At 34.3% G+C, this 72,089-nt stretch overlaps 1 protein-coding gene across 1 annotated transcript; it reads left to right on the top strand.

Annotated features, from left to right (window-relative positions):
- Positions 1 to 29,305: 29,305 nt before the first annotated feature.
- LOC149567453 (uncharacterized) lies at positions 29,306 to 30,550 on the top strand. Its single transcript, XM_089820638.1, has 3 exons — positions 29,306 to 29,576; positions 29,660 to 29,726; positions 29,866 to 30,550. Exons 1-3 carry the CDS (start codon positions 29,383 to 29,385, stop codon positions 29,932 to 29,934), a joined length of 330 nt encoding a protein of 109 aa, XP_089676764.1. The 5' UTR covers positions 29,306 to 29,382; the 3' UTR covers positions 29,935 to 30,550.
- The last annotated feature ends 41,539 nt before the right edge of the window (positions 30,551 to 72,089 follow it).

The following is a 72,089-nucleotide window of genomic DNA, read 5'->3' on the forward strand; positions in this document are numbered from 1 at the left end:
GAGCTGATAGGAGCATGAAAAGGAAGAGAAAATCTTCTAAGACAAAGGAGAAAAGAACTCAAGCTCAAGAGCAGTAAGAATAGGTACAAACTCAACAAGCTAACCCTCAAGTTGAACCTACACAAGAGCCAACCCAAGAACCACAAGAACCTCCACAACTAGAACAAGTAGAAGACTAGAGGGTGCCACTAGTAGCTACTCAAGAGGAAGAAGCCTCCCCCTCTTCTCCAAAGAAGGTAAGAACTGATTCAACTATTGTAGGAACACAGAGAAGGAGACTAAAGAAGAAAAACACTCTATCGTCACAAGTGCCTAAGACCATCCCGATAGCAGAGGATGAAGAACAAGGGGAGAAAATTAAATTTGTCTCCTTAAGCCAAAAGACCCACTTGGCTAGGGCCATAGAGGAAGAGAGGAGAAGAATCTCCATAGTGACACCTCCATCTACTCCAAGGGAGCCTATCCAGGTATCAACATCAAAATATGAGAAACAAAAATGGATAGATTATATGGAAGGTCAAGAAATTGATGTCTTCGACCTCTCTAACCTTGAATTCATACTAGTGGGAACTTAAATGGTGGGAGAGAAAATAAGAGATACTCCCATGATTGAACCCTTAGGAGAGGACTAGAATAGATTACCACCTCTACCTCAAGGACCTTTGGGCATTCCACCACCAGCATCTTAGGATTTGGCATTTTTGGATAAAGGTTCAGTGACTCCACTTCCCAAGCCTACACAAGAAGAAGAACAAGCAACCAAGGAAGGGGAGGCCCAACAACTACATGCTTGATGAAGTATTTGAGGAAGGGAAAATACTTGAAGAACCTCAACAAACTCCTTAGGATATAGAGGCTAGGACCTTAGCCCAACCAAACATAGAGACTCAAATTGAAGATCTTTCTTGACAAGAGAAGACTCCAAAGAAGACTGATAATGGAAAGGAGCCTGCAGTAGGACCAACCTCTTTAGCCAAGTAAATTTCTCCCATGGGCACCACACTGACATGGCTAATGTTTTTCCAAAGGAAGTAGCTCGACCTAATAGTCGAGGAGGGAATGAAGGAATTAGTAAAAGAAATCAAGAAGCCTGAGCCACCTACATGTGATGCGTGAACACTTGCCTTCATAATGAAGAACCTAGATTAGGACTTGCTTGCACATATAGACATTCCTCTTCCATACACTAACACTAAACAACTGACACCTAAAGACTAACAAATCAAGGAGGTCATGTTGGGAATACCCATAGTAGACACAACCAAAGTGATGATCACTATGGGTATGAAATAAGTGTTGAGGCATTTGGACTAGGATGAGTCTGAGTTGATAGCACTATAGAAGCAAAATGAGCTATTAAGAGGCTATCTACATGAAGTTGTGGACCCATTCAATTTGGAAAATCCCAAGATTACTCTTGCGGTGACATTAGAGAAAAGAGGAATGAAGGCAACACAACTAGATCCATTTTTGGAAGCATGTCAGCAATGACATGATGATTTTGAGGAGAAAGGTGTACATATAACATAGGGTAATTTGAATCTATTGCACCATATGCATTCCAGTGCTAACAAGTTAGTTTCCATAGTGAACCAAGATTTTGGGCTAATGGATCAAGTTCATACCTGGGAAAATGACCTACAAGCTCTAAAATCAATCAAAGGTCAAAGGTATCGAATGATGATGGAAGTATATACTGCTGAGGAGATAGATAAGCTTGACGACTAGATTGAGAAGATACTAGCTGGTAATAAAGTAATGGAAGGATTACACACATAGATCCAAAGGCTTAAGGATAAGACTTAAGAGAAATTTTTGGAAGCGGAAAGGTACTACAATGCTGCTTGCCTTGAAATTTTTGAAGATGGGGCTAAGACCAAGATTATTGTGACACAATAAATGCTCTAATAATTCTAAAGAACATTCAAGGATGCTTTGTGAGATGAAGACATAAGACAAGCATTCAAGACTGAAGAGGTATTTTTGGAACTAGATACAAAGCTTGAAGATTTTGTGACAACTTGGATTGAAGTTAGTAATTACCAAAAATTAGTAAAGCATAAATATGGAGCTTTGGATTTTCTAGAGGCTACCCAAGTGGTGGAAATAATCAAGAACTTTAAGAGCAAACATTGAGACATCATTTTTGTATAAAGGGGAAGAAAACCTAGATGCTTGAAATTCAATTTTGGAACTTAGAAGAATTTTGGATTTTTGGAACCTGACACCAAGGTGCACATGTGCTTTTCACAGAGGTAAATCGATAATTTTGAAGAAGAAGCAGTGCACTGACAGTTAACTGCCAGTTCTTAATTTAGAGCATTTAATGCACTAGAAATACGTTTTGATGATAATTCAACTCCTAGAAATGCCTAGAGAAGGTTGACCTTCCATTTTTAGACGTTCCAAAGACTCCTGGATCATCTTTCAGCTACATTCTTCTTATCTTCTCATTCTTTTATTCTTTTGTGTCATGTAAAGGCTCATCCACCCATTAATGAATATAAATAGGGGTGGAGACCTACTTAGCACCATTTAGAGAGTCAGTTTGTATATAATTAGATTAATTTTATTAGTTTTAGCATGTGTGTGCATTTTAAGAAGTCTCACTCTAACACAAAGGGAGGAGATGATTTCTTATCAATATAGAGATGTAATATGTATTCTAGGCTGTGATTTTGATGCAATAATATATGCTATTGGTTCTCTCATTCAGAGTGTATTTATTCTTGACAGAGTGTGTTATTTTTGTGATTTTATGTTCATGAATAATAATGGAGCCAATGGTTTTATTGCATTGTTATGATTTGTGACCTTTTAATTCTGATGTTTGCCTCTTTTTAATGAATTCTGTTGACATAACAAATTGGATAAAATATCACATGTGGTCCTTGCATACTGTCTTGTCCTAAATGAGTCCAATTTCTATGGCCTTGTGATTCGATGAAACATGGAACATTTTTCAGTTATTATAGAGTTCCCATTGACGATTGCATCAATGGAGTTGAGGAAGCACTTCTCCTAATTTCATTAGTTTCCTACCCGATATTTTTGACTATTTAATTCACAGATGTGTTGTTATCGTGGTTTATGTCTATTAGGAATTTACCTTTCTATTTATTTTCTTTAATCTCTCATTACCTTATCTTTCTTTTCTTTTCTTTTCTAACACATTGTTAAAATAGGAATTTATATAGTTGCATCAATAAATTACATTCATCATAAAACAAAAAATACCAAAAATATCTCTTTTGTGGTTACTTTTTTCAAACAACAATAGATGAAATAGATCATCCAAAATTGTTTAGAACCAGCAAAGGTCTACTCATAAACATACACATTTATCTTCAATTGAGAGGATCTCAGTAGGTCACAAGATCATCCAGAACCTTGGAGTTTATCCTCAATGAGCTTTTCAAGACTTATCATGACGTATCCTTCTAATATGAGCACTATCCAAATTTAAAATCTTTACTTCTTTATAATAAACGAAATAGGAAAAAATGCAAAAAAAATTAATAATAAAAAATTAAAAAGAAAAAGAAAAAGAAATTCCTTGGTGAAAACCATGTAAACAGGCACCTTGTAGCAAAACTAAAGAGAAATAAATTCATCCTATGGTTGAAATGACTTCTTATGGCACCTTGGATAAGTACCATGATGAAAACTTGCCAAATAGACGTCATGCATAATTCTTCTAGCATCCATCTATTCCCTCTTCTCTCTTTGATCTTGACAATGTTGAGTTGTCCATGTGCATTAACTATCTTATCCATTAGCTTCTCTATCATGATCCTTCTTATTACAAATCATTCACTCAAAGCCTTCATAATCAAGCTCCATCCTCATTTTTCTATCATATCAATGTCCTTACCACTATCCCCTTTCTCTTGATCACTATGGAGATGAAAAAATGGTTCTTAGGAACCTCTTGACATGTCTACTCTTTTGGGCTATATGTTTTCATGACATAAAACCATTTACTCTATATTCTACCTTGCTCATTGACATTCATTCCTTGTCTATAACATACTTAATATGGATATCTTTCACTAGATTTGTTACTCTTGACAAGTTAGACCTTGTGGATCACTTTCACTTTCTTCATTCATGCTTTCTTATTCATCTTATCTATTAGCTTGCTCATCCATCATGACCTACTCCTTGCTAGACATTGGGACAAAATGATGTGATCTTGCTTAAGAGCTAGTCAATCCTACCAAGTGGTCCAAACATAAAAAATAGGCACTACTTGAGACCATTGCACTTATGTCTATCAACTTGTCACTTTTCACTTTGAACCATTCATTACATTTCACTTTTCCTTTCCTAGCTTGGAATTGACTTTTGTCTAGGTCTAGGAGGCACAAACTGCAAATCTTATTGGGTCTCCTTCTTGAATTGGTGTTTCTTTGGCATATCTCTAAATTATATTTTTCAACACTTCCCCTTGACATCGAGTGTTTCTCAACACTTACCAAATACTTTTCCTACAATATAGGATGTTGTAATATTTCTCACAAGCAGACTTAATTTCTAGGAAGAAGGTCATGTGATTTTCAAACACACACTTAAACTAGAACTGGTTGAGAATTGTTGGCTTAATTATTTTCTTTGTATGATGTCTATGATTATTTATTTGATGAGTTTTTCCTCCCTAATAGTCTCTTGAGGATGTCATGAACTAGAGGACTAGGGGAATGTCCTTGTCTATTTTTGCAAGTATGTACTTATGGCCATCTCAAAATTTTGTGGCTCGATGTGAGCATAATCTTGTTGCACTATACCTAGGGGACCTAACTACACTATCATATTGACCTTTAATTATTTGATACACAATTTGGGTTCCCACATTCCTATCTAACAAAAATCATATTTATATCCTCATAGTTTATACTAGTGATGATTATATGATCTTGTGATGTCCCTAATAGGTCTTGATGATAAAAACTAGGACTTGCTTATTTGACCCTTGCAACTTCACTTTGCATACTAGCTTGCACTTTAGGGTTCATTCTATCTTAGCTTGCATTTGAGTGTCAAAGAATCTTCTTTATCTTTCATGGACATTTTAGTCACCTACATTCATCTTCTTTTGGTCTTTCATCTCATCATCTTTTACTTTCCTCACATTAGAAGGAGTTAATCTTATCATCACATTTATCTATCATTTTCAACACCTTATATAACATTTTAACCTAATTTCTCAAAGTCTTGGATTTTTTTCAAAAAATACACCCTTACCTAATTTTGATGTCCTAGATCCATTTTTGGGATTTAAATCAAATATGGATTCATCTTGATGATCAAAATCATATTTCAAATTCTTCCTTCTTCTATTAGTTGGCTGACTTTTTGAGGCTTAATCTTTGAATCTTTCTGAGGCAATCAATAATTATTCTTTTCTTCATCATTTATACTTTCTTAACTTCTCTTCTTATTCATTCCATTTCACTGAATTTCATCTTTCCTCATGTTTTGACCTAATTCTAATGCTTTACTTTTCTTGGTCAAACTTAGTCAAATTGGGGCATATCTTCATTGCTTGGTGGTCACTCTTTGGTCTTAATAACTTATCTATCATCTTGGACTTTATATTATCTTGATTTGATCAAATATATCTCATTTATACATCTCCTCTACCCAATTTCGATTTTGATCCTAAGGGGGCATGAATACTCTATCGTTTCTTTTAAATGATTGCAAATTGATTCAACTATATCTATTTCTCAAGAGAATATATTTCACATTTCCATTTTCTCTTGATCTACTTGTTGGAAATTTTTTCAGTTCTCCCTTTAGGATTTGTGACAAGGGCTTAACCACCTCCTATGTACTATAAGTTGAGAGGTTGTATCAGGCATTGATAGATCGATCTTTTGGTGCAATGATAACCCCACTCTAACAAATGGTATTAGAGCTTGGTCACGGGTTTGAACTCTTAGACCCTTGGGTAATGTTAAGGGGGGGATTGTTGGAAATTTGTTCAGCACTCCTCTTAGAATTCATGACAAGGGCTTAACCATCTCCTTTGTACTAAGTTGAGAGGTTCTATCAGGCATTGATAGATCAGTCTTTTGGTGCAACGACAACCCCACTCTAATACTACCTATTTCTTAGGAGAATATGCTTGAGCTTTCCATTTTCTCTTTATTTATCTATCTCTCTACAACATATGCTTTACCTTTCCATTTTCTCTAGATCTATCTCCCTCCTAATGTTTAGTCTCGTTGCTTATTGATTATGCATTCAAGATCAACTATCTCTCTGTGTTTCATTTTTTAGAGTCAGATTTCTCTATCATCTTGGCTTCTTCATTTTTTGACTTAATATAATCCCAGATCGATCACACATTAGTCAAAGAGGGGAAAATTTAATCACCCAAAAATGTTCATCTAGACTATGAGCCCCTTTTCTAGCATTTTTGCTTAATTTATCTATTGCTTATTCTTGATCAAATCATCACTTTGCTATTTATTTGATTATAACCTATGGTTCAACCACTTTATCCTAAGTATTTTATTTAATTGAAATAATTTACTTCCTTTTAATTAAATAAAGTCCCTAGATCCCACTTATCCTCAGTGTCCCCATGAAAAGGCATTTTTATTATTTTTAAAAAAAAAAAGCATTTTTGTCTACACATGAGGGGCACTTTTCTATGTGAGGAATCTTTATTTTCAAATAATTTTAATTCTCGACACATTATTTTCCTCTTAAAGATATACATTTATCTTTCTTAGTTGAGATTCTTGTGCACATTGATCACTCAAGGATCATTCTCCACCCTTGATTTTGCCTCTTATTCTCTGTCATCTATTTCTCTTTAAAAGGAGGATCTCTCCTCATTCTCTCATCTTACATCATTTGCACAGTTACACTATTGTTATGCTACAGGTTTTCTTAGATCTTTGGAATGTTTTTACATTCTTATCTTAGTTTTCATTTTTCTTGCATCATGGCATACTTTCTATCTTAGTTTCCTTTTATGCATAGCTTAGCTTACATAGCTTAACTAGGTCATTCTTGTAACTCTTTGTTAGCTTGCATCTTATTCTATTTTACCTTGCATTTGCATTACATTCATCTTGATTATTGGATATTGGTATCATTGCCTCTAATATTTGAATCTTTCATTCTACGGTGTGCCTTGTAAGGGTTTCTTAATCTAGGTTCATTTGAGAGCCACACTCTAATGGCTCTTGCAACTTTAGATAGGAAGCTCTAAGTCACCATTCAAGGTTCCTAATCTAGTGGATCCCTTGGATATAATATCTTAGAGAATTGTGAAACTTGTTATGCACACAATTTCTATGTCTGGCTCTTTCACACTTCATCGCCTGTGTTATTTGGGCACGCTAGCTTCTTCTCAATACACTAACTTCTTCACATTGTTTGTGACTTCTCAATCTAAGATTGCACTTAGCTAAGATTTGTGTCTCTTTTTCTATTCACTTTGCAATCTAATTTTTTTCCTTAAAGCATCATTCTCTTTTATAATACTTTCTTGTTCTTCTTTGAAACCCTAATCTATGAATTCAAAATTCAAATTCTAAAGCCTATGAATAGCTTGATCACATGTTACTATCATGTGTTGTTATTATAGATGTAGTGTGTATCTACAAAAATAATAGATGTTTTGTGACCATGATGGTTTTTTTATTGGAGGGAATTCAAATTTGAATTATCTCACTTGTCCTTGATGTGAAAACACCATCACCAATAAATGTAGTGATGAGTGCACTTCTACCTTCTTCATAATGTGACAATCATAGGTATCTTGCTACATGCCTCTTCTTTCTAAATTGACCTATCTATTATGCATCACTACCGGTTGCATGATCTCACTTGCCTACTTGGCATCTCCCTTCATGTTCTTACTCGCTTAGAATGACTTCATCTAAGTGGTAGTCCTTTATCATTACCTCTTCTAGGTTTTTCCTTCTCCTTCCTCTAATCACCCTTGTGATTTGGAGTCCCACATATAAGCTCAATGTGTCTCACTAGTCATGAATTTATATTGGTCATCACTACTTCTTTTCCTTGACATCAATGAAAATATAGTAATAACCGAATGCATCAGTAAGTCCTTAGGCTTTGAGGAAGCTATGCCAACAAAACTTCACAAGAATTGGCAGGGTTTTTTTTTTTATCTTTTTTCTTGACACCAATATTTTTCTTTTGAAAATTATTTCTTTTACACCTAGGTATGACAATTACTCCATGACCAAGAATGCCCTAAGCTAGTTAGACTCAATGTACAAGGGTTTGAATATGACATCACTTGTTGGATCACCAAAAATAATAAAACTTAGATAAACCAGTGCCTTAAGATGCAATTTAAGATTCATTTTTAGTTAATTATGAAATCATGATGAAATAAAACATCATGTATCACCAATTTAAATGATGTAGATAAATAAACTTAAAAATATTAGTAGATCTCACACAAGAATAATAACATTGTTTTCTCATAAGTGGAAAACTCTCATAGGGATGATAAATCACTCTAAAAGTGCCTCATTGATATAGCCTCACTAACTTCATAATATGACTTACTAGCCAAAAAAACTCATTGGTTACAAGATGCCTCATTGGCAATAATCGATTTATCTCATTGAATTGATTATGTTTGACTCCTATATACACTTTTTAATACAATCATGAGTTGTAGAAGAATAATTGCACAATGTTTGCATGAGTGGAAAAACCTCATATGAATGAAAAAGTATTTGAAAAGTTCTTTCATGTATTAATAAAAATGCCTCATCAGCTACATAAGATGCCTTATTGGTGAAAAAACTTTTTTGGTTACAAGATGCCTCAATGGAAATGACTAATTTGTCTCACTAACTTGATTGTGTTCAAATTTCATATACACTTTCGAATGAAATCATTTACTACAAAGGTCACTTTGTTTCTCTACATATCGGCTTCCTAAAAATATGATTTACTTTGAGATTTAGGATTACATTCAATCACAACATATATACAACATAATGGTTTAGAGAATTATGAGATATATGAACTATGTCGACAACATGAATGTCACAAATAATTCAACATATAAGACCTTTTGTTAATGAAACGATAAACCTTCAAAGATTATAGGTCTATATAGAATATATTATTGTATTATAGAAACGCAACAAAGAAGATCAATTGTCAACTAATCAAGGAAAATAAACTTCTTCAAGTACTCACAAACCCTTCATAAGAAAATACTTATTTTCATAAAAAAAAGTTTCCTAGTTGCTTTGTCATGTGTTGTCTTGTTTGTGTTTCCTGGCTTTTGGGTTTTTTGGTCTATCTTTTGGTTGTTGTCCTTGTCTGGTTGGATTTTTGTCTTTTGGTCGGCATTGTTCTATCTTGTTATGTTTTATGTATTGGGCTATAATTGTATAAATTTGTAGTGTTATTTTGTACAAGGTTTTAAGGCCCCTTCAAAACATATTTTACTTAATAAAAAACAAAGTTATTTCCTCACAAACTTGACAAACCTTTTCCAAAATTTAAACCTTTGAAATATTTTATTGAAAAACTAGAGCCCTTTTTCTTTTCACAAAAATTCCTTGTATACTTTTTCAACATAGAAATTCCTAAAAAAATCTCTACACTTTTTTTAAGTTCTCACTTCTCACATTTCAAGAAAATGAAAAACCCTAAAAAATAATTTTAAATCCAAAAAACCTTCTTTTTCTTTTCAATTCTCATTTGATTCTCTTAAATAATGAGTGTTATTACTATATACAAATTGAATGAAAGAGTAGAAAAATGGAGTATAATTGATTAACAACCCAAGAATGACATATATCTCATTTTTATTCTTAATCCATTGTTCATCATAGAAGAGCATGAGCTTTTATTCTAATAAAAAGTTAAACAAGCCTTAGTAAATTCCTGTTAAGACTGAGATTAACAAATCAAGGGTCATTTCAACAACCATTATCTTTGCATTTTAGTTATTCTCTCCTCAAAATTATTGTAACTATATGTTATAAATAGGAAATATTGAGAGGGGGTGAATTAGAATTTTACAAACTTTAGCCCAAAACTGGAATTATTAACAATATTATAACATGCATAAGAAAGTAAACTAACTATAATGTTATGATATTGCTATCAAGATTTAACTGTGTGATTTTTGAGTCAAAATCATTGATCCATATTTCATGAGTAGTGATTCAACATGAATCCATCTCTCATGAGAATAAATGGAACACTTAGCACTCATTGGATCTAGGTGATGCTCACAGGGGCGAAGCACTAGGACTTCTCAAGAGGTCACCCATCCAAATACTACTCCAACCTGAGCATGCTTAACTAAAGAGTTTCCTCCATAGTTAAACCCAAAGCTTGCAACCCCAAATTCTTTAGTTAAGCGCGCTCAGACTGGAGTAGTATTGGGATGGGTGACCTCCCGGGAAGTCCTGGTGCTTTGCCCCTGTGAGCATCACCTAGGTCCAATGAGTGCTAAGTGTTCCATTTATTCTCATGAGAGATGGATTCATGTTGAATCACTACTCATGAAATATGGGCCAATGAGTTTGACTCAAAAATCACACAGTTAAATCCTGATAGCAATATCATAATTTGACTTGCTTTATCTCCTACTTAACTATAATGTAAAGTGCGTATAACCATGCAATAAGAGAACTCATAACACCATATTTGTTTAAACTAGGGTAACCCCATCCAAGGGAAAATGCCGATGGGGATGGTACCCACAAAATGATCCACTAATCAAAAGTATCTTGTGAAAGATATTGACCATTTTAGGAGTCTATTACATCCATATAGTATCGTGGTCTTTTCTAAAGGAACATGCTTTGTTAGTAGCCTCAACCATGTTAGAAGTTTTTATATACAAATACAAAATGTATGCAAGATGCTCCCACTACCCAAACATGCAATATATAATGTAGTTCATTCAATACAAAGAGATAGATACAAAAACCTCTTTACACTATTGCTAATATCTTCAATATCTGATACTCCCTTTGTTGCTCATAACATAATTCACATTCTTCTAATCATACATCAAAACTCACATCACGTAGCATTAAATCAATATCACATTGCATTTATTCAATATACACATAACTTTGCATTCATAATCTTTCCTTTATTCCTTGCTAATTTATATTTATCTGCTCAGCCGGGCTTCATGCCTTTAAACACTTCAAAAATGAAATATTAATTTTTTCCCCTCTTAGGTTTAATATCTATAATGTCATCCCTAATCAATTAAGTAATTATTTCATAAACAAAATAATTCCTTAACCCAAAATACCCATTTATTTATCATGCTATGTTTTGCACATATACTATTGTAAATGGTAAATTGACCATAACTCTATTTGTACAGTTCGTACAATCCTGTGAACTTGCATATGTCATCATCATAGTATTAGGTATCTATCCCTAACTTCACACATGTCCATGATAAACTTGTGAAGCTCACCAATCAAAACTCTATCTGTTCTATCAGAAAAACTACATGACGCTTAGACAATTTTCTAAGTATACATGACAATACTTCATCTTCATGATTTGCCCACATTATATGATTGATATGTTTCCATAAATGAAAAGATAAAAATGTCAAACCTAGCCAAATTATCAACAATCTCCCCCTTTGGCATTGATGATAACACAGGGAAAATTGGCTTAAGTCTCAAAAACAAAATTTCTCAAAATATTCTTTGACAAAAATTCAAAACTGTGGATCATTACATATTAACCATATTTCCTTATATCTCCTTATTATATTATAGCTCACCCTTCAATTATAATTCTAAATTTTACATATTTCCTGTTACTTATACCTTATCTTCCCCTTATATGCAATGTACTTTATCTCTCCACTTATACACACACACACACACACACACACACACACACACACACACACATACATATATACATATACAATTTTCCTTATCTCTCCCCCTTAGACATCAATGAAAAAGGTGTCCAAACTTATATACAAGTTAAAATTTTATTGCATTCAAGGTTATTGCTAGCTAGTAATCTGTGAGATGCAATCATCAAAATTATGTTTCAACATGGTGTACTCCATGTCCCATTTCTCCTTCACTGCATATACCACACTCAAAATTGCACATAGAACATAGCATGCTATCTTTATTGCATCTAAATATATATAGGGAAACTTGTCATAAGATGCCTTCACTACCAATAATTCCTCTAGCTATCTCTATACAAGATCAATCTTCAATGCAAGGTATTCCCTTAATAATGAAAATCTTTTCAACTTCATCTCCTTCTTTAGCTTCAAAAGTTTGATGTCATCATTATGCTTTCTAATTCTACTATTAAGATTATCTTAGTTGATGGATTTTTACTTCATTTCCAAGTGCCTCTAACTCACTAAATTTGATGCTCAGTTCATCTGATATGTCCTTGATAAGTGTGTGTGCTCCAAAACACTTCCCATATACAAATTTTCCTTATGTTAGACACTATCTCAATTCCTTGACCTTCTAATCAAGACTCTTCAAGTTATTTTTGATATTGTCACACACTTTTCTACAAATCTATGTATCATGTAGAGTTTGTGCTTTGACTACTACTATACCTAACAAATTTATAAACTCAACTTTAGAAGCTTGGATTACAACATATTGCCAACTTTCAATTTTTCCCCTGTGAGTTGTAGTGGTTAGAATTTACTAAGATTTTATTCAAAATTTCAAGTCAAAGTAGCCTTTAGGTGACTTCTCATCAAATCCCCAAGGCTCTCACTTTGACTTCTTTTCCAGATATCCTTGCTTTTCCTTTCCCTATCCTTCCATGTGGGTTTCTTGTCATTTAGGGTTTAGGTGATTTAGGTTTGGTTGGGATGTGTTTTAAATGTCTTCTTGATGAGTAGTAAGTTTTTCTTGTTTCTGTAATTGCCAAATTGTACCAACATTCTCTTTTCCTTCAGATTTTGAACAATCGAGTTGGTTTCATCAAGCATGATAGTATAAATAACTTGTACACTTGATTTTCTCATAATGGAAAGATCCAAGAAAGTGCAAGTTGAAGCCTAGAAAGTCTTGACTTAAGTTTTAGAGGTAAAATCTATTTCTATGAAGAAAGTCAGGTCTATGGATTTCTAGCTGCTCGCTAATAGAAACGAAAGCATTATATTATGTTTTTGAAGCCAATATGGCTTGTGCCTAGTTCCAAGTCTTTATGCATAAATAAAATAGAGGCATGATGCTAAAAGAACTATTTTGAGCCTGTAATAAATGATCCATGCTTGAAATCTCACCTCAAAGCTATCTGATTGAGATTAAAGGGAAAATGTTGTAAAGTTTTACTCTCTCGAGAAAGTGTTTCTTTCATAAGGATATTTTGTCCTTAGGAAACATAAAAGGCCACTTTTTCGAAGAATTTAAATATAAAAAGTTAAGTGACTTTGATATGTGAATATTCTTCGAAGATCCGTAAAAGATGCTTCTAAAAGATTCAATAATAGAGGTGCAAACCTGACATAAAGAAAATCTAGTATTGAGTGCTAAGGGTAGAAAATAAGAAAATGAAGTGCTTGAGGTATTGAAGGATCATTCCCTGTACTGCGATTCTAAATCAAAAGAAAATTGGGCTTATGGGAAAGTAGATCTGTACTCTTTTCTCTACACATATTAAGTTATCATATAAATCCTTACTCCAAATCCTAAAGTAAATAAAGGTACTTTTTGGTAAACTAAAAACCCCTATTTTGGTAAAGGGCTTTTCATGATACAACTCCACTTTAATTCAAGTAATGCGGCTTTCAAATTTTAAAATCTTTATGTGCATGGAAATGGAAAGTTTTAAATACTCATTGATTATGAAATTTATTGCAAATCTTGCCATTATGATCATTGTTTGAACTTAATTTCATTCATGTAGCACCAATATTTCGATTTCTAAATCTATTTCATTAAAATTTCCTATAATTTGTTTCCTCGCTATTTCAAATGGCTATTTATCAATAATCACATCCTTTGAAATTATAGCAAATGGTAATCAAAGCAATAGGTTATGATAAACTTATAGGCCTGGAGAGTGAGTTAAAGAATTTAGTTGGTACATCATTCAAGTTCTACGACTTAGGTGCTCTTCACAAAAGGCTTAACTCTCAACCCATCCACCCAATTACCTAGAAGTTGAAAGTGAGCAGATTGGTGGAAGCTATTAGATTTCCCATGGTTGTAAAAGCTCCAGAGTTAGCAAGAGAATGTATAGAAAGATATAATCCACAAAAGAAGAAATTTCTTCTTCTTGATTAGTCTATCCTTCTTTCAATAAATAAGGCCTTGATGTAGTCCGCATTCAGTGTGACAATGAAGGAGGAATACTATGATATCAATTTTAGATCCTTTGCATCCATGTTCAATGAAAAGAAAACCTTGAGAAGGGAGGATATGCAGAGGACCTAGTTCCAAACACCTCACTCAAAGAAGAGCAAGATGCTAAAAACCCTTTTTAGGACCAACTTAAAAAGGGAGCTTGTTGACATCGTGGCATTGCTACTCAGATTAAAAGGAAAGGAAGAAATTCTAGAATTCATTGAGCACCACTTCTTCCTAGTGCAAGCCATTTGTGTTGAAGGTCTACAGATCGATTGGGTAGAAATCATTTGCGACGAGCTTGCCTCATGGTTGAATTCTAAAATGGTAGAATTTTTACATATCTTTGTACTTACTCTATGCCTTGGCTACTCATCACCTATGGTCGAGTCTTTCCAAAACTAAAGACTACGATGAAAATAAAAAGGTGTATGAATTCTACCCACACCTTCAACTATAGAGGATCTTTGAGGAGTATGTGAAAGTGAATGATGCCTTCACTATGAGATTATGTTAGGAATTACAAGGCTACCCTAAGAGAAGATTTTCACTAAAAGCAATTTTGGCTATTAGCGAGTTTGGATGCTCTTTCATCCAATTTCTGAGTTTCTCCTACCTATAGATCGGTGCTTTTGATGGTTTTCCCAAAAGACTTCCTAGGTACCCAGAGGACAAGGTTGTTCTTGTCAAATTGTATTAGTAGATACTTGAAGTGAACACCTTATGTTCAAATGTAAAGAAGATAGCCAAGATTTCCTTCCCCATAGTGGTTAGACCCTATTCCTGTGCTTCTAGATTCGATGCTTGGAATCTAGGTAAGAATTTTGAAATTAAAATCAAGTTGATTGATTATGAGGTACTCATGCCTCAGTATGACCGAGTAAACTTCGTGAGAGATCATTTGAAGCTGGGATACACCTATAGACATGTTCTAGATATTGAAGATTTTTGGGAGGGATGTCTTAATGAGTATCAAACCTAGGAGAAGTTTTGGTCTTGGTTGACAATTGATGAAATTAAATTATATAATGACTCTATTAATGTTTTTGATCTTGTAGATGATGGATCCTACATGCATTCTTCATCTTATGGGTAGATTAAAGACACTCCCATCATGTCTACCCCACCTACAGGTCCTACCATCGATACCATGGAGGTCCTAATGCATGGGATCATAAAGAGGACAAATAAATGGGCAGAGTGGACCTGAGTGAGAGAGAAGAGAGAAGGAAGCACAGATCCACTACTGGAGTCACTTCCAGAACTGCTCAATTAGTTGTAGTGACCTCCACCACTACTGCCATTTCAACATTTGCAAGCCCAGCTCGGTCAATCGGCCAAGGAGGAGACCAACCCCTAGAGAAAAATGTTCCAATTACCCCTACTTGTGGAGGTGGATCTCTTTTGGATACAGGAAGAGTTGGAGAGAAGTAAGGGGACAAGGAGAAGGAAAAAGAGCAAGAACAAGAGAATTTAGTAGCTAATCATGCATCTTGTATCCAAGTCATCAATTTGGATGGTGACACCAACCCCATGGATGGCCAAGAATAGGATACATCACAACAGGGGGATACTTTGGCCCTTTCAATAACCAAAGTTGTTGTCTTCCCCATTGTTTCTTAGAGCAAGAAAACTCCCCTAGTGGCAAGGAGGCTCTTTGATCCTACTGCCCTACAATCAGCACTCAATGTCCTTTCAAGCAAGTCATGATTGGAGGAAACCATTGATTGGAAGAAGTTGAGGTATGAAGAAATTGCCCCATCAAAGGACCTCATCACATAGGAAACTTCTTCTTAGCTAACATCAAAGGAGAAAAAGAATCAAAATTCCATAACAACACTGGCTATTGACCCTTCTATTGGCCACATGTTGATGGAGATAGCAGAGCCTCAAAAAGAGGGAAAATTCCATGAGCTTACTGCCGATGATTTTCAAATTAGAATGATGGACATTGGTATCCCTATTCATGATTCCATAGTAAATATATGGAAATCTACTAGTGAGAAGATTGAGGATAGACTAGAAGAGTTGTGGGCAAAGAAGAGGTGCTCAAGGCCTCAAACCAAGAGCTAATGGACTACATCAAATCTGCACTTGGAAGCACTTCAACTAGCACATTTGACCCAAATGCAGAAGAGAATAAGAACTTTCTTATGAAACTGCAACAGGAAAGGTAATTCAGGAAAATTGGCCAAACATGGGTTGATCAGATGAAGGCACAAGGACCTCCATTAATTGAAAATTTGGGATATCTACTGTAAGATGCTCACAAGTTAAGGGAGGTAGCTTCTAGTCATCAAATTACCGTGCAAAATGTAATAGATAGACTAACAAAATAATTGACACTATTGCAAGAAGTGGTTGAAATGAAGACCAATGTCGCCATCTCCCATAGGACCCTTAAAATAGGTAAAGAGCCATTATTTTATTGGAAACAATCTTTGGAGTTTATAGTGGAAAGCTTTGCAAGATTTCCAAATGAGCCTGAGGATGTGCATGACCTAGTGTAAAAGGTCATAGAAAAGCTCTTTGAATACTTGAAAGTACTACACACAAAGTCATATGTATCTGGTAATGGCTAATTAGTAGACATTGAAAGCATGAAGACCAAGTTCCTAGCATTTGTCAATGAGGCCGCTGATCCACTCAACTTCCAGATATCAAAGATTCAAGAACTTTCATTAGCTAATTCATTCTTAAGGTAGGCATCAGAGAAGTTCCAATAAAAGTTTGTCAAAATGGATGAGTTGACAGAAATACATGACTATTGGATTATTCAAGTTGACAATATCATAATCCCAGGTTTCAAGGAGCTAGTTAACGTAACAGATGCAATAAAGGCTTATAGAGTTAAGACAATAACTTTGAAGAAGGCATGATGGTCTAACATTCTTCTAGACATCTTGCATTCCCTCCTCTCTCTCTCTCTCTCTCTCTCTCTCTCTCTCTCTCTCTCTCTCTCTCTCTCTCTCTCTCTCTCTCTCTCTCCATTTATGGCATTTGCCCAGGAAGTTTAGACTCTGTAACAGACAATGACTTAGTCATGTCCTATTTTTATTTTATTTCATTCACAATTTCTCTGCACTGCAATCATCATATGTAACTTGCCATTTTGAAGAGGCTTATATATGTAACTTTTTGAGAAGTTAATAAGATCGACAAAGTTATTTGTGGGCAAACCCCTATAGCTAGGACTATTGTGTGTGACTTTGAGTCTTCATGTTAATTTTGTTGTTCATTTAGTTACTATATGATATTTGGAATGAATGTGTTGTAACTAAAACTACAATGATTGCAAGTAAACTTGGTTTCATTTCCTTCATTCTAGTGGATCATAAGCTTTAATTTCTTCAGCATAAGCATCATTCTCTTCCTTGTGTTATGCATTGTAGTTTTTTTTATGTAGTTTAGTTCATTGTATGAGGAGTTCAAGTTTTGGTTGATGAAGTAGCTGAAAAGGGGACAATTTGAGTATTGTCAAATATCAGTTAACTTAGTGATCCAAGAATTATCCATTCAATCATTCCTTCTCCTCTCTTGTTTTCATAGCTAGTCTTGCATGTTCCCATCTTTGCATTCAAGTTAGATTAGATTTCATGATAGATGTTAATCTCCACCTTTGAAAATCACCTAGGTTGTTTGAAGTGTTGAACACTTTGGTTGTTGGCCTCTTTTGCTCTTTGGTTAAGAGCATACCCCTGAAAATTTAAAAAACAAATTCATTGCAAATCTTACATCTAAAAGGGAGTTGTACCTTTCAATTTAGGGGTCTTTAATAGATTACTACACTTACTCATTTTGTTGTTAACTTCTTCTTTTTCCACTAGCTATTGGGCATTTTAAGAGTCAAGGTATAAATCAAAGAATTAAGAAAGACAAACTATTGGCTAACACAACATTTTCTCTATCTTGTGGATTTGCCTATGTCATCTGTACTAATATTTTGTTCTATAGTCTATCTATCACTTCCATCAATGAATTTTATTCACTCTTCACTTTTTTATTCTTCTCAATGATCTTGTTGAGTGATGAGATCAACTCTATATGATCATCATCATCAGATCTTGTTAAGGATGCTAGTGCAAGGGGTTTCCTAGAAGAACTCGATACACTTGCCTTATTTCCTTCTTTCTCCTTTTTCTCATTTTCTCTTCTTCCACTTTTCTCTTCTTCTTTTTTGATGTATTTCTATTCTCTTCTTCCTTCTTCTTTCTTTCTTCCTCCTTCTTCATCTTGTCTTGTCTTCTCTTATTTTATTCTTCTTCTTTCCTCTTTTTCTCCTCTTCTTCCATTTTCTTTTTTCTTTTCATCCTCTTCTAACTTCGCAAATGTCTCTTCATTTCTTTTCTTTTCTTCTTTTTCTCTTCTCTTCTTCTCTTCTTCTTCTTTTATCCCCATTTCTTCTAGTCTCTTATTTTTCTCTTCTTCTTTCTTTCTCTTTTTCTCTTCCTCATCTTCTTAACTCATATAACTGACCAAATTGTCAAAATTTGTTCCATAATCCTTAAATGGATCCTCTACTGTGTCTAAAGTGATCCTTGTACTATCCAATTGCATGGTATCAATACCTATAGTGACTTGCAGAGTTAATTCTAAGATTGTTACTATTTTTGTTGCTACTCCCTATTCTCGGCTTGATGTGAAGGTCATGAATTTTATAATAGCTTTCTCATTTTCCTTGTTTACTTCTTCATAATTTCCTCCCAATATCAAAAATTCTCATCTCTTGTTTCTTAGCAGGGGCTCAGTACCCTTCACTGTATTTTCAAGATGTTCATCATTATTTACTTCACATAATTTCCTTTTCATATTTTCTCTAATTTTCTTATCTTCATCAATTACTCTTCTCTTTCTGTTAATTAATCTAGCATATGGGTCTTGAGGAATTTGATCTTGAATACCTTCAAATTTCTTATTAGATAGGATCGTATGTCTAATAATGGCATTCTCAAGCTATAATATCTCTATACCAATGTATAAGTGGTAATATTTTTTTAATTGCAAAAAATTACCTTCATCAATGATCGTGCAATTCACTTTCTCAAATTTAGGCTTCCAACCCTTCTTCCCTTTGATCACACTCTCTAATTGTTATTTGTCTACCTTTTCTGGCCTAGTTTCCTTTTCTTTCTCAGGTATCTCTAAGTGATCTTGCATTTATTTACTTCAAAGTTCATTAATACCTTTTTCCTTTTTCTCGGCCCAGCTACCATTTTATTTACTCTTTTGTGTTTCTGAGGTTTTGTTAGCTCTTGCTTAATTTTAGCTAATCTTGCTAAATTTCTTACCTCAACAACTTCTATTTCTTCTTCTTCTTCTACAAGTGAGACAAGAAGTATGTATTGGGGTTGTAATTGTGAAGCTATTGCATGAGGTGCAATAGGTGTTTGTGCTTATGGTACTACAACTATAATGTCTTTTGATGGTCTTGTCATTGCAAGTGGTGGCACATACATGATACCTTGTTGTCCACTCTACTTCATTCCAGCTATAGTCTCTCTTACTCTTGCTTCCTTGTCAAGGGTCATATAACCTTCTTCCATGATCTTCTTTATGGTGGCCTCTACCTTCTTCTTTGTAGACTTCTCAAGTTGAGCTTGATTGGCCATTTGCATTATTTCTTCAAAGGTTCTAAACCTATTGAACTCTTCATCTCTTGTTTATTTCAGTATCACTTCCACATATCCTTCAACTTATTCCTTAGTGACCTCATAACCAAGAGGCTCTACATAAAACATATATTATTCTTGTCCTTCCTTATAAATGAGGGTGGAGTCATGTACCTCTACTTCATTTCTTCTTGAAAGTTCTTCACAACTAGATCCATACTACTCTCAATCTTATCAATTGGATATCTTATGTATAATTCAGTTATCTTCTCAATGGTACACTTATCATTGTTAAGAAAATAAGACACATTTAATAATGAATATCTCTTAATTAAGTGGAAAACCATGTAAGTAATCATTGGTTTAAATCCGAATTGGCTATTCTTAACTTTCTTTATCCTCTCAAGGTATTATATCAACTATACTCTTAATATTTCACACATATTCACATTTACTCTTGCATGGATAAATCTTGTTTCCATGTCATCCTCTCTAGAGCTAACAAAAAATTTTGATGCTATGATCCTACATATAGATCTCACATCATGTTGTGTAACCTTGTTGATCACAATTCCTCTTGCATTGTACTCAGACTTAGTATTTTGTAGCACAAGTTTTTTTACATTATTTTCATTCACTGGTATTGATCCTTCATTACACAAATTAGTTAGTTCATGAATCAAGTTAGATGATATGTCTACCATGTCATTTCCCAACTAGAACTGTCCATCATGAATTCTGCTCAATATTACCTTTTGCCCAATCGTCATTGTTAAAATCATGAGAAAATAAGAACTTAACTAACTCATTTTTTTCCAAGTGCTCATATCCACTCTTAAAGCTCATATCTTGGTTGCAAATTAGGTCAAACTCCTTAGATACACTTCCTTCTCTTGTTGTCTCAAATTTACTCTTAAGGTAACTACCAACATTTTCTAAATACAAAACTCTATTTGGGATAACTGAAAATATTGTCACAGGGTCTTCTTCCAAGGGCTGAATAGGGTTTACCTTGACTTTAGGTTTTTCCTCATCCTCAACATTGTGAATTAAACTTCTATCTATGAATACTATAAATGCTAAACTCAAATTCACAATTTAAACTTCCAAAATTTGTAGAATACCTCAAACTCATAGAAATAGGGTTTGTTGGAGAATTCTCTTTAATGTTTCTTTGATTGAATTATATTTTCTCTCAATTCTCTCCTTAACTCTTCACACGCTCAAGTGATGCTCAAAATCTTGATTCTTATCATTAAGTCATTTATATTTACATACTCCATTAATTGCGCAAGTATGCAATCTGCAAAAATCTATTTCTAATAACCAAAATACTTGTTTTCTTTTGTGTGTCCATGTACAAAATCCAAAACCTTTGTGCTCGTAACCATAGCTTTAAAACATCACATTCTACCTCATACTAACTCTGCATACCTTAACTCTTTCTCTAACATCTCTTTTGCCTTTCTGACGCTCGATCTTTAATGAATAGTAATTAATTCAAATAATATGAATCAAATATAATAGATGACTTCAATATACCTTCAGGTACTTCATTTGACTATTCTTTGAGAACCACATGTGAACTTTATGGATCTTTGGCTTTGATAAATACTTCTTTGAATTCTTCTACATGTTCTCTTATATTGTTTTTCTAACTATCACTATTATTATCATTCCTTTTGAAGTTTGGATTCCTTGTGTTGTTTCTCATGTCCATACTATAGAATCTTTTTATATGACCAAATTTTGTATATAACTAGAATACTGGTACATTGTTTCCAAAAATCTGGGTCCAGACCGGTTTACAAGTAATCTAAAATTTCTAGCAATATGTCCAAAGTTGTTGCACTTGTAACACATAATGTTGCTTCTCATTCTATTATTTCCTTCATCAGGTCTTCTTCTTATCGGGTTAGTTCCTCTAAACATTCTACTATTTCTATTACTATTATCAAACTCAAGTTTCTTATACTTAACTGCTCTAGGACCAAAACCATGACAATTATAACAATAAAAATTAGTAACTAGTTTGAATGACTTACTTGTGTCCATTTTCATATGAATAATCTAATTACATCCATAACATCTATCATTGAATTCATATCTCACTTCTTTAGGTGATTCAACTTTCTCATTTTCCTTAGGTTCATCAACTTTTTTAGGTTTCTTAACTTTCTCAACCTCCTTAGGTGCATTATCAGATTGATTTGACTCAATCTTATTCAAATCTTATTTATTTTGTATAGGCTAATGAATCTTAGGATTAGGTTCCTTTCTAGCTTCATATTTCTTAGTTGACTAAATTCTCCAATTAAATATCCAAGACCAATCTTATCATAAGGTCTCTAAAAATACATTTGTTTATTTATCTTCTCACTGCTAGATTATAATCTCTCGAGTTGTTGCTTAGACTAGGTTAACTCTCCTTTCACAACAGTATTATACTTCTCAAGTTATGCATACTACAATGTGGTAGACTCAAGCTCAATGTCACTTTGGTAAGGTTGAATCTGATAGTTTTATTCCCAGAAATTGAATTCAACTTTACTAGTATCATCTTTCAAGCTTAACTTTAGATCTGTAATCTTAAGTTCATGCTTTAGGATCTAATTTTCTTTCTTCAATCTAGAAATTTCATCATTTTCCTTGATCTGATCTTTACGCTCTATCTTGGTGTTGGCTCCTAATTTTTCAGAATTTCAATAACCTTTCAAAAGCACACAATACCTAGGAGTTAGCTAAAAATCATAACAAGTATCCTGAGAAATAAATTTAAAAGGACCAACTAACAAGACCTTACGATGTCTTCTCCACTTTGAACTCTACAAAATTCAGGTGGGTTTACCTAGGAATTCACTTTCTCCCTCCAATTCTCATGTCTTAATATGAATTCCAATATAATAAATAATTTACTTCATATTCTTCTAATTCTAGGACTATCAAAGGAATGACAAATAGCTAGTCTATCAAACCCTAAGATTCCATGAATCAAGCACATGCTCACTTTTAGATCTTCAACAAATGAACTTTAAAAGATTTGATTTATAACTAAATACACTGTATGAACTCCCAAGATATATCAACTTTGGAGATGACCAATGCCTTATCCATTGGTCTAATCTCTTATTGAAATTTGACATTTAATATCAAATCTATCTCATCACTTTGTGAAAAGAAATCAATATTCAATTTGAAACCTCATTCTTATCATAATCTTCTTATGATAACAAGTAATTCTCTCAACCCACATTAAGCATTTGCATAATCTATTGGATTATCAACAAAACATAAATTGAAATATAATTCTAGAAAGAATCATAACTGGGACTCAATAAACTTTTCTATCAAATCTCAGAAAATTAAAATTTACAAAGAAGAGACAAGATTTAGATTGAATAACCGTTCTATTACTGTCATTGTATTATTTTCCTTGAAAATATACAATTCAATGTCAATTTTCTTGTAGAGATGCTCAACTAGACCCAATATTGTTAACCATTTTTTTCATTCTAACTTTGGAGAGTCGCTTATCTAGGTAAGTTGTGAACAAGTTCAGACAACAAGGTAGGACACATGTCACCACTGATTTGACAACTTTACTTGTTACAAACTAAAAACATGTGACTTGCATCAATATATAAACAATTCCTAGAATTACAAATAATACAGATGTCAAATGTAAGATATAACCACCTTTATACAAAATATTCCCCCACCTATGAAATAAAATTAATTTCAAAATTAGTTATTCTGGTGGGTCATTGTGATTTGAATCATCAACTAGATAATATTTCCTTACTCATTCATGATATTCTTCATCCATTGGCCATGTGTGCTCAAGGATCTGATCTGCCACTTGTCTGTAGGAATTATACTTTACTATAGCCTGAGTAACCTCCTTCTCAAAATTCTCATAAAATGTGCTAGAATTTACCAAATTGGAAATACACTCTTGAAAAAGTGCCATATTCATATCATTTTCTTTAATTCTTACCATATTAATTACTTTAGTAATAGCCTTTACTTTCCAATCAGTAAATTCTTTGATATTCTTATTTGTATCCAAAAGTGGTGGGACCAAGATGTCTTGATAGCTCTTTATTGCATATTTTAATTCCATCTATCTATTCTCAATATGATTAGGAAAAATTGAGAAATTCTTTAGTGATTTGACAATCTTAGCAATTGACGTGGCATTTTGGGAAGCATTAGGATCTATCCTTGCACATAATTCTACCTTCTTCATTTTTTACACCCGGTTGATCCATTTTTGATAGGTGGACTTAACCAAAATTCTACCATCTTCCATTTTACTAATTGCCAAGTATAATATCTTGCATGCTTCATAGAGGCTGAAAATTTTTGTATTTATCTTTTCATGCAACATCATCAATGCAATTCTGACAATAAATTCTCTATCACAATCATGTTTATCTTTACTACTTTCTAATTGCATCTTTAAGTCTACCACTTCTTTTATTAGTGAATCATCCCTCTTGCTCCTTTAATTTCAAGTCTGTTGTAATTGACCTTGTTGGGAAAATGGCACATTGCTCAACTGATTGGGTGGAGCTTCCTAGTTTCTGACAAATGACTCAATAGTACTAGGGATTTTAACTACCTCAAACTAAAATATTCTTTCTTCTAGTAAGTTTTTTTTTTTGTAGGTCAATTGTCTCCTTTTTCCTTTACTCATAAGTAGAATACACATGTTTATATTATTCTTGCAAATTGTCATATATTTTCTCCTTATCTAGGGTAACATCATGGAGATAAGAAACTTGTTCTTGCAGATTCATAGTTGAATCAAAGAGTTTAGCATCCTTTACTCTTTGTATAATGATGTCTCCTCTGACCCCAATGCTTGTCTCATCTCCTCTTTCTGATCCAGATGCAGTAAAATTCCATGTTGCCAAGGCACCCAAGTCTTTACTATAGTATGTTTCGCTTGACATATTTTCTAACCCCTCTAAATGTGGTCTTTTCAATCTCACATTCTTCATGATTAAATTAAATGCAATGACATCAACAATCCTAAGATTAGGTGTCAATTGGACCCCTGCTTACTTGACTATCTACCTCCCTTCTTCTAGAGCAATTTTCTAAAACAAGCCTGTTTACATCACAAGCCTCTTTCTTCAATTCTCTAGGGACAAATTCTTTTATCTCTTGCGTGGTGATGTCAAAAATAGGGGTTGTAGGGGTTTGAGGATCTGTTCCCCTCAGCAACTCCTCAGGGGTATAAAGATATTCTTCTTCTTCTTCATTATCATCATAAGGCAAGTTTAACCCCCTCTGGTTGTTCTACCTATTGAGTATGCTCTTTTTCTATGGTAAGATTCCCTCCTTGAGTTAGGGGTCTTATCCCTATCCAACATGAACTAAGCATAGACATGCACACATCAATCCATGATCAAGAAATGAAGGAGTCTAGAGGTGGATTAATGAGAGAAAGAGATTACTCCATAGGGGAATCAGTTGAAAGACCAACAAAAGAAAAAGAACAAGTAAAGATGGTCACCTTTGGAAATATTGTCAAAAGGGGAAAAGTTGAGAGAAGCAGAAGAAAAATGAAAAAGGGAGATCATAGGAAAAAATGAAGCTAGATAGAAGTGTGTGAAGAGAACAAGATATAAATATGAGAAGAGTAGTAGAACAGTCAAAGCATTTAGATGCACTATCTCTGAGGGAGATTTTGAAAGAAGGAAAGAAAGGCATTGAAACAAGAAAGTGCTAAAATTTAGTGTTGTCATCAATGCCAAATGGGGAGACTATTGGCCTAAGTGTCTTGAAGATTGGATGATAGACTTAGTTATCAAAGGTATTGTCATTGATGTCAACACTTAAGAAGGAAGATCGGTATAGAGGATCAATTGACAAATCACACTGATCTGCAACTTTAGTTCATGGGGATAATCAAAGAAGAGAAGATATGTGAGCCCAATAGAGGAAATGACAAAAGTGATCCACTTAGACGAAGTATGCAAAGTGAAGTCTGCATAAGTAAGACACAAAGAGGAAGGGAATGCAAATAAACTAGTGAGTTGGATTAGTTAGGTCAACAAGGTAAGCTTGGACCAAGAAACTTATGATTGCCTTGTCATATAGAGGGTAAGAGTTCACTTAATGTTGCATCTAATGGTGATGGGGCAATTATTCGAGGAACACTTGAAAGAATTCAAATTTGAATTCTTTCCAACAATAGCAAGTCATTGAGGACACATGGCACCCATGACTCCTGTACGAACACACATCTAACAAGAGCAACTCACTACTACAATGGGAAGTCAAGCTATTAGTAGGAATGAGAATTCAAAATTAGAATTCGTAGATTAGAGATTCCTAGTGAAGTTGGAAGAAAGTATAAAAGGAGGCAGAGTTGAACTAGGAAAGGTTAGATTGTCGAGTGATGAGCCTAAGAGCTAGAAGAGTCAAGCTAAGTGGAATCTTAAGGAGCGAAGAGCAATGATAAGAGAAAAGTCACCTTTAGGGAGTTATCATGATAAAGAGAAGATAGCAAGCCTGAACAACACAAGTTTATCATGTGCAAGAGCAAGGAGAGCTAAGCACCCAACTGATCAAGGTATGAAGTTGCAGAGCCAAGAGAAGGTAGAGCATAGTTCCAGATAGACCAATAGAGTTGAGCAAGGATCTATTCCACGCTTAAGTATAGTATCCATATGTTAGATCATTCCCTATTGTTTACTCACCTTTGCAACAATAAATCCCGTCGAGGATGGACCCTAATAGGTTCTTTATATAAATCCCCTGACATGGTGACACATTAACTTGTGTTCTACAGTCCTTTAACTAGGTTGCTCCTACTAGTGCAAGACTTTAACAGGTCCCATCAAAATCCCTTAACTACATCACACCTAATAGTGTCTTTGTAATCTTCTAACATAGATAAGCTCTTGACCAAGAACACTTCAAAAGAGTGCAAGCTTTTTGGGGATCAACTCCTGCATCATGGTTTTTACCCTAGCCAATTTTTCATGAAATAAATAATGTATTTACCCTTAACTGCATCGCACTGACCTGTAGATAAGTATGAAGTGTGATCTAGAGTAGAAATTTGAAACTGGTGGGTATATTGATTCACCTCACCCTCATAGTATACCAAAATGTGGTAGGACCAACAAAAGTCTTACATAGTACGCATACAATGCATACCCATTACAAGTTTATACTCTCCTTATTGATAATTAAATGAACCCATCTTAGCTAGTAGGATGCTTGAAAAGAGATCTATACATGTGTTGAGTATTGATTTGTCTACATCTATCTACCGCAATTAGATGAAATCAATCAGCACCATATTACACCTAAGGGAGATAATCATTTTTCTAAGATAATGCTTAAGTTGATATCTAGGCTGTATCCCCTCTTTACAGTGGCATCCATCATCAAGTGTGAAAAACTTTGCACATTCATATAAATTTCCATAGAATGACCTATGAGAACATCACAAAATGAATTCTCATTTCTTTTCTCGGCAGTTGAATCATTTTCAACACTTTTGTTGGGGAGTTCACCTCCTACCATCTCTATTACTTTAGGACTACAAAATACTAAACACTAGTAAATGTGAGTCCCCATCAATGTCCTAAGGCCACAAAGATTTAAAATGAATAAATGTAGCTACAATAAGAACAAAATAACATTGCAAAGAAATCAATACAAGTATTAAACCCCAACCAAAGAAAATTTTGTCGATTATAAGAGATTACTATCTAAAGGAGGATAAATTTGCCACCCCTTTTATAAATGTATTTGATTGCCTTCATCCTTTGCAATTTGAAATTATCTCTTCAAAAACCATCATTACTATTTTCATCTTATCAATTTTGTATTAAAAAATTGGTATTATTAAATATTAATGTTTTACATATTACTTATATTCTTTTACCCATATATTTCTAAAATTCATTTCCTTCACTCGTTAGAATATAAATAATAATAATAAATAAAGAAGGCAAACAAATCTAATTAGTTAATTGTAGATATATACATATACATGCTTATTTCTATAAATATATTTACTTTAAAAAGCAACAAAGAATAAATATTAATTGATTGATTAGAAATATATATATTTCCTTTTTCTTTAATGATTGATTAGAAATATATAATTTTAAAGTTACTTTGTCAAAAGTAATAAAATAAACATAATATAGTTCAATAAATTGTGCAAATAAATAGTTTTAAAAAATTAAAATGAATTGATTGAAAATAATATATTTATGTTATTAATGATTTTTGTTTCTACATTTGTGTGTGTATGTTTTCTTGATATCAAAGGCTTCAGATCACACTTTGGGATCAAAGGTTTCATATCACACCTTGGGATCAAAGGTTTCAGATCACACTCAGTGATCCATAATGTTGACATCAAAAAAGCAGACACAGTGGAATCCAAGAAACAAAATAATTACAAATGGAATCTAATGTTTTATATAATAAGTAAAAAAAACTATATTTATACTTTTTTAAAATATTTTTAAATCAAATAATATATTCTCGATTTACTTATATAAATACAACATAAACATTATTCAATTTAAAATTTCAACAAAACACAAAAAAAAAAAAAAATTAATTCACTCCAAAGAACATACTTGTAGTTAATCTAATCGGAAAACAAATTCACTAACGAAAATATTTGATTTACTCCAAAATATTAAAGAAATTCAATTTGAAGAGGTTTCAGATACCAGTGAGTCCAGTGAGTCTGTATGAGTTGCTAAAATGTTTGTGTCGACTTCGCAAGTTGGTAGCTAACAGACTTGAATTGCCTCCAAAAATGTTTATGTGGTGACTTTGGAGTCGATAGATAATAGACTTAATGACTTTACTGAACTGCCTTGCATATATGAACCCTCTATTTAAAGACTACAACAAACCATAAAAAAAACCCTATTTACTCTAATTCAATCACAAAATAAATTCATCCAAACCCAAAAACAAATCCTCAAGTTCAATCACAAAATAAAACTCATCCAAATTGAAGGAAGAGAAAAAAAACATCGCCCCTAAAATAAATCCACCTTCTCAGGGCCCTTACAAATTGATTCCACTACGGAGAAAAAATCTCCAAATCCACCAACCCCGCCACGTGTAAACTCTACAGCAGCTCTAATGTTGGACTTCACTTTCCAAATAAACGCCGGAAATAATTTTTACCGTCAATTGTCACGTAACAGGAAAACAAAAGCGTTCAGGTGACCCCGCTTTTTTCTCGGCCTCCCGCCATTGTTTTACCCGGAGGAAAAAAAAGTCTTGCAAAACGTATGGATTAACGAGAATGTAATAATATATATATATAGATATTGAGACAGGCGGAAAGAGAAGATTGAAAAAAAAGGCGTCTAGGGCAAGGCGGAGGAGGAAGAAGAAGAGGAGAAGAGGAGGAGCAGAGAAAGAAAATGGGTAGTGAAGGAAGGAAGGAGAAGGAGCAGCGAGCTTCCGAGAGAATGAAGAAAAAGGACAGCGTGGGGACGCGCATAGAGCTTCGCTGCACGGCCATTCAGATGTTTCTGATGGAATCGACTTCTGGCTCTGAGAAGCGCATCAGGGAAATGTTCGGGGACAATCCTGACACCAGCAAGGCGCTGCGGATGTAAGCGAAGCATATGCAAAGAAAAATATGTGTCTTTTGCACTGTTTTCTTAGGGTTTGTCGCTGCCTTTGTGTGTTTTGCAGGCTGTTGAAAAATCACAGGGTTCGGCGGTTCGGGAGCGGAGGGAGATCAGATCCGTTCGTCTATATGGTACATCCTTTTGTTGTGCTTTTGATTTTTTAATTTTTTTAATTTTTTTTTTTGGCTTGATTTGGATGATGCTTATGTTAGGGTTTTGAGATGTGAGAGTAGGCTGGTAATTGTGGAAGGATGACTTTCTCTTGTGCAGGCCCTAACTCCGCCTGGCATGAGTGAGCTGGAGCGGCTGAAGGAGGCGAATGATACAGAAAATATGTGAAGCGCCGGCGGCTTTGGGGTTTTGTGTTCTCTGCGCGCGGAATTCAAAATTCTCCAGCTTGTTGATGCAGTTTTTGTAAAGTTTGTGAAAATATAGGGCGATTTGGTGCTGTCTGAGGAGCAGGACGGATGATTCCTGGCTTTCCTAATTTTTTAAGAAATTGACCCTCACTTGTCGTTTTTTTTTTTGTATCTTTTATTTTTTATCCGTTTGCAAGGAACTTCTTTGTATTATTGCAAACAAGGATGAGTGATAAATTGCAATTTAGGGTTATGGTTACAGGCAAAGGAATCCTTCATCTAAGAGGTTGCTTTCTTTTGTTGCTCTGTGCCATCACCGAGTGCAATCTCTGAAATTGGGAATGAGCAACTGGTCTTTTTAGCTTTAGGGAGGTTACTTGTGAGATTCGATATGCTCTCCCGGTAACCTTTTGTATTTTGTTGCCTTCGTAACCATGGACCGAATCAGGGCCAAATTTGACGCCTTAATGGTGCTAGTATGCAATTTAACCTCAAAATTTAATCAAAAATTCTCGAATTCTAGATTCCGTGCAGACTGAAAATTTGTACAAAGATTATTTTAATCAAATATTTTCCATGTCCTAGCGGACTGCAAATTTGTTCATTATTATTTTTCGTTTATGAAATTTTCATGTAATCTAGATTTTGTGTAGTCAAATTTTCTGAAAATTTACATTTACATGCCAGAAAGTTCAGATTTTGTGCACACTGAAATAATAAAAGTTTCAGAAAGTCTAGATTTTGTGCTGACTGAAATATTGAAAATTTCAAAATAGTCTAGATTTTGTGCAGAATGAAAATTTCTAAAAGATACATACGTAGACTTCAATATGCCTACATGAAATAAATTGATGAAAATTTTACGAAGTCTAGATTTTGTGCAGGCTGAAAAATAGATAAACAATTATGCTTGCCTTAGAGTCAGGATTGACTATCAAATTTGTCTTGAAATAAAAATAAAATTACCTAAGAGCGTCTGTAATATTTAGTATCTCCATGAAATAATCGTAAGATATATTTACTCAATTTCTTCGCAAATACTATAACTGGAATATGTTATCTATGAATACACCGAGTAATGCTGGATTATTTTAGTTCTGTCTATGAAAGAACTGAGCAGTATTATATTATCTTAGTTCTTTACGTGTGTAGCGTGGTGTTGTATATGAATGATGGCTTGTATTACAGAAAGAGAAAATACTCCGAATATTTTGGATTGAAACTGTGTACATGATTAGATATGAAATTCATTTGAAATATTATAGAGAAAATACTCTGAATATTTTGGATCGAAACTGTGTCCATGATTAAATGTGAAATTCATTTGAAATAAGTAATAGTCATAATAAATGTGTAATCTGAACAGCAGCAGGAAGATAAATCGCAGAATTACCCAAATAGTCATCATGAACAGAAATTCAGTCAGCAATGTTGTGTCACAACTTGATTGGAATCTGATTGTAAATCTTCGGAAATAGTAAATAAATATTTTATTTTGGTGTTTATATTTGTAATGAAGACTGGGCATCTTGATCCTAAAGGCCTTTTGAAGATGTCTCTCTAACGCTGGATTTCCCAGAATGTGTTTAATATTATGAAAGTTTCAGATGTTTTAATGAAGGTAATTTGAAATTGGGAAAAATGCATGGTAGGTTCAGGTTTTGTTTGACTTGAAATAAGGTAACAATGATTTTCATTTATATATGTGAGATTTGGTAAATTATCAATTTTATGGAAATGATTGAAGTTATGGTTGTGAAAACAAGTGCGTATTTGACTTTACTAATATGTATTAATTTTATTGAATATAATTATTAATTTGTAGTATTTTTTTAATAAATTTAATTCAATGTAATAAAATTATAATAAAAAGTAAAGAAAATTTATAATGAATAAATTTTAGAAACAATTAAATAGAATGGTTTTAAGAAAAGTGTACTTTCATTTATATTCTTCAAAAATTAAATAGTTTTGAATTAGAAATTTAATTATAGCGTTTAGAAAATATAAATTTTAACAAAAACTTAATGGAGTCGATACTAAATATTTATTTAAATAATATTTGTAATTATGACAATTTATTTTAAAGAAATTTTAAAAAATTTAAAAAATTAATTGTAACTAATTCTTATAAGTTTTTTTTGTTTTTGAAATATAAAGTGATCGAAACAAGGGGGTGGGTACATACAGAAAAAAAGTAGGTAATCAGTAGACAATCAACAAACACCTATAGAAGAAATAGGAGGTAACATAGCCACATACTATACTAACCGAAAAATCCAGCAAGCAAGCAAGTCTAGCAAAAGCTTGTAACAATCAAACCAACTAAGATTGTTCAAAATAAACAATATTGACAAAAGTAAGCCAACCCAAACCCAAAAACAACATACAACCATTAACATCTTAACTAAATTACTAAACAAACTATAAAGTTCAAAATAAAAAATTGTTGGCTTAAACAGGGCAACCCAAGTCTTAGTAATAGCTGTAAACAAGCAAACTATGGAGCAGCAGAAAACAAAAGAAACTATGATCATTAGATCCTCAAAAAAACGGTCAAATTATTTCTCATCTTTTTCCTTTCTTTTCTCGACCAAAAGAACCCAAGCCCAGTCATCAACAAAAAACTTATAGAGGAGCTTATTATCTTCAATGTCCATCATCAAATCATCTTTCTCATGTGCCAGCAATTGGAGGGTGGTAGCAGCTGCATGAGTGACCTTCAGTGCAAATTTAGAAAATGTGTAGAATCCCTCCTCCAAGGTTTTGACTCTTGTTTCTAGCTGTGTAGTCTTTTCATTTTGTTCCTCTTCTTTTTCCTTACTTTCTTTATCAACCTTTATAGTCCCCTCATTAGTCTTTGTCAATTGGTTTTCATCCTGCAAAACTTGAGGGTTAGTAAAAACATTACATTTTTCCTTAATCGAAGAGGAAATTGTGATGGGGGAGTGTCCACTTTGTTACTATCTTCACAGAAAGTAATGGGCTGGAGAATGAAGTTGGTCGACACGAGTCTCGGTGGTAAATGTCTTGACTAGTCGATCCCTGGATATTACCAGCAGACACTTGGGTATTATCCACCAAGTTCTCACTTTTTACTTTTTTCGCTTCCTCTTTCTCTCTTGGAGTTAGAGAAATTCTCCTCCTCCAACTCCCTTTCATTGTTCTCAGAAATCCCCTCTTCCTCCTCTTCCACCCTCTATCTTTTGGAATTTTGTTTATACCTAGCTTGGGTTTTAGCAAGCCTTCCCGACCTTCTCCTACCCTTTCATTTTCGAGACGCTTCGAAATCCCAATCAATTTTATGATGGGATTCACACGTACTTAGCATCATTATTTTAACATCCCTGAATTCTCTGACAACCTTGGTATTGAAGTTTTTCATACTTTCGAAAAAGAAGTAATTCAAATTTCGCTTTATGTTACCATAATGGTGAAATAACTGTCACCTCAAATCACCTCCATTTATAATCCAATCAATATAGTGTTGTCTTATCAGCTTCCCTTTAAACTTTTTATTAAATTTAGGCAATTTTGTCTTTCTAGGTATAATGTTGCCAAAATTGGCACTGACCTTTATTTTCCTAACCATACTTAACTTTTGTTCCCCTCCTTTTCCTTGCCGATCAAGGCCTTAATTTCCTCCTTCAAACTTTATATTTTTCTCCAACACATCAATTCCTTTTTTTTGTTTGTTGTTCTATAGTGTTATTATTAAATATAATTTTATATCTACAAATTATATCAATTATAATGTATTAATGTCTTGTATTTAATTACATTATTAAGATATAACTGAATATATCTATTTTCATATAAAACTATTTCAATTTATTAAATCTAATAGAGAAGTGCCACCTAACTCTCCATTTGACATTAATTTAGTCGAAAAAATTGTAAAATGGAGAACCTCATAACACAAACTTTTGAGCCAATCAAATAATTTGTGTAGCATATAATTTATAATTAAATAATTAAACCTTAGAAAGACTTCATATATTTAAAAATAATTATATGTGATAAACTGAGTTTTGGAGAAAGTGAATGCAATAGTACAAGTAACATCTAATTTAATTTATAGATGTTTAGATCTTTAAAAGAATTCAAAATTCAAAATTTGTAGTTTGATGATAGGTAAAGATGGTTTGAGAATATTTTGGATTTTAATTAAAAACAAGGTTAGTCAAAAATAAGATTAGTTTGGACAATTGAAAGATAAGGTTGGTTGGGGTGCTAAAATAATTAGAAGCATGTATTAAGGTTAAATCTTGAGACAATGCATACAAATAATAGAAAATTAAGATTTAAAAAAAAGTATACACTTTTTACATTTCAATAAAAGAAATAATCCAATTTGTTTTATACGAGTATTTTATTTTAAGTTTATTTAGATGATATTCTTTTGAGCAAATGAGATTGTGATGATAGGAGTAAGCACAACCTAATTAAAGACTTAAAATGATGAAATTAAATAAGCACAAAATATTTAAGTCAATTTAATATATTATATTAATTACTCTTATTATTAGAACCAAGACATAATATATAATTAAATGTCGTGGATAAGGGTAGTTTAAAAATTGAAGAATAAAGTTCAATAGATAAGGATTTGACATGTATTTGTTGTTAGGAATAAAAACTTAGTGAGTGCAATTTTTTAGTCTCTTATGTTGTATCTTTGTCTTTTTAGAGGGCAAGTTTGCATTTATTATGGTAGTTTGCAAGGTTATATTTGGCAACTTTATTTGATATGACATTTTGCTATCTTTTATAAACATTCATAAACTAGTGGTATGAATAAATAATGTTATGTTGTTGGAGCATTGCCCCCTATCAAATAATGTTATGTTGTTGGAGCATTGCCCCCTGTCAAATAATGTTATGTTGTTGGAGCATTGCCCTTTATCAAATTATTTGAAAATTGAATAATATCAAAAACCAGTTAGGGCTTAAGATGCGGTTTTTCTTTTATTGTCTACCTTTAAAAGCTAGCACATGACATCAGATTATCCCAAAAGTGTGTTTGGTTTACTCAAATTAGAAGGGTAAAGGAGGTTGATTAACCAAAATTGAATATTAATTTTTAAATTAGAATGGGACAAGTTTGTAGTTGTAAGGTCATCCCCACATCTACAAACTTGTCTAAAAACCTAATTATGATTATGTCCTTGTGAAAATGGCCAAGATGCATAGAAGGATATGGTAAACACGAAGATGAGATGACTGTATTGAGAAAGAGCATTATTAAATTTGGTAGGGCTAGATAATAATAAATAGATGTCGAATGGATAAAGATGCTAGAATAGTGTGTCCAACTTTACAAAATACCATAACATTTGTAATTATGTATGTGCATTAAGAAAGTAACTCAAAATATACATACAACTAAATATGAAACTACATGGATATGTAAATTTGACCATTACAATTTATTTTTCATTCTAAGGTCAATGTGTATCTCAAAGTGTGTAGCACTCACAAATATGTTCAAAACCTTGTAATTGTGTTTGAGCTAGAGTAGTTATAGGATAGGTGACCTCCCAAGAAGTCCTAATACTTCACCTCTATGAGCATCGTCTATATTTAATGAGTGCTAAGTGTTCCATTCATTTTCATGAGAGATGGTTCTTATGAACTAGTGGACATGAAATATGAGTCAATGAGTTTGATTCAAATTGCATCATTGAATTCTAATATGAATATCCCAACTCACAAACATGTATGTAATATAGACATTCAAACGCTCAAAGGATGTCACTCCATACAATGCAATACACCTATTAATCCAAGTTAAATATACCAACATACCTATAATTGGTGAAAGCATGGTAGATTGACAAAGGTTATTACCCTACCTGAAGGGTCATTAGTCTTGAGAGTATCGGATAATATAAAGGCTTATCAAAATTCCTCAATTGGAGAGTCTTTTTTAGGTAGTTTTTTTGAGAACTTATACATATGCTAAAATAAATTAGGATAAAAATGATACACAGTTAGTAAAAACCTAACACTATTTGTGTAAATCTTTGATTTCGTGAAATCATAAACATTTTTAAAAGAAAATGAACAATTGTACATCAAATGATAAGTCTAAAAAAAGAATGAGCCTCAACTATTGAGCTTTTCACAAGTATATATAGATTCCCTCTAAGAATAGGGAATACGAGTTTGATTCCTCCACATGTCATCCAAGACATAAAAGTTCAATGTGAAGAGTCATTTTGACTTTCTCTTACATAAGTATTTTAATATCATACAAGAAGTAAAATATTTTGTACAATTAACTTGTAGCTTTCTAACCTCACCTTTGTTTATATATTTTTTACCACTAGATTTTAGACCATTTGAATTTACAAAATATATGTTTGTATGAATAAAATTGTGATATTGCTATCAGGATTTAACTATGCAGTTTCTTGAGTGAAACTCGATGACCCATATTTCATGAGTAGTGGTTCACAAAAACCCATCTATCATACACTTGGGATCTAGGTGATGCTCACAAAGGTAAAGCATTGGGACTTCCTTGGTGGTCACCCATCCTAGTACTACTCCTGAGAAGTCTCAATGCTTCACCTCTGTGAGTATCACCTAGATCCAATGCGTGCTAAGTGTTCTATTCATTGTTGTGAGAGATGGGTTTGTGTAAACCACTACTCATGAAATATGGATCAATGACTTTGACTAAAAAAACTACACAATTAAATCCTAATAGAAAATATCTCAATTTGACTTGCTGCAGAAAAATATCTCTCACTTATTAATGAATAAAATTATCTAGAGTAGACTCATGTTCTTATTTGAGTGGATTATATATATACTTGAAATAAGGTAAGGAATGATGTTCATTTATGTACACAATTTGAAAGGTTTTGATGGGAGATTTGGTAAATTATGTTTTGATGGAAATGATTAAAGTCGTGGTTGTGAAAATGAATTAGATCTAATCTATAAATGCTTATCAAATATTTGAAAATGAATTCAAAATATGTAGTTTGATAATAAACAAAGAGATGCTTTGGGAATAGTTTGGGTATAGGTTGGATTTTGATTGTGATAGTCAATAAAACTAGCAGTTACACGTTTATGTACGTGCAACGATTAGTCGATAGGATTTTTTTGTATTATTTATTTATTTATATATCATTGTCATATGATTGATGTTTCTAATTGTACATTTTGTGCAAATTTTAAATAAACATTATTTATTTTATTTATTTATTTTTTGGGTACTATTTACAAATATGCGCATTTTCAATATATTTTTGTATTTTAACTTTTTGGTTTCTTGATCTACTCATCTTCATCTTCTTGTCCATTATCACTTTAATGCACAAAACATATACATCAAAATAACCATATGAATGGAAGAGTCATAACTCAGTTTGGGATAAAATATTATTATATGGACCAATGTCAAGGGTATATCTTTTAGTAGGTGAGTTTTTATGTCATATTGAAGTAGCATTAGAGAATTAGACCTGGTTAATATTGTATTGACTTCTTTACCATACGCCACAACAACTAGATGAAACAATAGGTATTGTTAGTTGATTTATGTGCTTCTACTGTGGGCAATGTATTGAATATAAATCCAATTAACAAAATTATTTATTGGTGGAAGTACAACATTATTAGTCATAGTTTAATGAATATAAGAAATCTATTTAGTTATGATATATATATATATATATATATATATATATATATATATATATATATATATATATATATATATATATATATATATATATATATATATATTTGTCTAAAATCTATGACAATACCTAGTTTGGATTAATAACCACATCTCCTAACAATAATGAAATTAAATGCAAAAAATACATAAAGTTGTGTATCAACATAGTACATGCTTATGAATACATTTAATTAGAAACTTGTAAGAAAAATCCAATTTGTTAAACCTGTAATAAGCAACAACATATTCCATACAATAGTTTTGGATATGTAAAATTGAAGCCTTTGATATGTTCTTAGCAACATGAGTATTTATTTAATGCCTTCATGGTTTCACCTTTGTATTCCCTATAAGTTGACCCTATTGGTATACATAGTGACAATTCATCTTTATGGTATTTTGATAAAACTATTCTACTTGTGTTACTGTAAAGCTCTCTTATTACAATTTAAAAACTATCACTCATTCCTTGCATCTTGTTGGTGCACAAAATTGTTGGTTGACATACTATGAGCTTGCCTACTCAATGCTGGGAAACTCAACACAATTTTGGTCAATGAAGAAGGTTAAATCTTTGTTTGTTCAACCTCCACACTTTAGGCTCTACAACACCTAGGTGGTTGTACCTATGCTAGAGGTGGCTAATAGTTGTAAGTATAGACTTAATGATGCTTTTGAGTTGTAAAAGGTTCTCAAGGAGAAATTTGAGCGCTTTGAAATAATCTAAAGAGAATAAAAATATTATGAGGGAATCTGTGCAATACTAATGGATTGAACCTCACTAGCCTACAACCATACATATGCACTTATAAGAAACATACAATGACCAGTTTTTAGTCCTTTTGGGAAAAGAAAGTCAATTACCACATAGTCTTATTATTTGAACCCTTAGAGACACTATGTACCCCATCTACCATCATATCAAAGGAGAGATAAATGCAATCCTATTCCTAGATGAATATAACCCCAACTTAAGGAGACCAATCTAGAACAAGTTCATGCATTATTTCCATTCATCGATACAGTGATATTAATCTAAGAAAAATAATGAAGGACATGAGATATTTAAAACACCATAAGCCAAAGAGATTTAAAAGAACTATCATTGTTTCTATTTCTTCATAAGGAAATACAAAAGAGGATTTCAGATTCAAGAGCCAGTCAATCAATACACAGGGTTAAAAGTATTTAATTGATATTGAAAATTGTTAAGTGTTCTCTCCAATATTGTTCTTCTTCTCTTTTTTGTTTCAAAATGCTGCTCTAATAAATATAGGTCTTGGTACCTTTTCCTTACAAAATGAAAAGGCGTGAACAAGCTTCAAACCTTTACATGACTAAAAATAATTACCTAGTTATTCAAAAACAAAAACATAAAATGCATAACCATTATCAGGCTTCTCCAGCCTCTTCTTTTACAACAACAGTCACATCCTCGACTTCCTTATGCACCTTCATGTATACTTCAATCCATTTGGCTATCTGAGGATGAGTGGGTCATGTGAAAGTAAAAACCATCAGGGTGAAAGCCTATAGATCACTCCACCTCTTTCCTTGTGCTATTTTGACCTCATTGATGAATTTGGAAAACCTATTCTCCATGGAAATCAACTTGTTAAGTAATCTATGAAATGTATCCATCTCAAAGGTCTTGTCATCCTTGTATCTTGTTATCACTAACTGTGGAAACATTTGGAATTCGTTTATACAATCTTTGAGTGATTTAATCTTTCCATCGTCATGAATAATTGAAGGAATACATGAATGCTTAACAACATAGATTGTCTTTTGCTTCTCTCCAAGTTTCTATTTTTATTGATTCACATAAGCCATTTTTTTTGCTATTATGTCAAGGAAATAAATAGTATTCCTAATTTCAAAAGGTGCATTAAGGTCCATTTTAGTAACTTCAAATTTATTCAATTCAAACTTTGACAAACCCCATTCTTTGTCTAGTTCTGATAACTTTTCTATTCATTTCACAAAGAAATCCAACATGCTTCAAATATTATTGTATCCCAGAAAAACTTCTTTACATTTTTCTAAAATAACATTTTCTTTGTACACAAGCACTTCTTTTAGTGTAATGAAAACACAATCATGATGATCAATCGATCCTATGCCAAGACTTTCCTCTTTAGCAATGATAGGAGCTTTCTGAACAACCATTGCATTGTAAACTTCACTATAACCCTTTTCACTGAATTGCTTTTCTAATCTTCGAATATTTACATGAATTCTATTAATAATAGAATTCATTTACATTTCTCTTTGTTGCAACTCTTAAATCATTTATTTCATATGCCTAATTTGAGCTTGGTTGAACATTGACTCATGAGTGAGTCTGGTAAAAGTAAGTTTTGGATCTGTACTCTCCACAATCTAGATTAGGGCCATTCCTTCTTCACCTTGTCAAATTTCAATCAGCTTTGGTTTGTATCCCTTGAATGTTAGCCAAGTATCCAATGTCTCTGTTCTTGGATCATAACCTGTTCCTTCCACCTTATCCAATGACTCAAATTCTGACACCAATGTAGAATCCTCCTATTTCCTTATCTGGTCAAGTAAGAACAACTCCTTGAGAGGCAAACTTGGAAAAATCAAGATATCACTCTTCTTAACTATCTCTTTAGCTTCCTCCTAAGTGCAAGTGATATTATCTAGATCCAATTCACTATCATCTGTTGTATAATTGAACATGTTTTGACTCATCCACACCTTTAAGTCTCTTGGACTTTTTCTCCTCAAAATCCTTAATTTTGTACTTAATCCATAAATCATTGAATTCTTCTGATTGAATAAAAATTTCCTATTCAAAAAAATGTAAAGAAATGTCTTCTCTCTCATCCTCAATATCTTTTATTGTATCATTCTCCATTATTTGGGCATGATGTCCATGCTTTTCTTCTGAATGCTTGAGGGAAGGCCTTGAGAGTCCAGGCCCTTTATCATCCTTCAAACTCTCAAGAACTCGAGAAATCTCTACAAATGCTTCATTGTTAGAATAGTCATATAAACTAATGATATGGTGGCTTCCTCCTTCTGTTGTAGTAAGGAGGTCAAAGTGCTAGAGCTAGGCTCAATTGTATCCACTTTTCTATTTTAGCTTGATGGGGAACTGATGTTTCCTTAATATCTTTAGCCTTTCCTTGCTTCACATACTCTTGAACTATAGTTCATCAAAGTTTTGAATGCACTTTTCAATTCTCATCACTTCTAAGTCTACATTTGAGTAAAATCAGGGCAGGCCCTTAACCATTTTCCCTCAATCTTGGACAAGACATGCCATTTCTTTAGTATTTGATAAACTTGGGCCAAATCATCACAATTTCTAATAGCATCATCTTCTAAGTTTAGCTGATGGGTGTATCTAGCCTTAATACTTTTGATATGCCCTTCAAGGTCATATTCCCTACTCTTTTCACTAGCCAACCACTAACCATTCTTAAAATACTCCTGTACCTCAAGAATCATATTATACCCAATAATAGAACCATCAAATCAAATAAAATGCGGGAGCATTTTTCTCTTCCTTCTTGGTTGGGCTATATCTTTTTCTACCCACATCATTTGCCAAATGAATTCCAAAAAACCCAATCTCTCTGGAAAAAATGATGACAATTTTTTAGGAGGTTTCCTACATCCATATATCATCAACAATTTATACTTGGGTTTCACAATCCTGTCTCCCAAATTGAAAAGAAAACCTTTACTAGGCTGAAAATATTTAGGCCTCAATATATTCTTTATTGCTTGAGGAATCCTCATTATGGGTTCTCCGATTATCCTGATTATCCATTACACAAATGAATCTCTAAAAATAGTGAAGTCCCCATCTCTAGCATGAGTGTCCTAAAGGGGGAACCACCTGTGAATGGGCATAGGACTACCATTATTATTAGTAGTTACTAACTTCATGGAAGTTATGAACTAGTCAATGTTTTGGTACAGTATCAAGTGGCACAATAGTGAATACTTTTTGAATGACCTTGAAGTTTTCCATCTGACTAGTTGATTGTGCATTTTTTTCTCAATCTCACTGGAAAAGTCAAATTCCAAGTAGGTATGTGGATTTTGAATCTTTGTACATATGTACATGTAGCCCAATCAAATATTTTTCTTTTCATCTTCTCTTAAGAGTTGAAGTTGTGCATTGAAGGTATTATTAAAAAAGTTCATAAATGAATCAATTGGATGAGGGCTCATATTGTCCACATACATAAATTTATTGTTATGACCCCTGCACATGAAATGAGAAATTTCCCTATATTTCCCAAACTTCGTGATTTTTTGATATTCATTCTTAAAATGCTCTCTGTCAATTTTGGTGAGGGCTTGAGTGCTCAATCAAAAACATTGTTCAACACATGACTTGGTGATTGCTAACAAGGGCATGCCATCCAATTTTCTCACTATTCTGGTGGTGGGCTCATAATGTTTTTCTAGTACGTTTATAAGCTCAACATCCACAAAGACATTAAGAACAACTATTTTCCTAGGTCAAGTCTCCAAGGATTGTTTATGGGTTCCTTCTCGTTTCTATTTGCAAAGAAATACTAGAACGAGGACCTACCATGCAGAGGCAATTTTGCATCCCTAAACTCTTTGAATTCATCTTGAAATAGAGACATTTGACTACTTGAAGATGATTAGGGAAAAAACTTCTAATAATGTTTTTTGAATTAATTTTTCCATTATTCCTCTTTCTATTCCTTATTACTAACATCCTTCTTCACATGCATTTTGAAAAAAATGTAGCTAAACAAGAGGAAATTATAACTTACTGTTTTGAAAGCTAATTTCTTGCAGAGGTGAAACCCAAAGCTATTGTCTTCTTCTTTGCTACACTTTTTTTGGTTTGTGCAGAATAGCTCATTCTTGATGATTTATCAACTTCAAGACATTCCTCATTTAATGCTCATAACTTTTCATGCATTTTAAAATTCATACTTTGATCCATATGTCACATCACTGAGTACTCGACCTTTTTTTTCAAGTGTGGTCAATAATAATTTGATTTCTCAATATATCTTAATATTAATTTTGACCTTACAAAATTAGTTTTCAGAATCTCCTTCAAAATCGAGAAACTTTGGAACTTTGGATTCATAGTTTAAGGGTCCCCTCAAAATCACAAAATCGAGCCTTTTTCTTCAAGGGAGTTTGCAAAATCGAAAAGCGATCCCAAACTAGATGCCAAAATCACAAAATCAGAGGTTGGTGCTTTCTTTCATCCCTATTTGGAACAATTAGGGATAATTCATGCTTATGAACAAAATTTTGAATATGTTCCATCACATTCAATGCAAAAGTTATATGCTTTACAAAGTGCATTTCTTCTGTCAACTGGCACCTCTTTGAGTTTTCTCAAATAAGAGTTGTCGTTAACCAACATTGTCAAAACATTCATATTGTAATGCACTATAAGTGATATTTACAATCTTATGTCAGTTTCTATTTAAAATATAATATTGATAGAAACTCTCATTTGAGAAAAATATGCTTATTGAAAAACCTAAGAATTGTTTAAAAATAATAATTCAATAAGCAATGTTCACAACATATTCATGATAGACCCCAAATTCAATAAGTGGTTCATAAATTTTTACCATGAGATTGAAAAATGTGTCATGCTCACAAAAGTAATTTGATTCCACCTGTCTGCAAATGTTATGGAGTAGTTTGTATAGAACAAAAAAAAAGTTAACTCATAAGTTATCCATTACTAGTAAATATTCATTATTGAATGCTATAGAATACCATTGTTTCCCTTTCTGAAAAAAGGAAAAGAAACAAAATGAATAACAAATTCTTAAAAGTATCATTGCTTGATACTTCTTATTAAATAATCTAATGGCTAACAATTGGAATACAATAAGCTCTAGAATCTGGTATCATACTGTAATTAGTTCATTATAAATGTGTAGTTTATTTTCTTCTCTATGTTTAAATAGTACCTATGTACTCCACAAAATAGAAAAGTTTGTGCTAATCTAATCCACTAAATTGATAGTTGTACTCTCTTCTATATAAACAAGTAATATTGATGCAATCCTTATCAATCCATTCTTACATACTAAAATCCATATTTGTGACACAGGAAAGATATATGTTCATAAAAGAAATGCCTCATGTTGCACTCACCATTTTCTTAGTTTCCTTGCCATTGGCTTTGGAACCTTTTGAGTTTGGTTCTTCCACCTTAATTTCCATTCCATTGCTACCAACTTAGTATAGTATAATTCTTCTAAGAACAAGTAAAAACAACACAAGCATGGAAAAGGTATGAATCCACACCTTTTCCAGGCATCTTCCACTTATTATAGAAGTTGGAAAATGTTTTTCCATACTTGTAACTACATCACAGATCTAAAAATAACAACAATAATATCAAAGGAAAGTTTGATAAAGGCCATGTTTAGCACCATTAACCTAAATTATATGATCCTTTAGTGAAATCAATGAAAGAAATGTTTTCTATTTGGGTACTCATGAATTCCTTATTAGGGTCATCAACAATTGGTAAAAAAGTGGCATCGTAGTATTGAAATAGTATAATATATTTCCCTTTGATTTAGGCATCATCATTGTAAAGTCGTTAAGTGGTGAAGGTTGATCCAGTTGCATATTTTTGATCATATACAAACAAAGGAAGTACAAGTGAACTGTTGATTTTAAGAAATATTTAAAATAATGGATATATATATTTTGATTGTTACCTTTCCAAGTTGATGTTGTCATGGTGTGGGTAGTGTTGCTGGTTGAAGGGGTGACAAAAATTGTGTTGATCTCATTTTGGTATTGGCATTTAAGTGACAACACACTTAAAGTCATTACTTAACAATACTTAGTGCATGCCAAGTAACTAGTGTATGTCGAGCATAAGTTATTGAAGATAATGCATGTTGAGAAAAATGTATAGTATGTGCCAAGAAAATAGTAAGTGCCAAGTCACTCCAGTGACAAGCAAGTTAATACATGTCGAGTGGGTCAAATGTTGAGTGAATAGTGTATGCCGAGTCATTTAGAGGTTGTGTTACAACATTGGAGATATAGTGGATGGTTAGCATAAGAGGCTTCAAGTGTCGAGTAAATAGTTTTGGACATAGTTGTTTGTAATGGCACAAACTCCTAGGTAAACCATTTTTGGGCCAACTTAAGGATTGTGTTGCAATTCTAGATGATAAGAACAAATTGATATTGAGAATCCCTATGTAGTACATGCAACCAATCAAATAGAGGGATGAATTAAGTGGCAAAATGGGTGGATCAAAGTTGTTGATTCCTACCTAACCTTAGGTCACCTAAGTCTTTTTAAGAAGGAAAAACCCTAAAGAGTTAATGAGAAAAGAGAGAAGTTTGCATACACAGACATAACATTTATGGTGACTAAGAAGTTGTGAAACGATTGAATTGCAAAATCAGTTAGAGAGAACATAGGAAAGAGAGAGGACAAAAAGTGATACATCTCATCATGAGGATCACGTATACATTAGGAAAGAGGTGATCTGATATCTAATAGAGATGTGCTAACTAAAGGATCAAGGCTGGGACATTCTAAAAGGTGAATCAGTAAAATCTCTTAACCGAGTAGTCCTAGTAGATTTTGTAAATCCTTTAGCAGGGTGCTTACTTCATTGTAAGTTGAAGTCCTTTAACTAGGCACACTTTTAGTAGGGTGTTGAAATCCTTTAACAGGGTGAGATTTAACAGTCTTTGTAAGCTTTTAATATGACAGACCTTTCACAGGGTAGATCATAGTTTATGATCAAACAATTGTAACCTTCATTGGATACACTTTACAACTACAATAGTGAAGATTTGTGGGTGCCATCCCCACCCCATTTTTACCTTCTCATTGGAGGGTTTCTAGGTAATCAAATATCTTGTGTCAAATGTGTCTAATTGTTTTCATGCTATGGATGATGTTTAGTTTGGTATTTTAGTTTACATGCAAATTGTGAGATGGATGTGTGGTGAATGTTTTAATGGTTGAATTTTTGAAGTATTGATTCATCCCCCTCCCCCACCCCAACCCCCCCCACCCCCGCGCCACTCAAAGTTTACTTTCCCTATTGTTATTTTCAACAATCGGTATTAGAGCCTTGTTCTCTAGAAAGGAAAGCTTTCTAGCTTTGAGGAAAGATCTTGAAGATGAAAGTCTACAAGTTGGGAGAGACTATTGAGAACCAAAAGATTGAAATCCAGTGTAATGCCTCATGTGGAGATCCTTGGAACAAGGATAAAAATAAGAAAAGATAATTTTTCTTTTAAAAAAAAGTATGGATGCACACAAAAATTGACATGCAAGGATCAAAAAGATCACAATGGAAGCCTAACAAACATCCAACCACCAAACACCACTATTAACCATAACATAAACAAGAAAACAGAAGAGATCACCCAAGAAGAAAGACAAAAGCTAACTCTTGAAAATTGGCTAACTTTGAAATCTTGAAATTTCTTAGAATCTTTATCTTAACCCATAGAGGTCTTCAACTTATACTTAAATGATACATTTAAAACCCCTTAGGAAAAAATTTTGAACTAGGAAGGTGTAAAACCTAAAGGGGTGTCCAAAACCAACTTCTAGACTTTTCTCAAACAAGCCTAGATAACCCTTATTTTCCACACAAGGCCTACAGAGTGCTAGATTCTCATGCAAAGATGTGCAAAAAACCCCATGAGAAACTACCATCTGTGCGAGAAGGTGCACCAAATGGCGTGAGAAAGTACCTAGCCAATAGTACAAACTAGTGTTGGGTTTTTCATGAAGAAGTGTAAAGTTGCATGAAGAAACCCAACATGCCATATGAGGACTTGCAGTCTCATGCAAGAAAGTGCAATTTTTCTTGAGATCCCAAGTCAGCATGCCAAGAAAAGAAAACGGAAAACCAAGACAAAAGCTAAGAAAACTAAGAAACAAAGTTCCTCCACACGGGGAGTACTGGATCCACAATTCGAGGTGTAAACACTCGAATACAATACTGAAAGATAGAAACACAACAAACCATCTAAACATACAATGAAGAAAAAGAATAGAAGGGAAACATTGTAGAGTACTAAAAGAAACAATGTAGTAAACAGAAATAACATTGCAATGAATAGAAATAGCATTTCAATGAGCAATACAAACAAACTAAATACGTGGTTCCTCCTAATCGTCAATAGCTTCATAAGACCATCATAGGCCCTTGCCATCCCCCATGCGCAACATACTAAGCCACTGATTAGATTTTCAGTACTACTATAATAGGGATGTCACTACTAAAACATGCTACAAAATAAGTAGAAGGAAATCAAACATGCTAGAAGTAAAGCATAAGATAATCCTACAAGGTAGATACAATCACCTATCATATGCTAAATATCATAATAAGGAAATGTGATGGTAACTAACATCATCTGAACATGATATACAAGCATCCCAATGAAAACATAAATCACAAGAAAGCATACTCCACAACCTGAAGCACCAAGTGAAAACATCCAGCAACGGTTGCACTGGGACAATAGATCATCTCTATACACTGGTCCCTAGCAGTGGTGTAGGTAGCTACACACCCCAACCACATAACACCCATATTTCTACACCCACTGTGATGGTGGAGATAATGATCCAACCAAAAATACACAAAACAAACATCCATGTCCAACACAATGCCAGACAGTATGATGACTAAAACCAAGACAAAGACAATGAATTAACTATAGGTCCTAGTCAGACACTCAATGAGCTACTAAGTAGAGGCCAACATCATGGAGAGTCGCTTTGCATCGACAAGCCCAAGCTCGGATCGTACATTTCAACTCCTTAATGGAGGGCCCTATACACACATTTTATTATCTTAAATTTCATTACCACCCAATGTTTTCTTAAGTTATCACTTAATTAAAAGTTCTTCACGTTGACCCTCAAGAAATAGACACTGGGCTACAAAGATAGAAGCCCCCTCCATATGCTACCGTACCCTACCCATGCTCATCCAATGATGAGTGCCCATAAGCATGAAAATTCCCAACCCAACCCCAATGATCATAACTTCTGGAAGTACCACAGAAGATTCAATCCTGCAAGTCACTTGACAAATGTACACGCAGATACTCGTGTGTGTTGCACCACCATCACGAAGATTATAACACAAGGACTGGATGAGAACACAAGTAGAAAGTTACTCAATCAAAAATTAACTCGAGAGGACAGATGCAATAGGCATCCCAATGCCACATAAAAATGTAATAAAGGTCCAACTGACATCCAAACAGATAATCCAAGTCTACGACCCAACTCATGCAAAGAAAACTCAAGAAAATAGGGTGACATGTAAAATGAGGTAAAAACCCCAAAAAGTGGAAAAGCTTTGAAATTAAAACCCATTTGGCCTTTGGGTGTAAAACCCCTAAAAATCCTAAAATAAATGAGTTTGAATATTGTCTGCAAAAATGGCTAGCTTAACAGCTCAAAACCCTAAACCCTCATTCGAAAAATAGGAAAAAATGTTCATACCTGACCAATTAGGCAAAACCAACAGATAAAAACAAAGGGAAACAAGTGTTCTTAACCTCCTAACATACTGCTATAAGAAACAAAAGCTAAAACAGAGTGAAAAAAAAAAATGAGAAGGCCCTACTTGACAGAAAAGAGCAGAAACCAAAACTTGTAGAATAAAACAAATATCCTGCCAAAACTGTTGAAAGTGACAGCAAAGCAAGAACTCCCCGAGCTAGATCGAACGAGTTTGATCTCGTGAAAAACCCATTCTCACAACTCCCAGAATGAACAAAAATCCAATCCTTTATGAAGAGGATTTTAGAAAAGCTCTCAAATTTATCTTTTCAAAAAGTGAGAATTGAATAGTAAAAACTCTTTTTCAATACTTATTCACTTTTCGAGTGAATAGTCAATTAGGGCACATACTCAATTAGACTAGCTAGACTCTGAATTGACCCAAACAAAAATAGGTTATTTTCTGTAAGGGGAATTCACCTAAGTGAAAGCTACCAAAAATTAAATATGAAAAGATTTAAAGTCTGAAAATCCAAATCACAGAAAATCACTTAAACAAATTTTGCGACAATGCAAACCTCTAAATGCATAGACATGCTTACTAGTCTAATCACATAATACAGATGAGTTTGGATTTAATAATCACCAAAAGGTTTTAATTTAAATAATTTAAAATAAGGATACGTTGACCATACAAGGACAACATTGGTAAATATGAATAGCTGAATTACTAACTCCATGTGCCACTACCAGGGATATAGTTGTTGCACACTAAAATACATGATCATGTGCAATTGCATACAATATCATAGCCGAATAAAAATGCATTAAATACCTGATTAATCCATTTACATCACTCACATTCACATAAAGCATAAAGACACAAGAATGAAGTAAATAACCATAGCATAAAATCCATCACATAACATAATCAAAAAGTATGTCCAAATATCAAATAATCAGATATCATCATAGATCTACTGTCATCTCAAAATGGCATCAACATGCAAATATGATAAACTGAACAACATAGCAGTAAGCATCTATGGTATTGAATCAAAGTATAGCATCCAACCCTTAGGTCATCTCAAAATACAAATAAAAATAAGAGTATCAAGTATCTCTAGAATCAAAATAGACAAGGCATAGACTACAAACATGAGAGGCACTACATCCTCCCCCACTAGTATAGGCTTACTCCTAGAAGCTAGAATAAAGATAGGGGTACAATCCCCTCAATCATGTAGCATCCTCCCAAGTTGTAGAGGTCTCATCACTCGAGTTCCATTAGACCCTTACCTACTCTATGTCCTGACCTTGTAAGGTTAGCCTCCATTACAGTAGAATATGAATGGGCTCCAAAGAGAGTTGCTCGTCCACTACCAGTAAAGCATCCCAATCAAGAACATGGATCATGTCTAGAATATACTACCACAAAATAGAAACATGAAAGACATCATGGATGCACGATAAGCTCGGTGGAAATGCTAGTCGATAAGTAACAGGACCAATCCTCTTAAGGATCTCAAAAGGTCTGACAAAACATGGTGCCAACTTAGAGCATTTCCTCATAATGGATGGGGCTCTTCCTCAAATGCACTCTCGAAAATACCCTGTCACCAACAGAAAAGTGATGATCCAACCTATGGGCATTTGCATACTTCTTCTACCTGTCCTAAGTAGTAACCAAATGCTCCCTAATGAGAAAAACCTACTGTCCCATATCCTAAAGAATCTCTAGACCCAAAATAACTTGGTCCGCTAAGTGATCCCAACTCAAAGGGGTACAACATGGTCTATTGTACAAGGCCTAAAAAGGTAACATGCCAAGAGAACTATGATACCCATTGTTGTATGCAAACTGAACAAGGTAGAAATAGTCCTCCCACTTCACCTGCCTATCCATAACATACATACAAAGCATATCCTCTAGAACCTGATTGACTCTCTCAATTTGACCATCGATCTCTGAGTGATAAGCCGAATTAAAACTGATTTGCATGCCCAAAGCATGTTGGAGGGACATCTATAGTACGGAAGTAAACACTGGATCTCTATCCAAAACAATCTGACAAGTGATCCCATGCAAATGTACAATATACTTCAAGAAAACATGCACTACAAAAAAAGTTGTGTAGGATGCTCTCATGGGTGAAAAATGTGCTACCTTGGAAAATTTTTCCACTGTCACCATGATACAATTGTGTCTCCATGATGATATAGGAAACCCTATGATAAAATCAATGGATATCATATCCCACTTCCACTCTAGAACAGTATGCAGCTGCAAAAGACCCACCAGATGCTGATGTTCTACCTTCACTCTCTAGAACTCAAGACATCTAGCAACAAAATCAACAACATAACATCTCATTCCTACCCAAAAGTACAACTATTTGAGATCAGAATGCATCTTCTTAATGCCAGGATGTGTCGAATACAGTGCACTATTCACTTCTGACAAAACCAAGGTACAAAGATCTCATAACACAGGCACATAGATACACCCTGCATGCCACAATAATTCATTAGACTCAAGCAAATAACTTGAAAATATCCCCTCAAGGGTATGCCTAGACTTGATCTTCGCCTTCACCTCCTGATACCAAGTGTCACCAGGAAAAACCTCCAAGATATGGCCTTACAAATCCACTCCCAATAACACCACTGATCTCTCATTTTGCCTCCTACTCAAAGCATCTGTGACAACATTCTCTTTCCCTTTGATGTAATGAACATCAAAGTCATACTCGCATAAGAACTCCATCTATTGACGTTTTTGTGCATTCAAGTTTGGCTAAGTAAAGATGTACTACAAGCTCCTATGATCACTATCCAACTCAAACCTATGTCCCAAAAGAAAATGGCTCCAACAGACAAGGGCATGCACTAAAGCTGTGAGTTCCAAATCATGAGTGGGGTAGTTAAGCTCATGGTCCTTGATTTTCCTAGACTCATATGCAATCACTTGACCATCCTGCATCAACACCACACCCACACCTTCCAACAAAGCATCTGTACAAATCATGAAATCACCTATAGGATTAGGCACTACAAGGACTAGTGCACTGGTCAAACACTCCTTAAGAGCATTAAATGTTGTTTTGTACTGGTCTAACCAAACATACTTCTTCCATTTCCTCTAAAGAGAAGTGATTGGGTGAGCTACTCATGAGAAATCCTTTATAAAGCAATGGTAGTAACCCACCAATCCCATGAAACTATGAACTTTTGAGACATTAGTGGGTACCAACCAATCCATGATAGCATGAATCTTCTCTAGATCCACTACAATTCCATCACCTGTAATGATGTGTCCCAAATACTTCACCTCTGATTGGAAGAACCCACATTTACTCAAGTTGCCATATAATTGATGGTCTCTCAAGCATTGCAATACCTGAGGTAAATAGACTTCATGCTCCTCCATAGTCTTCAAATAGATGAATATATCATCTAAGAATACAATGACACATTAATTGAGGTAAGTGTGAAATAAATCATTCATCAAACTCATAAATATTGATGGTGCATTGGTTAATCCAAAAGGTACAATTGTGAACTCTTAATGCCCATACCATGTATGAAAAATTATTTGATGAATATCAGCCTCTTGGATATGAAGTTGATGGTATCCTAACTTAAGATCAATCTTTGAGAACACCCATGCTCCATTCATCTAATCAAACAAGTCATGTATCCTCAGAAAAAGATAATAGTTCTTCACTATCACCTTATTCAACTACCAATAATCGATGCATAAATGCAAAGAACCATCCTTCTTCTTCACGAAGATGACTAGTGCACCCCACGGGGATACACTAGGACAAATATGGCCCTTGGCCAATAATTCCTCCAACTGCAATCTAAGCTCACTCATCTCTTGAGTAGTCATGTGGTAAGGATCTTGTAAAATTGGCTCTTCTCCTACTATAAGATCAATTCAAAAATCAATTTCATGATGTGGTGGCATACCTAGAATTTCATCAGGAAACACATCTACATACTCATGGAGGAGTGGGTGATCATCAAGTGTCATCGTATGTAATGCCTTGCCCAGAGATCCTTGGAAACAAGGATGGAATACAAGCCAAAAAAAAATTTTTGCAAGTATGAATGCACATGACAACATCATACAGGGATCACAAAGATCGTAACCGATAACTTCACCACAATTCCAGCAACCAACGAATCTCTGAATGCCACTACCAAACTAATAGACATAAACAAAAGCCAACAACAACCACACACAAGATGAGGCCTCAAGAAATGACCACTCAACAACAAAAGACCAAGTTGGGGTAAAATGCAGAATCCTAAAATTTAGCTAAGCCTGAAATCCTGAAGCCCTAAAAATTGGCTAAGTCTGGATTTTTGAAGCCTTGAAATTTCCTAGAATCTTTATCTTATCTCCGAGAGGTCTGAAACCTATCTCAAAAGATTTGTCACATATATTAAAATATATCTTAAGTATAAGAAATTATATATACGTCAAAATATTTGTCGCATATATTAAAATATATCTTAAGTATAAGGAGTTAAATATACGTCAACTTATACTTAAATGATATATTTTAAACCTCAAAGGACAACAACAAAAACACGCAAAAAGGATTGAAAGAAAACAACCTGAATGCAAAAAGAAATAGCATGGGGTCGAAGAACACTGAAAAGGGTATCCAAAACAACTCTCAAAAAGTTCGGATCAAATCAAAAAGTGCCCACTTTCAGCCCGCGCAGGTTTTTACAAAACCCATGCGATACTTTATTACAACACTAACAAGTATCGCGCGACATTTCTAAAGAAGGAGGGCGACACTTTTAGAGTTTGAGCGATACTTTTCTCAAGGGTGTGCTATACTTTCAGGGTATCATATGACACTTCTCCAAAGGAGGTGCGATACTTTCTAGTATCGCACAACATTTTTCCAAGAGGTGTGCAATACTTTCCAGCATCGTACAACACAGTTTTTATGGGCATGTGATACATTTTTATGTTGCACCATGCTAATAAAATGTCACCCATAGAAACAAAAAAACACTTAAGGAAAACACAAAAGGGGAAAAATAAAGAAATAATGAGTTTAGAACCTCCACACTGGGGAGTACTGAATCCACATAGATCAAGGAGCGAACACTCAAGTGCAAAATCAACAAGATGCCAAGATCAAGAAGGAGATACATCTATCCATCTAAAACTACAGCAAAAAAGAACATACTGAAAGTAACATCACAGTGAACATAAGCAACAAAATTAAGAACGTGGTTCCTCCCAACTGTCAATAGCATCATAAGACCATCATGGGTCCTAGCCATCCCCCGCGCATAACATCCCAAGCCAACGATCAAATCATTAGTACTGTCATAATAGGGACGTCACTACTAAACATGCAAATAACCAAAAGCATAAGAAAATACTAAAATGCTAGTAGTAAAGCATAAGATAATTCTACAAAGTAGAGAACATCACCTAACACATGTTGATCATCATAATAAGGAAATCTAAGATGCTAAGCCAAAGAGCAATAGATAATCGAATACAATAATTCATATCTTGTAGACATATGCTAAACATCATAATATAGGAAATGCATCAAATAAACTAACCTCATCTAAACATGATATCCAACCATTTCAATGAAAGCATAAATCACAAGAAAGCATACTCTGAAACCAGAAGCATCAAGTGAAAACATCCAGCAATAGTCGCACTAGAATAAGAGACCGTCTCTGTACACTGATCCCTAGCAGTGATGAAGGTAGCTATGCCTCCCAACCACGTGGCACCCGTAGGTCCACACCCACCATGCTGATGGAGATAAAGATCCAACGACAAACACACAAAAACAACATACATGGCTAACACACACCAGACAATATGATGGTTATAACCAAGAACCTAAGACAATGCAAGGAGTATAGGTCCTGGATAGACACTCAAAAGGGTACTAAGTAGGGGCTAACATCATGGAGAGTCGCTTGGAATCCAAAAGCCCAAGCTAGTATAGGTAGGTACTCTTCTCAACAGAAGCCGCACAACCTAGGGCAGCAACTCTTCACGATGGAAGGCACACAACCCACACATTTTATTATCTTGTATTTATTGCCACCCAATGTTTTAATTTAATTATCACTTATATAAAACTTCCTTTTCCAACCGGGGAATAGTCATCAGGTTGCAATATAAAAGCCCCTCCATATGCTACCCTACCCTACCCATGCTCATCCTACGACAAGTGCCTGTGGGCATGCATACTCCCATCCCAACCCCAATGATCATAACTTTTGAAAGTACCACAAAAGATCGGGCCTCACAAGTCACCCAAAAAATGTATGTGCACGTACTCGTGTGTGGTGCACCACCATCACAAAGATCAAAACACAAGGACAGGAATGAGAACACACTGCAAAGAAAACACCCAACTAAAAGCAACACAGGAAGGATGGATTCTACACAAATCCCAAAGCCAATAAAACCATACATCATGAAATCACTCAACCGGCCTCAATCTGAGAGTATGGATTCTACATGAATCCTAGCACTCATGAAACAAAAGCAAAGGTCTAAAAGAAACAATAACACTAGCTATAAAATCACTCAATCGAACACAACGTCGGGAGTATGGATGTAACATGCATCCCAATGCAACATAAAAGTGTAATAGTGGTCTGACTGATATCCAAATGGATCATCCAGGTCCACGACCCACATTGTGCTGAGAAAACCTGAGAAAATAGGGCAGCACGCAAAATGAGGTAAAAACTCAAAATTTTAGAAATTTTCCAAAATTAAAACCCATTTGGCCTTTGGGTTCAAAAACCCCAAAAATCCAAAAATAAAAGGAATCGGACACCATATGCAAAAATGGCCAGCATAACGGCCCAAAAACCCAAACCCTCATCCCAAAAAATAGTGAAATGTTCGTACCTGCCCAACCGGGTAGAACTAGCATACAAAAATAGAGGGGAACACTAGTTCTCAGCCTCCAAACAAATGACTACAAAAATAAGGAGCAGAAACAAAGTAGAAACAATAAAATAGGAAAGCCCTACCTCACAACCAAAAGGGAAAAATGAGAATCTAAACCAAAAAATAAAAAGCTCACAGAAGTGGTTGAAAATCATGACAATCCAATGTTTCCCTAAGCTGGATCCAACGAGCTCAACCTCGCGACGATCCCACACCTGTAGCTCCCACAACGAACAAAACAATAAATCCTCATGAAGAAGATTTTGGGTTTTACTTTCCAACTTTCTAATTCAAAAGTGAGAAGTGAGGAATTAAATTCTTTTTTGGATATTTATTCACTTTTCAAGTGAATAATCGATTAGGGCAAATAACTAGCCAACCTAGTTAAAGCCCAAATCGACCCAAATGAAAATAGACTATTCCTAAAAATAGAAATTCATCTATGGCAAAGCTGCCAGAAATTAAAATAAATCAATTAAAAAGCCTGAAAACTCAAAAACACATAAATCTCCTTAATAACTTTTGCGACAGTGCGAACCTCTAAATGCACAAACACACTTATTGGTCTAATCACATAATGCAAATGAGTTCGGATTTAATAATCACTGAAAGGTTTAATTAAATAATTAAAATAAGGATACGTCAACCATACAAGGACATCATTGGTAAAATATGAATGGTTGTATCACTAACTCGATGTGCCACTGCCAGGGATATAAATCCTACATACTAAACAACACGATCAAGTGCAATTGCATATAATAACATAGCGGAAGCAATAAATGCATTAAATCACCCAATTTAACCATTTATTTAATTATATTAAAATAATCTATTTACATCACTTACGTTCACATAAAGCATAACAATGTAGGAATGAAGTAAATAACCATAGCATTAAATCCATCACCTAACATAATCAAAGGTAAGTCCAAATACTAGATAAGCAGATATCATCATAAAACACACTATCATCTCAAAATGGCATCATCATGCAATATGATCAACTAAACAGCATAGTAGTCTAAAACCTATGATACTGAAACCAAAGTATAACATCTGACCCTCAGGTCATCTCAAAAAACATCACATAAGTAACAGATATCTCACTGTTCAAAATATAACAAGGTAAATGTCTGCAGCACAAAACCAAAGAATCCAACATGAACAATCCATTTTAATTACTTAAGAATTTAATAATGATTGTTTAAACAACATTAATAAGGCACTTAAAACACATAAGCGAACACAATCATCAACATGACTACCCACTGCTATAGGAACCTAGTCCAGTGTAGTATGGTAATAGTACACAGTGCAATCTCTACACACATCTTAGGGTAATCACGAAACAACCTCATGATACCACATCAATCCTGGTAAGCACTGGCACAAACCTTAGTGAACCATAAATCAAATCATAATCTCATAAATCAGTCAAAACATAAATAAAGCAACTGATATAGAAACATAAATCCAAACACCTCAACGGTGTAGACTACTCATGGTCACAATCATGATCTAACATAACAAAATATCAACAAGGTTGCATCCATCAGGATGACTTACAAAAGTCAAATGGGAGAGGCACTACACCATATGGTTCTCGGCTTCCTCAAGATCACTAATAGAAATGAGAAACAACTAACAACCCTTCCACTCACTCTACTTCAACTGATTAGTTGAGATCATCTGAAGTGAGACTGGTCTTGGGACTCCCAAAAGTTCCACCTACCTACCTATGTCATCAACACACTATACCATATTATGATGGCAATTGATATTCGCCTATTGGGTGGCTAACCAATCCATGCCCAACACAATGTCATATGATCCGAGAGGTAGAATTTGTAGATCCATTGTGGTGGTGAAGGCTCCCAAATTTAAAACACAACTCCTTACCAATGAGTCAACAACCACCTTGGAACCTGTGGCTAACCCAACCTACCACCTATCGACCTAATGTACTGCCACTAACCCATATCGCTAAACTAGAGATGGTGATATAAAAGAATCTAAAGCACTAGAGTCAAACAAAATTAAAGTTGAAATACCATGTAACATACCTATAGCATCGACTATTGTACCTTGATGATCTGCTTGATAGTTGTCAACCATTGCAAAGACTTTGTGATTCCTACCTACATCTCCTAAAGTAGGCTCAGATCTCACTATGCACTTACTAGGTCCTAAAGATGGTTTAATGGAGAACTCAAATGATTTATGGCCAGGCTGACCACAAGAGTAATAGTTCCTAGAAAATTTGGAACCTATTCTATGACCACCTTGGGTAGCACTAGGATAAAGTGCACTCCCCTACTAGAATTCTGCTAAGCACTCTGAGGATGGTCCTGCTGAGATTTTTGTCCTTAGTTCTGGTTGTCTCCTTTCTTACCTGAGGTGCTTGAATCCTATACATCCTTGTTCCAAAACCTCTTCCGTCAATTTTGATGAGGTCCACCCTGAGAGGGTGCTAACTAGGTCTGACCCTTTCCAAAGGATTGGGTAACTGTGCATCCTATCTTGAATTCCTTGCACTTTGGTTCTGAGAACCAAATCTGCTACTAAAATCTCTAGCCAAATTCTCCCCTACAATACGTGTCTTCTTGATAGCAAGAGAAAGATTCCTAGGCTGATGCGTGCAAACTTCTCCAATGAGGGCATCCTTGAGGCCTTAGATGAAATGATGGGCTAGGAGTAAATCATCATGGTTGTAGCATGAATACTGCCTAAGCTTAAAGAATCTAATTTTTTACTAATCCACCATCATGTTTCCTTGTTAGATTGCATGGAACTCATCAACATGAGCCTCCCTAAATTGAGGATAAAAGAATCTCTCTTAGAACTTCTCCTCAATGATCTCCTAGGTAAGATCTACAACATTGATCTAGAGCTTTTGACTCTCAATATTCCACCAAATGGGTGCATGTTCTCTCAACTACATGACTTAACAACATGCCCTCATATTGGTTGCATATGGATACATGGTGAAGCAATGCTCCATGTCCAATAACCAAGTTTCTGCCTTGAGGCCACTTCCCTTACAATCAAACAGTGGTGGTTTCGATAGATGAAGAGACTTCATGATATCCAACCTAATGGAATCTTCATTGTTGCAGTCCCTACCACATTGATAGTGCCCTCTACCACCTAGTGGAGTAAGAGAATGTTCATGTCTTCCTCTTTATGCTTTGAATGGTGGTAATCTCCATAGTAAGATCCCTCTTCTCGATCATTATCTTGTTGGCACTCCTCAACACGAGGGCCTAACCAAGCAAGAATCTCCTGGAGCACTAGCAACAATACCTCCATGTCATTCTTATTAGCATTATTACTCTATTCTCCCCCTCCTTCTTACTATCCCTCTTCCTAATGTTCTTCTCCATGATCACCACTATGGGTACCACCACGGTCACCAGGTCTACATACAAGAGGCATCACTGTGGGAGCAACAAGATAATATTAGAACAATTGAATCACAAGCATAAGAGTCAAAACCATGAACTAACAAGATAACAAAGTACCTACCATAAAATAATAATACACAATGGAAAAAAAAACCATAGTGGGAGCATAACACAGAGATCTCAATGATGCAATATGGGCTTTGATACCAGATGTAATGCCCCACCCGTAGATCCTTGAAACAAGGATAAAAATAAGCCAAGATAATTATTTTTTTGAAAAACAAGTATGGATGCACACAACAATCGACATACAAGGATCAAAAAGATCACAATGGAAGACTAAAAAACATCCAACCACCAATTGATATCCAAACGCTACTACTAACCAAAACATAAAAGAGAACACAAAAGAGATCACCCAAGAAGAAAGACAAAAGCTTACTCATGAAAATTGGCTGTCTGAAATCCACAAATTTCCTAGAATCTTTACCTTAACCCGTAGAGATCTAGAACCTATCTCAAAAGACTTGTCGCATATATTAAATTATGTCTTAAGTATAAGGAATTATACTTAAATAATATATTTTAAACCCCTTAGGAAATATTTTTTGAACTAGAAAAGTGTAAAAATTAAAAGTGTGTCAAAAACCAACTTCTAAACTTTTCTTAAACAAGCCTAGATAACCCCTATTTTTTGTGTAAGGCCTATAGAGTGCCAGATTCCCACACAAAGATATGCAACACACCATAAGAAACTACCATCCACACAAGAAGGTGCACCAAATGTTGTGAGAAAGTACCTAGCCAACAATACAAACTGGTGTTGGGTTTCAAGCAAAGAAGTATAAAGCTGCACAAAGAAACCTAACATGCCACACAAGGACTTGTAGTCTTGCATGAGAAAGTGCAATTTTTCATGAGATCCCAAGTCAACATACCAAGAAAACAAAATAGAAAACCAATATGAAAGCTAAGAAAACTAAGAAACAAAGTTCCTCCACACTGGGGAGTACCAAATCCACAATTCGAGGCATAAACACTCAAATACAATATTGAAAGATGGAAACATAACAAACCATCTAAACATACATTGAAGGAAAAGAATAGAAGGGAAACATCACAGAGTACTAAAAGCAACATCACAATAAATGGAAATAACATCACAATGAACATAAATAACATCACAATGAGTAGTACAAATAAACTAAATACGTGGTTCCTCCCAACCGTCAATAGCATCATAAGACCATCATGGGCCCTAGCCATTCCCCATGTATAACATCCCAAGTCATCAATCAGATCATCAGTACTATCATAATAGGTGTGTCACTACTAAAACATGCTACAACATAAGCAGAAGGAAATCAAACATATTAGAAGTAAATCATAAGATAATCCTACAAGGTAGATAACATCACCTATCATATGCTAATCATCATAATAAGGAAATCGTGGCAGTAACTAACATCATTTGAACATGATATACAAGCATCTCAGTGAAAACATAAATCACAAGAAAGCATACTCTAGAACCCAAAGCACCAAGTGATAACATCCAACAATAGTCTCACTAGGACAACAGACTGTCTCTGTACATTGGTCCCTAGTGGTGGTGTAGGTAGCTATTCCTTCCAACCATGTGACACACGTAGGTCAACACCTATTGTGTTGATGGAGATAATGATCCAACTACAAACTCAAAAAACAAGCATCCATGGCTAACACACACGCCAGACAGTATGATGACTAAAATCAATACAAAGACAATGCATAAACTATAGGTCCTGGTCAGACACTCAATGGGCTACTAAGTAGGGGCTAACATCATGGAGAGTCACTTGGCATCGATAAACCCAAGCTCAGATCATATGTTTCAACTCATCAATGGAGGACCCCACACACATTTTATTATCTTAAATTTCATTACCACCTAATGTTTTCTTTAGTTATCACTTAATTAAAAAAAAATTCATGCTAACCCTCGAGAAATAGACTGTGGAGATAGAAGCCCCCTCCATATGCTACCCTACCCTACCCATGCTCATCCAATGATGAGTGCTCGTAGGCATGCAAATTCCCAACCCAACCCCAATGATCATAACTTTCAAAAGTACCATGGAAGATTGGGCCCCACAAGTCACCTGAAAAATTTATGCACACATTCTTGTGTATGGTGCACCATCATCACAAATATTATAACACAAGGATTGGATGAGAACACAACCATAAAGTCACTCAACCAAAAATAAACTCAAGAGGATGGACACCACGCATCCCAATGAAACATAAAAATGCAATAAAGGTTTGACTTACATCCAAATGAATAATCTAGGTCTATGACCCAACTCATGCCAAGAAAACTTGAGAAAATAGGGTGGCACGCAAAATGAAATAAAAACCCCAAAAATTGGAAAAAAAATTAAAACCCATTTGGCCTTTGGGTGTAAAAACCTCAAAAATTCAAAAATAAATGAGAGTGGATGCCATATGCAAAATTGCTAGCATAATGGCTCAAAACCCCAAACCCTCATCCTAAAATAGGAAAAACATTCATATCTGACCGGTAAAACCAACAAACAGAAATAGAGGAGAACACTAGTTCTCAACCTCCTAACATACTGCTATAAGAAACAGAAGCTAAAATTGAATGAAAATAATAAAAAAAGAACGCCCTACCTGATAGAAAAAGGAAAAAAATCAAAACCTACAAAATAAAATAAATATCTTTCCAAAACTACTAAAAGTGACGACAAAGCAAGAACTCCCTGAGCTAGATCCAATGAGTCTGATCTCGCAAAAAACCCACGTTCACAAATCCCAGAATGAACTAAAATCCAATCCTTTAGGAAGAGGATTTTAGAAAAGCTCTCAAATTTCTCTTTTCAAAAAGTGAGAAATGAATAATAAAAACTCTTTTTCAATACTTATTCACTTTTTGAGTGAATAGTCAATTAGGACACATAGCTAGTTAGACTAGCCAGACTCCAAATCGACCCAAACAAAAATAGGTTATTCTTCGTAACAAGAATTTACCTAAGCCAAAGCTGCCAAAAATTAAATCCAAAAATATTTAAAGCCTAAAAACCCAAAATTATAGAAAATCACTTAAATTACTTTTGCAACAGTGTGAACTTCTTAATGCACAGACACACTTACTAGTCTAATCACATAATGTAGATAAGTTTGGATTTAATAATCATTGAAAAGTTTTAATTTAAACAATTTCAAATAAAGATACGTTGACTATACAAGGATGACATTGGTAAATATGAATAGTTGAATCACTAACTCCATGTGCCACTATCAGGGATACAATTCTTGCACACTAAAACACATGATCAAGTGCAATTACATATAATATCATAGCTAAAGAAAAATGCATTAAATATCTAATTAATCCATTTACATCACTTACATTAGTATAAAGCATAAAGATACAAGAATGAAGTAAATAACCATAGCATAAAATCCATCACATAACATAATCAAAAAGTATGTTCAAATACCAGATAATCAGATATCATTATAGATCTACTGTAATCTCAAAATGGCATCAACATGCAAATATGATAAACTGAACAACATAGTAGTAAGCATCTATGTTACTGAATCAATGTATAACATCCAACCCTCAAGTAATCTCAAAATACAAATAACAATAAGAGTATCAAGTATCTCTCAAATCAAAATAGACAAGGTACAGACTACTGTAATCACCTAAAAATGGTCATCTAGACTATTAGCCCCCTTTTCAACATTTTGGCTAAATTAATTTAATCATTTACCTAGACCAAATTGATAATAATCAATTTATTTAATTATAACCTATAGTTTGACTATGCTATCCTAAGTTCATTATTTGATTAAAAGAACATGTCCCCTTTTAATTAAATAAAAGACCCCATTCTTCTAACCCACTTAAAGTGCACACATAAAGTCCTTTTTCTATTTTAAAATTAAAAGAAAAGGCTTTGTGACTTTTGTCTTATATGACAAGTCAACTTATATTCTATCGGTTGACTTGTGTATGCACATGGATCACTCATCTTTTCAAATTCCATCGTTGATCATCCACCATCTTCATCTTGATCTCTACCGTCCATACGACTTTAAAAGGGAGAGAGCTTTCCCCCTCAAATGATCCATCCATTTTTGAATATTGTTATGCTGCAGGTTTTCTAACAGGTTTCTTTGGAGCTTTTTGGAGAACTTCTCTTTCTTGTTTACATTCTCTCATCCATGGCATTCTAGCTTAGCTTAGCTTTCATTTTTATATGTAGTTTAAATCATATAATCTACTAGTTGGATTGTAACACTCTCATACATGCTTAGCATAGCTACACTTTACATTTCATTCTAGCTTAATCTTCATTTGCATTGCATCCTTGAGGAACTCCTTGGGACATTTGCATTATTGCATCTTGTCTTTGAAACCTCCCATTGTATGGTTTACTAGCAAGAAGAGTATCTCTAAGGCTCATATGAGAGCTTTCTTATTCTTGAAATATACTCTCTTGCACTTTATAGATAGGGAGCTCTATGCCGACATCCAAGCATTCAAAACTCATGATATCATTTGGATAGAAGGGTTTAGAGTGTGACACATTTTGAGTATACATTTTTGGTGCCCACTTGATTTGTGTCACACTCTAAACCCTTCTATCCAAACGATTCGATGAGTTTGGAATGCTTGAATGTCGGCTTAGAGTTCCCTATCCATAGAGTGCAAGAGAGTATATTTCAAGAATAAGAAAGCTCTCATATGAGCCTTAGAGATACTCTTCTTGCTAGTAAACCATGCAATGGGAGGTTCCAAAGACAAGATGAAAGAATACAAATGTCCCAAGAAGTTCCTCAAGGATGAAATGCAAATGAAGATTAAGCTAGAATGAAATGTAAAGTGTAGCTATGCTAAGCATGTATGAGAGTGTTACAATCCAACTAGTAGATTATATGATTTAAGCTACCTATAAAAATGAAAGCTAAGCTAAGCTAGAATGCCATGGATGAGAGAATGCAGACAAGAAAGAGAAGTTCTCCACAAAGCTCCAAAGAAACCTATTAGAAAACCTGCAGCATAACAATATTCAAAAATGGATGGATCCTTTGAGGGGGAAAGCGCTCTCCCTTTTAAAGTCGTATGGATGGTAGAGATCAAGATGAAGATGATGGATGATCAACGGTAGAATTTGAAAAGAGGAGTAATCTATGTGCACACACAAGTCAACCAATAGAATATAAGTTGACCTAACAAGTTTTCTAATAGGTTTCTTTGGAACTTTGTGAAGAATTTCTCTTTCTTGTCTACATTCTCTCATCCATGGTATTCTAGCTTAGCTTAGCTTTCAGTTTTATATGTAGCTTAAATCATATAATCTAATAGTTGGATTGTAACACTCTCATACATGCTTAGTATAGCTACACTTTACATTTCATTCTAGCTTAATCTTCATTTGCATTGCATCCTTGAGGAACTCCTTGGGACATTTGCATTCTTGCATTTTGTCTTTGGAACCTCCCATTGCATGGTTTACAAGCAAGAATAGTATCTCTAAGGCTCATATGAGAGCTTTCTTATTCTTGAAATATACTCTCTTGCACTCTATATATAGGGAGCTCCAAGCCGACATCCAAGCATTCCAAACTCATGGAATCATTTGAATAGAAGGGTTTAGAGTGTGACACATTTTGAGTGTACATTTTTGGTGCCCACCGTGGGGCTTGAATCAAGTTTTCAGCTCCATTTGCTTTCATTTCTTATCTCTAATTTTTTATAGCATCATATTAGATCTAATCAAGTGCTTTTGTGGAATTATCACTTTGGTTTTAAGGCCAACCCATAAGTAGATTGGTTTGAAGGCCAAAAATCTAGTTGGTTTAAAGATTTAATCATATCTTTTAAACCGCTTGGAATTTGATTATGAAATTTTTTTTTTAGATTTCGTATGTGTTCCAAATGTCTCAGTCCAATTTTCAAAGAATTTTGATGCGATTTACGAGAGTTATGATTTTTTCTTTTTTTTTTTCATAAAAAATTGTTTCTGATCGCAAATCAGTGCATTTTTCAAAAAAACTTACATTTTCAGAAATATTTTTGAATTATAAGAGGGGTATTATCTTTGTGTTTTGACTTTTGAGGTCATATTAGGGATCAAAAACCTAATTTGATAAATCTGGCCTGTTTTGACAAAATCGGTCTCTAGGGCGCAAATGAAGATATTTTTTTGAATTTCTTTCATTTTTGAAAATATTTCTAATTTTTAGCAGGGGTCTCTTCTTTTCATTTTGTTTTTTGGATCCGAAATCATAGCAAAAAAGTCCAATCTTGTTGACTAGGTCAAAAGCAAAGAGTAAAAATGAGAGCATTTATGATTAGTTTGCACTTTTTTTGCATACACTTGATTGGAAGATAACTTGGATATTTGAGGCAACTAACCACTTTTTAATGCATTATTTTATGTTATTTCACACTAACTTGTGGTGCTAACAAGTTGTGATTGCAGGTTGCCATCTTTGTGAAAAAAATTGAAACATTGCATAAAAAGAATGTATGTCAAAGCTTCAAATGCACAAGGGCTACTAATGATTGTTTGTAGGGTTGTCCAATGCATAAAAATCCAATTTTGGTTGTTTTTTAATTTTACATGTGTAGCATATACTAGTTGTTTATTTTTAGGCACATTAAAACTTACAATTAGCATCTTTTGGTGATAGGAGAGTATGCTCTTCACCCCTGTGGTGAATCAGAAATCTTGACTTACCATTTGGTTTCAAGAGTAAGAGGCAACTGAATCTTCCTGGCATTTTTGGGAGAAAATGATTGGAATAGGAGAGTATGCTTTTCACCCTTGTGGTGAATCAGAAATCTTGACTTTCGAAAGTTGATCCACTCTTTGTGTAGTTAGAATCCTTTAGAGGGCCTACTCTCGGACAACCTGAGAGGAACAACCCAAGTGGGGACAAGCCAATTACCTGGCTCTTCCAACCCACTATAATTCAAGGCTATCAAGGACACAAAACTTTGGTAGACGTAGTGTTTGTCTTTTTCTAGTGTGATCGCTTATGGGATTTCGACCATAGGGAGATCACTATGCAAGAATGCTTAAGGTACTCTTGTGGTCACGAGATCGGTTAATCATCGCAAGGTGAGGTGTCTCGTAATTGGGAGCACGAGGAACACTATGAACGGAAGCCTTATCTAAACACACTAAGTTAGTAACTACCTTTTTTAGCCGCTCAACTTCTTGGTGCAAGGATCGATCCTAGTGGACTACCCGGATCACCCCAAGATTTTACACTCACCATCTGTGTTCTCTTGGTTATGCTTATGGAATTTTCATGACAAAGCCAATATCTCTTGTGGGTAACCACTTGGTGTGAGGCAAAGGAGCATCAAGCGTGGGCCAAGTTGTTGAGTAATGAACCATGTCCTTTAGGTAGATATTGCTTGATGTGTTCTCAAATGTGGTATACCAGTGAAAATCTTTTGAACATACACATGACGATAATTCTAGAAAATTCTTTTGAGACATCACATATGCTTGTATCATGCAAGGTTGCTTTGTCCCTTGCTTGATTGTTTGAAGAATACTCCATGTGTCACTATCTTGCTTGGAAAGAATTTTTTTTTGAACATCAAACTTGCTATGCTATCAACTATTGTCAAACTTTGTCAACCAAGTCAAAACATCAAATGCAAACATTTTCTTGTGTTGCTTGCTAAGGGGAGTCTCGTCATTTGATTTTTATTTTCTATGTCTCTAGTTCTTGAACATGCTTAAAGTGACTCTTTGGTCTTGGTGCTCTTGGTCTTTCTATCTTCATGGTCCATGCATGCTTGCTAGTTATCCTTTTGCTAAAATGGTTACCTTGATTTCTTGACTACACTCTTGGGTTGGGAAAGTTGTTCACTTGTCACCCTGCTTGCTCTATTTATTTGGCTATTTGGGCATCTTGCCTAGCTATTGACTTGAGTCACTAGTGTCATAAGTAACTTGGACACTTTCTTGACAAGTCATTTTACTCTATCATTACTATATTGGCAAGTGAATAATCTACCTCTCTAGTTTGGACATCAAGTTATCTTGTGTCACCTTATTAGCTCCCTCTAGTCTCCTTCATGCTTGATTATCTATCTATCACTATGGAATTCAAATCTTGTGCTACCAAACCTCAACCAAATCTATATGATCATGATATCCTCCATGTCACTAAAGAGTTTCAAGATCTATATGCACAATACAAAGAACTAGAAAAGACAAATGATCTTTCTTACCTTCATCTTTCTAAGCGCATGATGGAAATGAAGTCTAAACTTGAGAAAAGGTTGGAGAAGAAGATTACATTGTTACATGAATCTTCCTTAAGGTCTTTATATGCATGTGAGTTACCTTCTTTGAGGTCATCCTCTTCTTCTAGGTCTACATGCTCTACTTCAAGACATCAAATGTCTTCATCTTCTAGATCTAAAGACCACTTTAGAGAACAAGCAAGTGATACTTCCTTTGAGCCTATGCTAAAATTTCATGATGGATCTATCTTTGACCAAGATAATGATGAAGACATGGATGCATACCATTCACTTGAGAAACAACAAAAGGACTCTAGACATACTTCTAATATAACTTTTGCTCCCTTGGAAGATTCTTATGATGACACTTTGCAAAAACTTCTTGGCAATAAGATCATCAGGTTACCTAAAACTAGCTCATATGGAAACCCATTCTTGGATATCTATTACACTTATCATCAAAATAATGAGCATAGTACTTCGGATTGCATTGAACTAAAACATAAAATCCAAGATCTTATTGATAAGGGAATTATTTATACCTCTAATGATTCATGTGATGAGGATACTTTTCTTGAGAAAGATCATATTAATGAACCTATGTCTAGTGATGGTTTCCTTGATACCTCCACTTCTTCCAACACTCGTGCATCTCCCAAAACTTCAAATCTTTCCAACATGCCTCCATCAAATAAAGAATCTAATGCTTTCCACATAGACTACGTGTATCCTCAAGGGCTACCTCTAAAAGAAACTCAAGCTAACCTTCACTTGGCTGCAAACCTTTTCCATGCTACTAATCCTAAACATCCTCAACCTTCATGAACTACTATGCCTAATCCAAGCACTACTCCATTCACTCTTCATTCTCCCTTGTCCTTAGAAGTGGCTCAATGTCAAGAGGACTCTCAAAAAGAAAAAGCTATAAATGTCAAGAAAGATCAAGATCAAGCACCCTTTCATCTCTTTCAAGATTTTTCTTCTCCATATACTATATCTTGTCCACCTACTAAGTATGATGAAGATACCACTTCCATTATCTCCCTTGAGCTTACTGAAAATTATGAGAAAAGTTCTATTCATATGCTATCCAAGGCTACTTGTTGAGATCAAAGCATCCCCTCATGTTCTACTTCTCCACATCCACTTCAAAATTGTGCTCAAGCTTCAAGTGCTTCTATTAAAAATGTTGTTCCTATGAAAGGTACTCATGAGTCTATTGATGTCTTTGACCATGTTGCTCACTCTAAAGATGTTGATATCCCTTTCCACTATCCCTTTGCATCTTCTAAATCTATCCTTGGTCCATATCCATCTAAGCTAAAGCCTTCAAACCTTCAATCTATATTGGGACCTTATGTTCCTTCATCTCCTACATTTTCCACTCCTAGCTCTCCCATCATACCTCAAGATCAAAAAAGACACTCATCCTTGATAACTTTTCACCCATCTATCCATCTAAACCAGCCATATCATCCTTATTCATCCACAAATCCCAAGTCCTTTGGAAGTGAGAATAAACATAAGAATCCATTGAAAAATGAAGATCACTATGTCCCATCTAATAGACATGTGGAAGCTAAGGAAGGACAAAAATTCAAGAGACTCAAAAGGTCCACTATTAAAAAAGCTAAATCAAAGAAAATATGGGTTCCTAAACCCATTATTGAAGAAATGTGTTTTGAAGTATCCAAAGGAAAATCTAAAGCTATATGGATTCCCAAGTCTCTTTTGAAAGACTTGAATATTGAGAATACTTCAAAGTTGACATTCAAGCTTCCAAAGGCTTCCATTCCATCTTCTTCCAAAAAAATTTCTAAAAATATTCCAAAGCCTTCCACTCCACTTTTTTCCAAATCTCTTCTACCACCTCATACATCTAAATCTCAAGCTATTTCATCCATGATTCCTCTATCATTCCAATACCCTTCAAGGTGTGCGTCAATGTTGATCTTGTCCAATATTTCAACTACCCTAATGAAATCCTCTAAAGCTTATGCTTACTTTCTATACATGAACTCTTATCCTCAATATATTCTTCCTACTACCATTTCTCTTTCATCACCCTATCAACATCTTTGAGCATACCTTTCTATGGTCTTGTCTTATCATGACTTATCTTTTCTATAGGAGCACTATCTACATTCAAAAAGCTTCAGATCTTTCTAAAAATTCAAAAAAAAAAAGAAGAAGAAAAAATAGAAAAAATGAAAAAAATGAAAATGTGCCTTAGTGAAAACCACATCTTGTGGCACCTTGGTAGCAAAAGTAAAGAGAAATAAATTTATCATATGGTGAAAACTACTTCTTGTGGCACCTTAGATAAGTACCATGATGAAAACCTGGCAAGAAGGCATCATGCATAATTCTTCCATCATCCATCTATCCCTTCTTCTCTCTTTGATCTTGACAATGTTGAGCTATCTTTTCATATTGGCTATCTTATCCACCAGATTTTCTATTGTGCTCTCCCATTTACTCATAGCCTCTATCTTGAGCTTTATTCTTATTGCTCTATCCCATTGCTATACTATCTAGTTGACCCCTTGGTCTTGATCATAATAAATGAAATATGGTTCTCATAGGTCTTTTGACATGGCTACTCTTTTGGACTACATGCTTCATGCTATCTCACTTGTTGGCTTCACTTCTTATTCTACATGCTATCTTTCTCATTACTTCCATTGCTTATCCAAAACATGCTTCATATGACTATTTCACCTCTTTCCCTAGCTTGGGTACTCTTGAGGAGTGCATCTTTGAGGATCACTTTCACTTGCTTCATACTCCTTTCTTATCCATCTTTGTCTATCCACTAACTTTATGCTCCATCATGTCCTACACCTTGCTAGACATTGGGGGAAAATGATGTGATCTTTCTTGAGAACTAGTGATCTCTAAATTATTCTAAAAAATCCAAAAAATCATATATGATCCTGAAAAAAATCCTAAAAATTAGAAAATGTCCTGAAAAAAAGATCTTCTTAGTGAAAACCTAGCAATAGGCACTTTGATGTATCACCAAAAAAATAAAAAATACAAAAAAATTGAAAAAAGTCCTGAAAAAATCTATCAAGTGGTGAAAATCTAGAAACAGGTGCTACTTGAGACCCTTGCACCTATTTCTATCAGTCTCAATCACCTATTTTGCTACACATTTCCTAGCTTGGAATTGTTTCTTGTCCTCGTCTTGGGGGCACAACTGCTGAGCCTATTGAGGTATTCTTGTGCATTAGGGTTTCTTTGACAACTCACAAAATAGTGTTTCTCAACACTACCCCCACCCACTTTGACATCTAGTGTTTTTCAACACTTTTTAGATAGTTTACCTACGGTCTTCGATGTCATGATATTTTTCACTATCAGGATCAAGTCTTGAAGAAATGGCCAAGTGACTTACACACACACACACACACACACACACACACACACACACACACACTTTAACACTTAAACAACTGAGCTATGCTAATCTTTATCTACTTTGTGTGCTATCTATGGTGATTTCTTTGCCATGTGTTCCCTCCCTAATAGTCTTTCGAGGATGTCATTGACTAGAAGACTGGGGGCATGGGACATATTTTCTTGATTTCTGCTTGTGGGTATACTTTTGTTTTTCTATAGTGTTGTAAGCATTTATTCTAGTCCTATTCAACACGTTGACTTACAAATGTATCATCCTTGACTGTTTTGCAAGATCGCACTCAGGGTTTATCCTAGCACTTATGCCTTGATACAAGTGTAATCTTGCTAAATTAAACTTAGGGAATCTAATCGTGTAGTTATCTTGACTTACATGTCTCTGATGCTTAGATTGGATTTCCACATACCTATCTAATATCGATCATATTCATATCCTCATAGTTATACTAGTGATGGTTGTATAATCTCATGATGTCCCTAATAAATGCTCAATGATGAAATTAAGAGTCTAAATGTTATGCACTTCTTGCTAGTAAACCACTTTGCATATTAGCTTGCATTTTAGGTTCATTTTCTAGATTAGTCTTGCATTCTTGCATATGGGGATAGCTCTCTCTTCATCTTTTTTGTGGACATATCAGCTAACTCCTTTCATATATTTCTTTACTTTCTTCTTGTTCATGTCTTTTCACCTCCTTAATCTTTCACTTCATCTCTTTTCTATCTTATCATCACATTATATAAAGTTTTGACCTCTTAAATAATTTCAACGTCCTAGATTCATTTTCGAGATTGAAATCCAAATTCGAGTTCATCTTGATGGTCAAAATTGTCTTTTAAAATTCTACTTTCTTCTGAGCAGTTAGCTGACCTTTTGAGGTCTAATCTCTAAATCATCACTAGGGCATCTTCATTTCTTCATGTCTTCATCATTTCCATACTTCATATCTACTTCAATTCAATGTTTCATGTCTAAAATCACCTTTCTACTCATTTCGACCTAATTTTTATGATATATCCTTCAAGGTCAACTCTAGTCAAACTGGAACATTTTATCAATTTTTTTATAGTCATTCTTGGGTTCTAATCATCTATTTGTCATCTTGGACATTGCTATATTCTAATTTTCTCATATTTAGCCAATTATTGTATCCCCTTACCTCCTTTCAATTTCGATCTCGAGGGGGCAGAAATAATCTATCACTGATTGCTACAACTATCTATTTCTTAGGAGCATTTGTTTGATCTTTTCACTTGTTCTTGATCTATCTACTTTGCTAAGTGTTAGCATTCTTCTTGAATTCTGACATCATCTTTTCATAGTGTTCAGTACTACCACTATCAGGCTGTACATTTAGGACTTGTTATCTTTTTCTACATTTCGTTCTTCAAAATCAGATATCTATATCTATCACTGCCTACTTGGCTTTCTATTTTCTTTGACATAATGTGTTCCCAGATCTATCACGCATTAGTCAAAGAGGGGCAAATGTAATCACCTAAAAATGGTCATCTAGACTATTAGCCCCCTTTTCAACATTTTGGCTAAATTAATTTAATCATTTACCTAGACCAAATTGCTAATAATCAATTTATTTAATTATAACCTATAGTTTGACTATGCTATCCTAAGTTCATTATTTGATTAAAAGAACATGTCCCCTTTTAATTAGATAAAAGAACCCATTCTTCTAACCCACTTAAAGTGCACACATAAAGTCCTCTTTCTATTTTGCAATTAAAAGAAAAGGCTTTGTGACTTTTGTCTTATATGACAAGTCAACTTATATTCTATTGGTTGACTTGTGTGTGCACATGGATCACTCCTCTTTTCAAATT

Source organism: Cupressus sempervirens, chromosome 3, assembly GCF_028749045.1.
Source record: "Cupressus sempervirens isolate cs-2001-9-10 chromosome 3, ASM2874904v1, whole genome shotgun sequence".
Classification (NCBI taxonomy): Eukaryota; Viridiplantae; Streptophyta; class Pinopsida; order Cupressales; family Cupressaceae; genus Cupressus; species Cupressus sempervirens.

Bases quoted from the DNA above. Each gene is read 5' to 3' on its own strand.
- LOC149567453 (XM_089820638.1), top strand. From the start codon at position 29,383: ATGGGTAGTGAAGGAAGGAAGGAGAAGGAGCAGCGAGCTTCCGAGAGA. The intron at 29,577-29,659 runs GTAAGCGAAGCA...TGTGTTTTGCAG, and splicing joins ACCAGCAAGGCGCTGCGGAT to GCTGTTGAAAAATCACAGGG. The intron at 29,727-29,865 runs GTACATCCTTTT...TCTCTTGTGCAG, and splicing joins CAGATCCGTTCGTCTATATG to GCCCTAACTCCGCCTGGCAT.